Source organism: Hydra vulgaris, chromosome 12 (assembly GCF_038396675.1).
Source record: "Hydra vulgaris chromosome 12, alternate assembly HydraT2T_AEP".
In the NCBI taxonomy this organism is placed as follows: domain Eukaryota; kingdom Metazoa; phylum Cnidaria; class Hydrozoa; order Anthoathecata; family Hydridae; genus Hydra; species Hydra vulgaris.
The window spans coordinates 66,897,538-66,969,626 of NC_088931.1; the positions used below are offsets into that span (position 1 = coordinate 66,897,538).

Consider the following 72,089-nt stretch of genomic DNA (forward strand, 5'->3'; position numbering starts at 1 on the left):
TATATATATATATATATATATATATATATATATATATATATATATATATATATATATATATATATATAATAGGTGTATGCATATGAAACCGCTGTTTTTTCTTTGAATTAGAACGTTTGTTTTGGAGATGTTTTATTTATATTTCTTTGAATGTAATTTCCATTATTTTCTACTACTTTTTGCCAATTTTTTGGTAACTTATGAATTCCATCCCAATAGAATTTCTCAGGTTTAGAAGCTATCCAATCATCGAGCCATTTTTTGACCTCTTCATAATTCGAGAAGTGCTGATCTGCCAAGCCATGTGACATTGATCGGAATAAATAGTAATCTGATGGAGCAAGGTCTGGTGAATACGGCGGGTGGCATAAGACTTCCCATCCGATAGTTTTCAACGCTGTTTGAACAACTTTACAAACATGAGGACGAGCATTGTCATGTTGAAGAATTATTTTATCGTGTCTCTCAGCATATTCGGGTCGTTTTTCTTCTAATGCTTTTCTTAAACGGAATAATTGGAGTCTGTAAAGTGGCCCATCAATTGTTTCTTTAGGTTTTAGCAACTCATAGTATACCACACCAATCTGATCCCACCAAATAGACAGCAAAGCCTTATTTCCATGAATATTCCTCTTTGGTGTTGATTTTACAGGTGCGCCTGGGTCAACATAATGTGTTGTGCGGACTGGATTGTCAAAATAAATCCATTTTTCATCTCCAGTCACTATTCGATGCAAAAAAGACTTTCTTTCAAAACGATTCAATAACATTTCGCATGTCACTAAACGCCTTTCAATATCACGTTCTTTCAATTCATGTGGAACCCATTTTCCTTCCTTTCTTATTTTACCGAGAGCTTGTAAACGTCTTGAATTTGTTGCCTGATCAACATTCAACTCTTCTGCTAATTGTTCTTGGGATTGAGCATCGTCTTCGTCCAATAAACTTTGCAATTCTGAATCTTCAAATTTTTTTGGAGGTTTACCACGTTCCTTGTTGTCAAGATCGAAATCGCCACTTTTAAATCTTCTAAACCAATCTCTGCAAGTTGTTTCAGATAAAGCATGGTCAGAATAAGCTTCTACAAGCAAACGATGACTTTCTGCAGCAGTTTTCTTTAAAATAAAATAGTGAAGTAATACTTCCCGCAAATGCATATTTGAAGGCACAAAGTTGTTCATTTTGAAAGATGTATAAAATTATCTAGATATGAATAAAATCAAATTAAAAACTATGATATTTAAAGCAAATTGAACGTAGTTTCACACACATAATCATCCATACATTAATTTTGTCTTAAAAAGAAAATTAACTTGTCTTATTTTAAACAGCGGTTTCATATGCATACACCTATTATATATATATATATATATATATATATATATATATATATATATATATATATATATATATATATATATATATATATATATATATATATATATGTATATATATAGATAGATACAAAAAAAAAATTTTTTTCTGCTACGTTGGCTTATGTGTTAATTTTGTTTACATTTGAAACTAGAATAAACGAAACTCTAATAAATAAACATAAATATATATTATATTCAATCCATTTTTTGCTTTGCAATTTTCAGCCATTTCTTTTTTTTTTTTGAGCTCCCAGGCGTTTTCTATTGGATTTCTATTCAAATAATTTCCATGCTAATCCAAAACGTCAATCTTTTTCCTTTTAAATAATAAGTTACAGACTTGGCCTTATTGCACAGGGCTCCATCGTGCATAAAGATGCAAGGACGGATTCATAAAGGAGAGGAGCGATGGAGCAATCATACTTCAATGTTTTAAAGAAAGTTTTTAAAAACGATGAAGGGGGTTAAAAAGATGCAAGAGAAATCTATTAGGGGGCGGGGGGGAAGGTGATTGAGGCGATAGCTCCCCCTCATCCTTCAATGTTTTTAAAATAATTTTTAAAAAAGATCAAAGGGGGTTTTAATTGGCCACAATTGTCCTAAAAGTGAGAGCAACTAGGTTTATATTCATTAATAAATTTTAAATTTTATAAATTTAAGGCTGCCTATTACTTAGCGTTCAAAAGCTATGATTACACAGGCCTGCAATGGTTTTCCTCTTTAAAATCTGAGTAACGTTTTTTATAGTTTCTGATGTGCTGATTACGAGAAAAATAATTAAAAAAATCCATCACGTCAGGATTTTTTGATATGGAATATTTAAGATTTTGCTTTAAAATGTTTGAGCACCTACCTTTTGAAATGTCTAAAACGTTATTAATTTACTTCAGCTCAATTTTATTTCATATAATTAGTGTAAGGGAACATAGAAATTAACGCCAATTAGTAATTTGTTAATGACTACATAATAAGTATTAGTAATTCGCATTAAACATGTCAAAAACGGGTCATTTTGGCTTAATTTAGTAATGAGCTCATTATTACATAATGATTTGGTAATATTAACTAATTGTTGTAAATATTATTAGAAAAGGGTGTAATTAAGATAAACCAAAGGATTTTTGTATAAGTACCCGCACTGATTTAGAAATTTAACAGTTGAAGTGCGCACCTTGCAACATAAACTTTAAAATGGCATCGCGAAGTTGTTTAAACTCTCCTAATTGTTTCTGTTATATTTGCGGGAAATTTATGGTGATAAAACAACGAAACAGTATTACAGACTTTGTAAAAAATATTTGTAAAAGTTATTTTGGACTCGTTTTAAGTAACCAAGACAAAACTTGGGCACCTCATAAAATTTGTACGACTTGTTTATTAGAACTTCGCAAGTGGTCAAAAGGACAGAAAAATAGCTTCAAAATCGTTTCGCCTGTGCTATGGAGAGAGCCTAACGACCATGTTAAAGATTGCTACTTTTGTTGTTGTGACATAACTGGATACAATTCAAAAAATAAAAGGGACATAAACTATCCAAACGTGTCATCAGTTACGCCTGCAATGTTTGGCGATTCAAAAATGGTGCAGCCCCCGGTTCCAGCTCTACAAATTGAAAATTCTGACTGTGATATAGAGGAAGAGGATGTACACCAATCTGATCCTGAATTTCATGGAGATTCTGACGCTTGTCAGCTCTTTTCACAGTCACATTTAAACGACTTGACAAGAGATTTGAATCTTCCCAAAGATGCAGCGGAACTCCTCGGATCACGATTAAAAGAAAGAAATATGCTGGCACCTGGTACTTCATTTTCATGGTACCGTCACAGAGAAAAAGATTTTCTTCCATTCTTCGCTGAAGATGAAGATTTAGTGTTCTGTAAAGATATTCCAGGCTTGACGAAAATGTACGACATTGAATACGATCCTAACGAGTGGCGATTGTTTATTGACTCCTCAAAAAGAAGTTTGAAAGCAGTTCTTCTGCATAATGGGAATACATATGCCTCGTTACCTGTTGCACATTCTGTCCATTTAAAGGAATGTTATGAAACTTTGGAAAAGCTTTTGACTAATATAGCTTATGAGCAACACGGTTGGATGTTGTGTGGAGATTTGAAAATCATAAGCATGCTACTAGGCCAACAAGGTGGTTATACAAAATACCCGTGCTTTCTTTGCGAGTGGGATAGCTGGGATAAACAACATCATTGAACCAAAAAGCAATGGACTCCAAGAACTGAACTAACCCCAGGATTCAAAAACGTACTTAAACAGAGTTTGGTTCCCAGAGAAAAAGTTTTACTGCCACCATTGCACATCATTTTGGGTATAATGAAGCAATTTGTGAAGGCTTTAAATAAAGAGGGGGAAGGCTTCAAATATCTGCATTCAGTTTTTCCATCTTTATCAGAAGCTAAGATAAAAGAAGGAATTTTCGTCGGCCCTGATATTTGGAAATTAATGTCGGATGAAAAGTTTGATGAAAAACTTAATGATATCGAGTTGCAAGCATGGCAGTCATTTAAGGAAGTGGTGACAAAATTTTTGGGGAACAATAAAAGCTCCGACTATAAATAAATAGTGGCCAAAATGATTTCCAATTTGGGTGTAATGGGTTGTAATATGAGCATTAAACTTCATTTCTTAAATTTTCATATTGATTACTTCCCAGAAAATCTAGGAGCCGTTAGCGAAGAACAAGGCGAAAGATTTCACCAAGATTTGAAAGAGCTTGAAGTCCGGTATCAAGGAAGATGGAATACCAACATGATGGCGGACTATTGTTGGTTATTGAAGCGCGACAATCCAAACCGAAAATTTAAGCAAAAATCGCACAACCGAAGCTTCCAGGAGAAAAGGACCAGGTTCCACAAATGAAATTTAAATGTTATTTAGACTAGTGTTAAGTTGTTATTATATTTTAGTAGTTTTTTAAGTTAAAAATAATGTTCTGTTTTAAATATATATTTTTTTATGTGAAATCTTCTGTTTTTTTGCTATTTTCTATCTGTGCCTTTTTTGAAAATTTTTTTGAGGGGGTTACAAATTTCTAAAAGCCATAGTTTTTGAACGCTAAAAGTTAATTGTATGAAATTTAAAATTTACCGATGAACATAAGCTTAGTTTAGAATGATAAAAAAATACTTTATTAACCTGTTGCTCTCACGTGTGGAACATTTGTGGACAAATTTTAGGACTTTTTCATTCCCAGGCTTCAATCATCGCAATTTTTTTGCAAAATATTCTTATTTGACATAAGTACAATGACAAAATGTATATAACAAAACGGTTATTTAACTTAATGTTTTTGCGAAAATACTTTTTAATCTCAAATGACCAAAATAAAAACTTAAATATTTAATTAAAGTATAACTTTACATAATTTATTTCCTATTTATTCCTAAGAGATTATTGTTAACTTTAAAAAGTTACTTTATATATATACATATCGCTTTTTTCATAGTTTTATTCATTAAAATTTTTTCTAAGTAACACATAAACAATTTTCTTTATCAAGTTTTTTTTCCATTGGACAACATTGTAATAAACATTCGCACTGACAAATTTCTTTGTTCCAAGTTTTTCCGTTTTCGCAGATCTTAGATTGCTCGTTACAAGCGCAGTCACATTCTATATCTGACCACTAAAAAGAAAACATTTAAATTTGGTTTTAAGCTCATTGTTTAAATAGAAATACAAAAAGCCAATTATAGATGGAAACAAAATGTAAACACAAGTAATTATAAGAAGTGCAATAATATACTATATAAACTAGAAAGTCTAACTTGGGGGATTTTATTGAATGAAAAATGAAGCCACTTTTTTTGTTTTTAAATATATTCTGCCATTTATAAAAAGGGCAGAAGCTGAAGCCGATGTGTGAAACAAAAGTTAAAAATGCAAGCCAAAAGTTCCCAATAAATTAAAGATAATTCAAAAACACGTTTTATTAATTATAAAATACTTATAAAAAATTTTTTATTAGTCTATGTTTATAAAAAAAGTATTATAATTTCATAAAAATACATAATAAAGTCTGCTGTTTCACTTTTCTATTCGAAACTTCAATCCTTTCTAATCGAAAATGAATTTAGGAATCATAAATTATTATTATATTACAAGTATTCTAATTTCCTCTTAATGCTTTTACATAAATAAATATTTACTTCATTTCATAAATGAAAAGTTAAATAATATTTGTTAACAAATTTAGTCCCCCATTTGTAAAAAAGGCAAAAGCGGCTTCACTTCTCGGATTGAAGTTAGACATCTAGTTTATATAGTATATCATTGACTAAGTGTCGCTACGCAACAAAGATGTTTAAAATGATAGTTATGAGGGTTAAAAACATTTGCCATATTTAACGTATTTTAAATATTAAGAATTAATTTTTATCATCATATTTTGATGTTTCTTGCAATTTATTAAGTTATAAAATGGTTTGAAAGTTATTTACTAAACCGCAAAACAATGCCTTTCTCGTAATAATAGTTTTCAGAAATAAGGCATGAATAAGGTATATATAATTCAGAAATTGGTGTTCTTCAAACTATCATTTTAGAAAATTAGAGTAATCAGTCTTGTTAGTTTAAAAGAAATTTTAAACAGAAGTGATCGCATTTTCTTGTGATCTTCTCTGATCTAAAATCACTGGAAAACAATGAACGGATTATTTTAGAAAAATTATTGCGATTTTCAAAAATGTTGAATGATATTACAAATCTAATAAGTGAACATCAAGCACAGCACATCTTGTATATCTCCAACATTAGAAGTTATACAAACCATGCTTGTTCAAGCTGAAAAGCCTTCCTTATTTTTAGAGTTAGATAAATGGGGTTTTAGAGTTTGATGGATAGAGTTAAATAAAAAAAATCAGCAAATAAAAGATTTTAAATTGAAAAAATCAATAAGATCGTCGACATATATGACTTATATGAAGCCTTAAGATTACTGCTACTACTTCTCTTAAAAAATTTCTTAACTTTTTTCCTGCAATTAAAGACTTAAAAACATATTTAGATGAATCATTTTCATTTGCACATTAATAAACGTATTCTATTTTGCAGGTTCGTCCAAGACTTTACACTTTTAGGCGTTTTACTTTAGGATAACAAAGCATGAAAATTGCATATCCTCTAAAGTATTCAACTTTATTATATAAGCCACATTTAATCTAAATAAAAAGAGTGTGACAGTCATACTAATACTCATTAATACATGATATATATATGTATATGTATATATATATATATATATATATATATATATATATATATATATATATATATATATATATATATATATATATATATATATATGTATATATATATATATATGTATATATATATATATGTATATATATATATATATGTATATATATATATATATATATATATATGTATATATATATATATGTATATATATATATATATGTATATATATATATATATATATATATATATATATATATATATATATATATATATATATATATGTATATATATATATGTATATATATATATATATGTATATATATATATATATATATATATATATATATATATATATATATATATATATATATATATATATATTATATTGAAGTTGAAGTTTAAAAACAACAAAAACTACACACCAGTATTATAAATATTTTCTCACTCTCTCTCTTTCTTCTTTTCCCCTACCCACCTTTCCTTTTTTCCTAACATTTGAAGTTATTCCTTACTTCAAATGTATTGTTTTTTTTAATCTAAAAATACTAATTTTTTATTCTCTTTTTTGTACAACGTTATGAGTTTATTTTAAACAATGCTCACTAGGAAATTGTTGTGGAAATTATTACAGTACAAATGAACATATAAGAGTTTACAAATTTCCAAGTAATAAAGAATTATGCTTAAGATGGTTAGCAGCCTTATGAAATAAAATTTAATCGCCAAAAAACAAAATAGGCATTTGTGAAAAGAAACGGCCTTTGGGATGTATTATGCACTATTCCAAATTATCCAATCGGAAATTCAACAAAAATTCTTTTAAATTTCCAAAAATGCTGGTATGATATTATTGGATTCCTTTAAGAACATTGATAAAATAAAAAACTTTGAAATCAAACAGTTTCTTAAAGATGAAAAGCAGCGGAAAAAAAATTCTAATTGAATATAGTTTCTTCTTTTGTTAGTATTATTATTAAAATTATTTTTTAGACACTATCGTGTCTAGCAAAAGCAAATATTTTTGTTGCAACCGATATCCAACTCAACAAATTCATGTCTACATCGACATAGATAATTTTTTCCTGGGAATTGCCAGAATTTCGGAAATTCGCTTATATCTCTTTAGTTCTGTATTATTTAGGAAGAAAAAAATTTCACAAAGGTAACAAAAAAAAAAAAAACGAAATGACCCTATAACATTTTTTTTTTCAAGTTAACTATCTTCTACTAAATTCCAACTTATCCGCAGCTTTTAAATTTAGTTAAGTTAACTGTAAGTGTTCGAACTTTATGACTATTTAAAATTCACAATTCCCTTATTTTGTTGGGGGTTAAAAGTTTGCAAAACTAAAAAATAATTAAATAAAAATTTTATGAATACTAAAAGATAATTAATTAAAGTTTGGAACATGATAATTAATCTGAGTTTAGATTTAGATCGTAAATTATTTTAGTAACTCGTTGCTCCAAGGATATTTTTTGTTCCCAAGCTCATCAGATCCAATTATATGTTCATTATCTTTAAGTATAAGATCTAAAAATAAAACATATATACTTCGAAAAGAAGTTATTAACCTTTAATACTAGAAAAGGTAGACGTAAATACAAATGATGACATTGATTGAGTTTGATAAAAACTTTAATATAGATGTAGAAGTTGAAAATGTTTAGATTAAAAAAAGATAATAAAGAAAAAATTTTTATTTGAAAAATGTAAATAACTTTAAAAATATTCATTGAAAAAAAAAATTTTAGATTTTTTCTTAAAACTTTGATCTTTTAAAGAAATTTAAAAGGGTAGTGCGGGGAGGTGTTGATTGTGCAAATGGCTCCTGTTCCCTCAATAATTTTGAGGACCTGTTTATTTTACCTATGAGTATTTTTAATTTTAGGCAGGTTTTTGGAGTTGGAACCACACCCCTTTCCCCGTGGAAAAAATCCTTTAAGCGTCTATGGTACAAAGTAAGATTTTTCTAAAACTACAGAACAAAATTATGTGAAATTTTGAGCATATATACTTTACTAAATGAATTCTTAGATAATAATAATAACTTGGTGTAGGTATAGAAAATTAATTTTTGCCACGCTTTTGTGTGTAACCGTCCCAGTGTGCATTGGCATAAGTACAAATTGGCATAGGTGCAAAACAGTTGCGAAAACTATATAATAATTATAATATCACACATATTACAATTTATTTGGTCACCGCTTCGCACTTTTTGTAACCCCCTTAAATTGAGTTAACGGAAGTTCACTCAATTTAAGGGGCTACAAATTTTATATGGTTATGGTTTTTGAAAACTGAGACATTATACTATGAATTGAAATTTTTTTAATGAATATAAGTCTAGTTGAGAATAATAAAAAAAACTTTATCAACTTGTTGATCTCACGGTTAGGGCAGGGGAGTGAAAATTTTGGTGTTTTTTTGTTCCCAAGCTCTAATCATTGCAATTTTTTGCAAATCATCCTTATTTGACACAAGTATAGTTATTTTATGTTTGGAGTTTGCTTCATGTCTGACAGTTACCAATCTCAAACACCAAAAAATGCTGAATCCACCCCTGTGTATGTAAAACATACATAGGGGTGCATGTTAGTAAATAGGTACACGTTTAGTAAATAGGTTAGAGTGAAGTCTATCCTGCTGAAATTGCCAATACAATACTATGCTTTTATATTACGCCAATGTTTAACAAATCTGCTTTTGTATGTTGTATCGTGCCAATTCATAAGTTTTGAATTTTATTTGTACAAAATTTTTTTGTTGAAATCACACAGACAGTTGCTAAACTTGATAGAGAAATTTAAAACTCTTTTTCATACTTTCTTGTTTAAAATTGTATTATATAATAATACTGTGCTTTAGATGAGCCCTTGCTAGGTAATATTTTCAACCAAAATAGATAATGCTTTATGATTCAGTGCATCTGTTTAAATCAATTTAAAATAATTGGTTTACGGGAAAGACCGGAACGTCATTCTTATATCTCAATGCTCAATTATTTAATCAGAGTATTTTCAATAAGAACTGAATGAGGAAAAAATTAGTTATCTTGATGTATGTTTCTTTAATTAATGCAACTTTTGAAGGAGAAAATGCTGCCCTCTTTTTCATTTCAGGTTATTTCCAGATTGAATTTTTATATAGCCATATTTAGATATCTTTGCTACCAATGCATCTAAGTTTACTTAATTTTTTAAAATTAGTTTCTTGCGTTTAATAATGTCGCTCTTCTGAGTATCTATTTCAGTATGTCAAGTATGCGTTTTCTATTTTTATGTTAATATATCTAATGCAGAGATGCGGTTCCTCACAGTTTGAATATTCTAAAAGTAATACTAATGAAATACCCCGAAAAAAATATTTTAGGAGGTGATTCTCGACACATGTAGAGATCCATAGCAAGTGATTTTGTAATCTTTCCAAACCGTCCGTGAGACTTTTTTCACTCGTAGTTTTTCCACTTTTTTTAAATTTTCGTTTGTGGTAGGTCTTGTTTTTTCCACAAAATGAGGGTCAAAATTTTGTCCCACAAAAAAAATTATATAATAATAATATATAATATAATAATAATGGTTCCTTAGACCTTATAAAATAAAAAGTGTTTTTTATTAAAAATGAATAAAAACATACCCAAGTTAATAGATTAAAAACAGGTATACAACTCTTAAAATTTTATTTTCTAACTTTATTTTCTCTAAGTATATGACAAATATTGTTTAACATGTCATACATGACTTGCAGAAAACAACAAAAATGACTTGTAAACAAATTCTCAAACAGCTCTGGAACTATTCTTAAACTTTCTTACTGTTGTAATCAATAATACATCTCAAAAGTTGTTGTGAATATTCCGGATACTTAACATCTCTTTTGTATCTGTCCCAGTGAGTTTTGAAGTTTGAGTGTAGAGCTTCGGTTGCTTGTTCACTGAAGAGACCGAGTCCTGTCTTTTTTATTTTGATAAACTGTCACAATTGATGAAAAACAGCATGTACTTTTGGTGTGATGGAAATAGGGAGTTACATGTAGCTGTCTCTGAATTTCATGGTTTTTGACTCTAAGTCTGGATCCAGCTGGGTGCCAAAGCATACAGTAACCATATCTCCAAAATGAGACAATATTTGGATCAAGGGAATGGTCTGATTGAAATTGGCAGTACAGCAAGCTGCAGTAAGTTGCCCAAACCTCTCAAAAGCTTCATACAATCATTGCCGTTAAAATGACCACTATGGTATGGCTGAAGTGGAATATGCAATGCTGATGGCCATTCCTTTGCACCAGGACAAAGATCAATCAGATATTTCACTAAATGGTTCATAACTCCAAGCAACAAATGTAGCTTAATTGGCGGAATAGATTCTAAAATAAGCTTTTGGTCTAGAAACTCCCACAGGGGAAGATCCACGACATTCTATGAGGCTCATTTTTATCTCGAACTTAAACAATGGTAAAGCTTACTTTCAGAAAATTTCCGTTTCTATCTATGCCAAGTTTCACAACAGCAGAGTCAGACATTCGTCTCGCTGACATTTTGACATTTCAGTGAGTTTGTTGAGATCTTGACAGTGAACAACTTGACTTGCGGTATTGCTTTCGCTGAATATACTGAATATTTGTGACTGTAAAATTGTCATTGTGCTTTTGACCTGTTTGAGCAAATTTCTGTTGAAAGTTAGAATTCAAAATTCTGACTGGACTCAAAAGTTTCAAAGCAGATCCTAACTTTCTCATCCCATTGTTGGAAAGACCTGTGTTTTGCCGAATTTGTAACATGCTTTGGGTTGTCAGGGATTCCTTGAACAGTTTTTGTGGAGCTGAAGATTCTGTTTAAAACATCATATTTTAAGCAACACCATAATATTAGACAAAAACTTTTGCATACATAGTTTAAAATTTACCTCTTCTTAATAGTAAAGGTTTTCCTCTCGGCTTACTAAGTCGAATGGTACCATTTGGAGAAGAACCCTTGCCTGCCACAACTGTTGATGCCACTTGCTCTGCTCCAATAGGATCAAATTTAGCCATCATCCTCAAATTTTCATGGCGAATTCCAGGAGTGCGCTGATGCGGAAGTTCCTTACCAAGAACTGACAAGCATTTTGCACAACACTTCTCAACTGTTTCATCAGTTTTACTTGCCATTCTCTTAAGGCTGCTCAAAAGATGTTTTTCATAGGCTTTCAGTTTCCCAATTTGACAGATTAAGCAGTCCCATGTTGTAGTCAGTCTTTATCAAAATTGAAAAGCTGAGGAACAGTCTTTGTTTGTCCTCTTTCCAGTTTTCAAGTTGAATTCTACAGTTTTCACAGATTGCCAAAACTCTATCAACTTTGAAGTTGACACCCTTTTTATTTTGCTACATTAAAATTAATGACGGAAAATAAAGTATTGATTATACAAACTTTTTTTCTACTGTTTATTTGTTTTTTTAATTATTTATATTTAATAAATAATAATATTTTAAGATTATAAAATAGTAAGTCAAATAATTTAGATAATTTTAATTGTTTCAAGTAAATTTTAATTAGTAACTTTAAAATTTAAAGTTACTAAATTTTTATAAGATTTTGTTTTCCTATAAACTTTAAACTTATTAAATAATCAGATATTATTTAATGAAAAACAATTTAATGAAAAAGAATATTTTATAATGAAAAACTAAAAATAACTAAAAAAAAACCTTTAATACTAGTATCAAACACCATGTAAATATTAGTAACCATGTAAATATATAATTAAACTTCTCGTCAAATTTGCATGAAACAGTAGTTGCGCGTCCCACTATTATAGTCGTCCTTGAATTTAACCGCTTTTTTATTTGTAAATTTATTTGAATTGATTAAACTGAGTTTAAAATAATTTTAAATAAGTTTAAAATAAATTGCACGAGGTTTAAAGGCGCGGAAACAGTTTTGTTTTTTCCTCGTGTACAGAATGCAAATATATTTTATTACATCTAAAGTATAATAAAACTTACTTAATTTAAGGACTAGCCAAGATTAAACATCATTTGGGCCCATAAATATCTGAAACTTGGTTACTTTTTAGCTTAAACTATTGTTCCTACTTTATTTAAAGTACCTCGTTTTACTCTTGTAAACAAAGAAAAAGTTTTATATTAAAAAAGTTCATAAATTTAAACCTGCTTGTTTGAAGGACATATTTTTGAGTTTATAGAACATTTGCACATGCAGTTTTTGGAATCATAGGTTTGTAGAGATGAGCAATCCTCTTTTTTAATGGCGCAATCACAGTTGCAAGATTCGTGATTTATGTAATCTACTTTATAAACTTCCATTTCAGTGTCTAAGAAAACAAAAAATATAATTATAAACTATATTATAGTATAAACAGACCAATGACGCATTTCGAAATCGATTTATTTTCAAAACTTTAATGTTTACCCAAAACTTTATGTACTCTTGCAGATTTTGTAGTAAAAGATGTAGGAAGGCATTTATGAAATAACTGGCAACTACCAACGCATCTTTTGACAGGAATATAGTTAGGATGTAAATAAAAATCATTTGATTTGTTCAATGGAATTTCTTCAATAACATTTCTCAGGTCACAGCATACATCTTTATCTAAATATAAAAATACATAAAATAAAAAAGTTGTTAGTTGCTTATTTTTTTGTCATTAATATTCTAATATCTATAATAATCCAATGGCTTACTACGCATAACAAAATCGCCCAACAAATATTTTACGTTTAAAAGATGTCTTATATCTACGTCTTTTAGATGTAAATTTGTCTAATAGGTGTCGTGTAGACGTTATATGTTTGCTTGGCGCAAACGTGACATAATATGTTTGTTGCAAAACATTATATGTTTCACAAACATAATATTGCCATAATATGACAACACATTTTCAATACATTTTTGGTACTCCCATTTATAAACTGTTTTTTTCTTATAGAATGAGTTAAAGAGTACCAAAGTCTCTTAAGAATATTTTTCACTATTGACTTCGTTCACTAAAGTTTATTTATATAATATGCAAGTATCATTTAAAAACGATACAACGATACATAAACTTTCGAAACGATAAATTTTCTATACTCGTGCTTGTAAAGAATTGTTGTTTTTAACGAATAAGTCAAATAGTACAAAAAATGTGGCAAGTTTAATATTTTATTCTACCTTTGTAAACGTTGTACGTTTCTCGTACTTTTTGACCTTTGTTATAAAAAAAAAAAATTAAAGTATAAATAAATTTTTTGAAATTTATTAGTTTAAAAGAAGTAGTTTGTGTTTAAACAAAAAAAACTTAGTTCAACTTTTAACTTATAAACATTTTTTAAATATATAAAGCCATTTAAAGTTACAGAGGCTTTGCTTGTTAAATATTTATCATAATACTTTTATCATAATATATGTACAGTGCAGAACCACAAAACGTGAATGTGCCAATCCTTCTTGCCTTAACTTTAAACCTTATCCAATTCCACATTAAAAGCCATCTAATTCTAAAAGAGTCTAGCATAACAAAATAATGCATTTGATAGTTTGTATAAACAAGAGGGTTAGCAATTTTTTAAGACGGAAGACCCAAAGTTTATAATTTATAAAAACTTTTCAGTTTTTAAAGAGCTACTAACATTTTGTTTTCAATATTATAATAGTATTTGTGCATGGAGCTGAAGAGTCGCATTATAACATTGAAATTTTAGCATCAAATGTTTATACCAGGGTCGGCAACCTGCTTGCGAGCAGCAGGTTGCCGATTCTGATATAAACATTTAAATTATATAATGTAGATTATGTACTTACATAAATTTTTATGTGTTTTTACATCAGACCAACAAACACAAACTTTGAAAAAATAAAAGTGTTACGAGTAAAAATCTCGCGTGTGCTCATTTAGTTCTGTATGTGTCAGGTATTTTTGAAGCACAACATGGTTTTAAAAAATGTAGAATATAGAAAATGTCATTAAAATACTAAAGGTTGGGTGAGTATGTAACACAAGACTACAAACGCAGTCTAATTTTCTTTTTTCTTAAGTTTAGTTTAGTTAACTTTAGTGGTCAGTAATTTAAAATATTTACAATATTCCGTAATAAATTTAGACTTTTCATAATGTTCATAAAATATAATGATAAAAATCATAAATGTTCGCTATGTTTAAATTACCAACAAAGATGTACTGCATCAGGCACCTCTTTACTAAAAGTCTTAGAATACTTGTGCACATTTGCACAATTATCTTACTTTAAGAATATAATAGAGTACTGGAAACATATGTGGAGAGAGTTTATTTAAAGCCATCGTTTAAAAATTCTCTTTGAACTAATTTAAATGTTCATCTAGTCAATTTTTGAAAATGTTGACGGAAGTCGCGTCAATTACTATTTGCGGCAGGGTATTTTACTGCAACACAACACTGTTCGTGAAGAATTTCTCTCTTGGCATCCAATTGAGTACTCTTTGTTGTGCAAGTCTTTGAATATGACCAAGCATAACATACTTTGACGACGAAGGACGATTGAATAATACATGAAAACTTATTTCATCAAATCCACGCATGAACTTGAACATCAGAATTAAATCACCTCTTATTCTTCTTTCTTCAAGTGTCGTAAGACTTAACATGACTCTTCGCTGCTCGGGTGTGCGATGCTTAATCTAAGTAATGGTTTTTAACTTTTTTTAACGCTTCCATGTCTGCCCGTTGGCAAGGTGACTAAGCTTGGATAGCGTGCTCTAGGGGAGGACGAACATACGTGGTGTACACTTCTTTCCACAGTGAAAAACTACGGCTGCGAATAGTTTTTTTCAGCCTCTCTAGGAGCGGTTAGCGTTCACCGCAGCTACTAAAACTTGAGCATTACGTTTAAGATCATTTAAGATAAGAACTCCAAGATCTCTCTTTTACTAAGCAACTTCGACTGCAAGTGGCAGGCCGTCTGATCCAGGTATGTAATAGTCTCTTTTTGATACCTTTTTTATCGGCTAGTATGCATGACTAGTAACTAAGTAAGTATGCATGACTAGTAACGAAGTAACTAAATTTGTTTAAAAAAGTAATGTTGTTGACGTCAAATTTTCTAGACCCCCTCCCCCTTATCAAAAATTATCAAAAATTTTCAGACTCCCCCTCCTCCCTATTTTGTTGACGTAATTAATGGACAGCCCCTTGTTTCAAAAAAAAAAAAAAATTAAACCTTTCGAGCTTTTTTTGCAAGTAACAACAAATAGTTAGGTAATTTTTAAATAACATCTGAAATACCTAAAATAACTTAAATCATCAAATAAAGTATATATATATATATATATATATATATATATATATATATATATATATATATATATATATATATATATATATATATGTAGAGCAACTTAAATCATCAAGTAAAATAATTAAAACAAATAACAAAGTAAAATACCTGATATAAGTGGATGAATTTCATCAATCCACGCATTAAGGGAATCCTTTATTAAACGTTTTTCGTGTTTGATTCTGATAAGTTTTTCCAATATAATTTTTGATAACTAAAATAATTGTTGTTGTATAAATTGCAGCGTCTGGTTGTTAATTTTTTTTAAATCTAAATTATTAGCCATTTTTTTTATAGACACGCACGTTATGATATGAAACACTTCTAAACTACATTACACTATGAAAACCATTTTTATGAGCAAAATACTCTAAATTTAAGTTTTAATACGTAATAGTTAATGTATGTAACCAATGGGCTCTTAGCAAAACAGGTTCGTAGCAAACTTTTAGTTGGTGTGTGATATAGAAAACTTTGAAGTAAATCCAAACTTGTCTATAGGTAAATATGTAAACGTTTCTCAAATTTAAAATTGCTTCACAATACAATCGATACACCTCCATTACATCTCTACCATCAACTGACTTAAATAGGGATAAGCGCAGTAGAGTATCAATACATCAACTGAGTTTTGAGCTGGGGCAGGTAGTCTAATTAACTAAAAAATTGTGTAAAAAATAATGTGTAATAACTAAAAAGTTGTGCAAAAAATGATGTGTAAAAAATTTGGTAAAAAAAAAGTGTAATAACGGCTATTTTTTAAAACTCATAAATCTTATCCTACCCTATCTTATACTATCCTATCCTAACTTATAAATCTTATCCTATCTTATACTATCCTATTCTAATTTATAAATCTTATCCTATCTTATACTATCCTATCCTCATTTATAAACCTTATCCCACCCTACCCTATAATGTATTATTATGAGCTTAATGCTGCTTACATTATCTTTCGTACGTGTTTACTCAGAACGGCAGCTATTAAAGCCGAGTTAATGTTGGAAAAGATTTGCTACTCTTTTTGAGAAAAAAATGTGAACGAAAGTGTTTGCAAATATCTAACTTACGTAAACTTTAAATTATGTAATGTTAAAAGCTGTATGAACTTTTACTGCTTTACTTTTACTTGAAAATTGGGTTGAAGCAATATTTCCTTAATTTTGATTTATAGCATTTGCTTACTATAAAGTTATACTTTTGTTTATCAAAGTGTTAAAAATTTCTGTCTTAGTGGCAGAAGTGGTTAGCTCGCTTCGTTTTTGAAGCTCATCGTGGGGATTCAAATCCATTTGCTTGCACATTCAATTTTTTTTTTTTTTTTTTTTTTATTTCAATCTTTTCGAATTTACTAAAGTAAAAAATAAAAAATAGTTAAATTTCAAAAGATATTATATACATAACATTTATTAAGATATTATATACTATAATAAATGATAGGGAGAGATTTTTTTACAAAGTTTAAAATTTATAAAAACACCTGGAGAAATTTGTTGCGCTTATGTCATAGAGCTACTTATGTTAAACAAAGATCTTAAAGAACTTTTTTTTCTATGGTCATGGTAAATCCATTATTCCACATATTTTTAAGTCTACTTCCGCGTGTTTTTTAATTTTTTTATACTGATTGTAATTAATCACGCGGGTATTTTGAATATTATTTAGACGGGTACTAATATCCGGCGTATCAAGGCCCGTATATTACGTGTCCGGACAGCTAGTATGTTATTAATTTAAATTTTATAACGTCATGCATAAAATTTTATGATTATATATAAACTTAAAAATGTTATAGTTTTTACATGTTTATATTCACTTAATAATTTATATAACTGTTATTGCTTCAAAATGAAATAAATTATAAGTATTGATCCCGTAAAATCGTCGAAGTTCGGTCACCTTGCAACTTGCATGCGTATTTTAATTTTTATAAACTGTTTTACTATAATAATATTTGTTATCACTTCGTGCATAAAAATCATAAAAATTAAAAAATCGTCAAAAATAAAACAGAAGCTTTATATAAAATATCTTAAAACAAAATCATCTGCAAATAAAAAAATATATAAAGACTACAAATACCTATTTGAAAAACTTGAAAAAAATTACTACTCAAGACTCATAGATAAATTGAAAAATAACTCAAAACGCACATGACAAATAATGAATGAAATTAGTGTTAGACAAAAAAGATGCTCAGGTTCCCATCCCCAAACGATTATAGTTGATAACAAACATATATGCGAATCAAAAACTGTAGCTCATAAATTTAATAAATTCTTTGTTGACATTGGTCCCAAACTAGCAAACAAAATTCCTTATAACAATGCTACATTAAGAGATTTTTAGTCCAGATGGATATTTGCAATGGTTCCAACGAATTATCTTCTGAACAATCTTTTCCAAAAAAAGCTCTTAAAAAAGTAAATCAACCGGAGCAGATAACATAAACGGTAATATAGTCATAGAATATTTTGAATACTTAAAAGATATCCTATTTAAAGTCTATGGAGCACCTATACGCCAAGGAGTTTTTCCTGAACAACTGAAAATTGGTAAAAATACTCCAATTTTAAAAGAAGTCTCTTTAAAAGAACTCTCCACATTTTCAAAAATACTAGAACGTATTATGTACAATAGATTATACAATTATCTTCATTATAATAATTTTTTATACAACTATCAATTCGGCTTTAAAAGAAATAATGTTGAAATAAAAAGACATAATGTAACAAAGTTCTTAGGTGTTTTTCTTGATAAAAACATCACATGGAGAACGCAGATTGACTGTATAGGTACAAAAATTTTTGGTTGGAGTTTTATATAAAACAGAAAATATTTATGTAAAAAAAGTCTAACTCAACTTTATTACTCATTAACTCATAGTTATTTAAATTATGCTAATGTTGCATGGGAAGCATCGAAAAAAGTAAGTTGAAATGCCTTTATCGTCGTCAGAAACATGCGATCCGTTTAATAAACTTTGCGGATTGATACATTCATTCCAAACCATTTTTTATTAAAATGAAAGTTCTCAATATTTATGAGCTTAATGTTTTTAATGTTTTGTGCTTTATTTATATGTGGAAAAATGTGATATCTTTACCCGTTTTAAAAGATCTCTTTTGTTTGAAAATGAATATACACTTAGAAACAGTAATTTTATATAAGAGCTCTTTGGTCGAACCAAGTTTAATCAGTTTTGTATTGTATATCGTGTACTCTATTTTTGGAATAAAACTGTTTTGTCTAATTTGGATGGCCTATAACTCAACCTAATTTTGAAATTTCGTAAATTGTAGGTTATTAACGCTTTTGATTTTCAACCGACATTTTTTAATTTTTATATTTACACCTAATTAAACATGTATTACTGATTTGCCAACCTACTAAATCGTTGACCTACTGCATTTTTGACCTACTGAATTTTCAACCTACTGAATATTCAATCTACTGTACTTTCAATTTTATAACTACGCCCTTCCGGTATGTATTTTATATAATTTGGTGTTGATTTAAATACGAGCTCAATTTGATCAGCCTTGGCGCAGTAATTGAAACTCTGTCTTCAGAATCAGGAGGTATAAGGTTCGATGAATGCTCGGAAAACTTACTAATTGTTGATTAAAAAAAAAAAAATTCGCAGTTTTTAAAAAACAACGTTAAAAACACAGGCCAGATAATCGGTTGAAAATTAATTTATCTCAAATCAGTTTAATAGAAAATCTATAAAAAAAGGTCTAAAAATAAATCGGTCGAAAACGAAAACGTCATAAATTGGTTGAAAATAAAAAAGACTATAATTGGTTGAAAACAATTTAGGCCTCAGTAGGTTATCTAAAAATTAGTTCCACTTTTAGTAGATGTACTGTTTGTAGAACAATATAGTTGGTCGAGATTTTTGTAGGTCTAACAATCTGACACGCTAATTTCGACATGAATTTTACTTTTTCCATTTTCAAATATAAACGGAAAAATTTAATTATCTTAATGGATGGTGTAGTCAGGTTTTTTTAATTGTAATTTTTTTTTTTTTTTTAGAACTTTCATTGTTAATTACGTTTTATTTTGTTGATTATGTTTTGATGTAGTTAATATTAGTAACCAGACTAGTCTATGGATAGACTTACAACACAGACATAGACAATTCTGTATGTTGTAATGGACACAACAAATGTTTAATTTTTTGTCCTTGTTGTGTCTATCAAATTTTTGATGGTGTCCTAAGATTGCTCAGTTAAAAAATAATTTTCACTTCATAAGTCTACAAAGCATAATTTTTTGTCTATTTGGTGTCTATGATTTTGTCTAAATTTACTTGATTTCATAAAACCAGAAATCTTTCATTGCCGTTTTATTTGAAGATTGTTATGTAGTAAATTTATAATATTAAAAAAATATTGAAATGACATCAAAACTCCAAATGACGATCAATGCCCATGATTAATTATTGTTTAAAACTTGCGTACATATTCATCAATAAAATGAAAGTAAAAAACATTTTTCTTTTTCACTATTGTTTTATTCACAAACCTAAATAAATTTTAACACCTATTGGAATCTTCTACTTACTAATCCACATTTTATAAAGGACAACTCCTTGATCACATATTTTTAAAATAATTTTATTGAAGGTGATAAAGATTTTAGTGACTAAGGAAAATTTTTTAAATGATAAACTTACCTTCAACTTTTTTGAAGTAATCCCAAACTGGAGAGGGCATTTTAAAAATAAATTTTCACGCACATTCACTGAGAATTGAAAAACAACTGAACTGAGTAATTAATGAACTTCAATTGAGCACAAAATAGTCAATTTTTAAATAGACATTAACTTTTTAATCAACAGCACACGCTGGACAAAAAATTAAAAAATGAACTTCTGTTAGAAAAATTGTATTTTTAATTTTGTGCTCGTTTTCAGTTTTTGAAACGATGCTGCAGTGAAAATTTAATTACTCGTTATAAGTCCAAATTATATATTAAATAGATCTTCTATACCTCATTAAAAAATCGAGATTCATTTAGTGTCCGTTTTTAAAATGATTGTCTAGAAAGACAAACATTTTTTATAGACAATTCATTTTTGATAGTTGTAATTAAAATTGTTGCAATTAGTGCTTTGTCGAAGTCTATTTTTGTCCTTTTATAATAAGTCCATTAGAGATTTGCTAGTTAGTTTTGCTGGTTGCTAGTTAATATACACACGCTTTTTTTTTTTTTAATTTTATTTTTAGGTGCCCGAAGAAGTCCGAACGGTCTTGTCACAGGGCACCGCGGAAGTGCATTTAACCGGGAAGTTCACGCCTCCTTCTTTACCTTTCTTACCTTTCCTTACACGCTTGTAAAAGGTTCTGATGATAAGATCAGTACGATCTTCTTTCAGAAACTTAGTTTGTGTTTGTGAAAGTAATTTACTTACAACGACAACAAATAAAAACTAAAAAAAAAATTTTGATAAAATTTGAAGCCTAATTACAATTTATGATGGGATTCAAGATAATATTTTGTTTCTTTTCAAAAATTACTTGCCCTCAACCAGGAGGATGCAGGGGGCGTTTTTCAAGGGTATTTCTTTTCTTGTTTGCAAATCACGTAGTTTGTGCCTGAAATTGAATTAATTTTATCTAGAGACTAATTAAAAATGATCTAATATCAAACTAATGGCATAAACACAATAATTAGACAAATTAGTCTCAATAAATTACGTCAATTGTCTGATAATTTGTTTAAATAAATAATTTGGTTGAGTATTGATTTATAAAATTTAAAAAATCTAATACAGAAAATACTAAATAAAAACGTTTTTGTACAAAATGAGTTTGCAAAAAGTAAGATCTCATTCAGAAAATAGGAGATGGATATGTTTCTGTTGTGTCAATAAAGACAACAAATGCCTATCTTTGAAGAAGAATGATTCATTGATTCATCTAATCAAAGACTTTGTGGACCCTGGATTCAGTCTGAGCCTAAGTCCTCATTTGTCAGGAATATGCGGAAGCTGCAAGACAAACTTATATTTAAAACAGAAAGGTTAAGCTATCAGTAAAGCTGCGGAGACTTCCTGGATAAATGGTCGTGATCAAGATAAAAAGTTGGGAAGAATTAAACAAAAAGATGGCAACTGCAATTGTGCTATTTGCAGGTTAGGGCAATGTACTAAAAGTAGTAGTACACTTAATCTTTCTGAATTTACCTACGTAGAACCTGAAAACATTACATTCGAAAAAAGAAATTTATTTTGCTCAGAATGCTGTCAAATTGTTGGTCCTGGTATTCGACATCCTTGCCGCAAAAAAAAATCTGTTCAAAATCTTTACGCCTTAACTACTTCAAAGAATCAAAACATCGCTAACAGAGTTGTTTGTTGAATGCTAAAAAAAATATCTGTTGTTGGTGATTGTAAAAAATTAAAACTTGCAACAGGAGGAAAAGCTCTTCCTGTTAAAGTATACAGAGACCGATCACCTATAAGGCATATAAGAAGTGAAACAATCATGAACTTGAAGATAAACCATGATCTTCCAAATTTTGCAGTGTTATAAATAATGAAGGAGATAAGAAAAGATGTTGGACGATCTGGAATACAGGAGAACACTTATGCTGATGTTACGAACAGGTCACGCTACTTAAATAGGTTTTACAATGTGAAAAAATGTTAGCTCAAGATCGGTAAAAACATTTTTGAAAAAGATATTGTTTATTGTACTGACCTATCTATACTCGTAACTGAAGTTAGTTCCTTCAAAAAAATGGATATTTTTAATTCTGTTGTACGCGTCGGTATTGATGGAGGGCAGGGATCTCTAAAGATTGTTATGAACGTGTTTGACCCATCAGTATTAAATTTTCAATCAAGAAACCAGAAGTACACAGGAGTCAACAAAGTGATTATCTTAGGCATAGTTCGAAACGTAGAAGAGAAACATCACAATCTGAAAACACTTTTCCGACTACTTCAACTCAATCAATTGAAGTTTACCTTGACTTCTGACCTCAAATTGATCAAAATCATCATTGGATTATCAGTAAGAATAATATTTCATTTATATTTTTTATTTTGAGTAAACAATACCTATTACTTATTTTCTATAATCAGGTGAAAAATACTCGTGTTGCTACTGTGATGGGCCGATGGATGAAAAAGGAGTTCTAAGGACTTTCGGATCACTGGCAGATGAATTCAAAAAATACCAATTTGATAACAAACCTCGTATACAGATGCAATATTATAAAAATGTTACTTATCCATTTCTGTTGGATGAGAAATTGACTGAAGAAATTATCAACATAATTCCACCACCTGAATATCATATTTATGAACACCATGTTAGTAAAATTATTGATATTCTCTTCACTGATAAAAATCTGAAGGAGTTTCTTGAAAAGAAAACGGTTATCAGGCATGGATATGATGGTGGTGGTTTTGATGGACCTAACTGTGCCAAATTTTTAAGATCATTGGACGAAATTACACTTTATTCTCCAATTGAGTATCTGGAATGTATTGAAACAAAAAAGCAAAGGTACTTCATTGCTTTTTAAATTTTTTTAACACTTCTCAGATCTTTTTTAATTCAATTAGTACAGATAGGCGACTGTTGACCTACCAGTCTAAATAAAATTAGGAGACACGAATATGTTAATACTATTATTTTCAGCAAGTTAATATTTGGTTAAATTTTGTTTGATTTAGTAGCTGAATGCTGTTTTGGGATGAAACTTGATATATCCTACAAAGAAAAATTGACAAATTTGTAGAGCCCATGCTCCACTTAAAAGTATATGTCCATGATGTGTTTGCAATGAAGATTTTACATGGAAGTTTCACATAATCAGGCTCCATCTCAAGGAGTTTCACATAATCAGGCTCCATCTCGAAAGGCAGAAAATCCCGCTCGGTATTACATCAGAACAAACATCTGAAGCAGTGCATAAAAACTTAAACAAGACACTGAAAAGGTTCGTTTTATCTGAGAAAAACGTCCATCACGGTGAAAAGCTAAGAGCTATGGTTGTTGAATACAGTTCAACGAGATTGTAAGAAAATTTTTCAAGAATTTTTGTTTCATTTTTGTAACATTATAATTTTTAAACTACTATTTGTGGCATTTCATTTGTCTGATTTTGTTATCGGAGATTTATTCATGTTTTGTGTGTGTCAGTAGAGATGGGAAATTTGTTGCGTTCCTAATAGATTTTTGAAAAGAAGATAACTGCAACTATTATTTTGCTAATATTTATGAAAATGATAATTTTTTGCTAAAAATCACGGCAGTCAGATCACAGGGGCAGGAATACCCTTAAAAAATGACTCCTGCATCCCCCTGGTTGAGGGAAATTATTTTTTGAAAAAAAAAATTCTTTTTCTTGAATTCAAACATAAATTGTAATTAGGTTTCAAATTTTATCAAAATATATTTTGGCGCTCTAAAGATACAGCCACATAAAGCTTAGGCTCATTATTTGAAGGTTTTAAATATTTAGAAAAATGGTCAAAAAACAAAAAAAGATGCGGATTTTAATTCGTTTTCAACGGTTTCTATTTCATATCAACCTGCTCGAAAGAGTGGTTTAAAGAAATCTGAAGTAGAAATAACTTCAACTTAAAACCTTTAAAAATGAGCAGTGTATAGTGACGCATTTTTTCCAGCAAACATTTTTCACATTATTATAAGTAAAAAAGTAAATAAATTTGTTTGCTAAAAATAATATATATATAAAATAAAAATAAAGCTTTTTAATATATTTTTTTATCAAAGTTGTCAATTTTTTAATCAAATTAAACGATTTTGCTTCTTAATTTTATTATAAAATAACATTACGAAACTAGTTTTCATTATTCTTGATTTTAAATTTGTGCTATTAAGATACGTGTTATTTAGATGTTAAATTTGTGATACTGTGATGTGTTATTGGAAAGTTAAATTTGTAATATTGCGATGTTTTGAATGGAATATATATTGTGACCGAACTTATGAGATGGTTTTGAAAGTTCACTTTAACTAGCAGTTCTCGTTTGAAACAAATTATCGAAAGTTTTTATTAATTTAATTTTTACAATACAATTTAACAATAATTCAGAAAAAAATGATATGAATGTGACCGAACTTAGGCGATTTTACAATAAATGATTAAAATTATATTGTAAAAAAGAGCTATTAGAAAAAATTGGATCAAGTCATCATTATGTTATGATCATAAATCTTATTACCGTAATTTTATGTTAATTCTATACTTTGCTTTATAATCTACTTTAAAATCAATGTAAAATTAGATAAAGTTTGAAATATTATAGTATATAACTATAAAAAGTTGTATAAAATAGTTATCAATAGGAATGGAATCGAGTAAAACAGAGTTATAACTGAACATAGTTTTATATCATACTTAAAAAGTTAGCAAAACTCCAAATAATAAAATTTGAAAATAAAAATGTATAAATATTTTAAAGTATTTGCTGACTGCATCACAATGTTTTCAATTATTTACGAATCATTAAATCATTTTTTTGTTTTGCGGCGCTTTTTGCGAAAAAAAAACAAAACGTGTTTAGTTTTGTCTCAGTCTTATGTAAACAATACTTTTTTACTGGCTTTCCTTGTTTTTTATTGTACTGTTCTAAGACACAGGTGCTAAGGATTTCAAAATAGTTTGCTGATAAAGAAATACTTTTAAAATATTTAGTGTGAAATTAAACGATTACAATTAAATGTCTCGGATTCAAAGTTTAAATTTAAAGTTTTTAATATTAAGGTGGTTCATAGGTAAATAATACCATAAAAATCGATTTTTTAAAACTGTATTTATTTTTTTCAAACAACATCCTAGAAGAAAAACATCCTAGATCTATTCTGTAAATGCTTAAAAATTAGAATTTCATGCAAGTAGTTTATTTTAATACCATAGCAACGCCCTTTACAACAACATTTCACAAGAACTGTTTTTAAGTCACTTTTGAGCAAGTCTATAGTCAAGTCTCAAGTCACAAGGTTAAGTCTCAAGTCAAGTCTCAAGTCATTCAGAGACATGTCAAGTCAAGTCTTAAATCAAGTCATATTACGATCAAAGATTCCAGTGTGTGTGGTGGCTGCGCTGTGGCCAGGTGTTCAGAGGCCTTTTCCAAAACCTTTCATAAGGACTACGAAGTTCATAAAAATGCCTGCCATATTGGGGGGGGGGGGGGAGGAGCCAGCCATGGCTCTGGTAGCTATATTCAAACAGTTAAGTTCCAATTACAAAATACAATATGAGCATGATAATAATTAAAAGTTTATACTTTATTATAATAAAGTAATAAATCAAAACTGTAAAAGTAAAATAAACTTTCTGTAATGTAGTAGGTAAGGAATATTATGCAACATTTCACATTATTATGCAACATGTAAAACACAGTTTTACTTTATTTTTAAATAGTGTTTACCAACCATTAATGACCGTTTTCCTTAAATTGCCTGTAATTAAATCTTCGCGGTCTCTCTTACCGTGTCCAAAATGAGTTAGCAATGAGCTAATGACTAGCTAGTCTTCTAGCAACAACTAGTAACTTTTTTTCATTTTAATAATATTTGAATTTAGTCTTTTCTTTTGAAAAACATTTTATTACCAAAAATACTAAAATATTTGTTCTTTATCATCAGTTCAATAATTATATTGCCTTTGTTTGCACGCACTTGATCACTTAGGCGTCTGTGTGACCAGCAGCACGGTCATCCTGGTATAAATAACCTACCTAGGTGACCGAATGAAGTGCCTACGTGACCAGCATCGCGTTCATTATGCTATAAAAGCCTATTGCTTTAACGCTGATTTTTCATTTGAGGTCTTTACACACACCGGTCCATGCCAAAGAACACGGATAGTTCAGTCAAAACTAGAAGCAATACTATAACTTGCGAAATCGCGGGGTAGTGTACCAAGAAGAACCGACGTTCATCGATAAATCCAAGTTCTAAAGTTTTCTCATATAATGACGCAAGCGAAATAGTGGTGCTGGAACTATCCGATGATAGTGGCAACAAGGTGTTCAATATCAAGGTGGACCACATTAAATTAGTGGTCCAGGGAGCGGAGAACATTGACACCAAGTCACACTAGTTACTCTATATCGTTATATACATAATACAAAGGCTGGATGAATCTTCAAAATATTGAGTATTGCGGATTCAGAGGATTTGTTCCTAATTGCTTAGAGCGTATTGTTGAAATAGTGAAAGAGTTCGTAACCAGGAGACAATCAATCCAAGACTTTTTTAAAGGATTGTGGACAAAAACTAGAACAAATTTGTACTAGCTGCATCAGAACGTATATAAAAGTATGCTTCAAGCTGGAGCGGTGTGCGTGCATCACAACTGAAAGAATCTAGAAGCAATGCTGACAAACTGTGGCAGAGGAAAGCTTCTTGCTGCTATCTTAACTGAAATTATAGATACATTGATTCGACAGTTAAAAGGCTTTTCAGTTATTAATCCAGACTCTAATGACGTACGTAAGACTCGATCTTGAAAGTGAGTGAACAGACGATGAAATTAAGCACGCACCACTGAAAAATCTAGAATGTGAGTCGGAGTTTGCAAAGACGGAAAATTGCATAAAAACATGCGGTGGAACTTTTTCAGAATTACCTTGAGGGGAGAAGAAGAAACGTTGGAAATGAGCAAGGACTCCCCTTCCTGCAAGGTAGGACAAGTCAGAAAACTACAGAAAACTTGCTCAACGAGAAACTGCTGATCAATGAAATTTCGTATCTAAGTTTGACAAAAACGCTCGAAATCAAACAGCAACAACGAATAAAACTTGATTTTGAAAAAATCAAAATGGTAAGTTTTACAATTGACGAATTAAGATGTTTTATTCCAAATTTCCAGATTATTACAACATAAGGGTTTGTGATACTTTGTATGCATATAACGATTGCAGAATTGAATTCAGCAACCTAAAAATCCTATAAAAAGAGATATTGGAGGCCTTGGTTGTGGATTGGGTGCTTTAATTTTAAGGCATTGACTATTTTTGGCCGTCATCTTGAAAAAAATGCTCTTTTCTAACCTAAATTGTCATGCTAGCTGCAATTCTGCGTCAAGTTTTGCCTCAGAAAGCACTCGTTAAGTTAAACTTTTTAAAAAAAAACTTTATTATCTTAATATAATGATATTAATATGCCATACCCTAATATTATAATATAAATACAACGTTACTTCGAAACTTTCTTTTGTTTTTTAAACACTTTTTTTTAAATCTTATTTATTATTAATCGCTTTTTGTTTAAACTTTATTTTTAAACATTTTTTTGATTTTTTTTTTGTTTGTTTTAAAATACTTAGAAAATTAAATTCCTTTTATCTCGGTGGGAAACGGTCCCATAATATATTTTGCATTAAAATATTCTCAAAGAATAAATGTATAACAAAATTTAATATAAGTTATAAATGCAAAACTAAACTGAAATATGGAGACCAAGATTGGACTGTAAAAAACCAGTTCCAATATAATTTGCAAAAAGTAATTTGCGTTTCCATCATAAATTTAGATTGAAATCACCAAAGTTTTTGTTAGCACCATACACGGACAATGTGTGGTGCTAACAAAAACACTTTGTGGAGTTGCATAAAAATCAACAAAAAACAATGAAGGTCGCGAAGCAAAAATCTTTTAAGGCTTATTAAACTTTTGATTACCTATATTTATTGCATATTTAATTGTTTAAGTTTATGCATATGAGTTTAAAATCTCAAACATGATTCAAACATAAAAGAACAAAATTAAAGACAATTTTTTTAAAAAGAACTTTTTTTGAAGAAGAATTTTTTGAAGAAGGTTTGATTTGTTTTTATTAATTACCATATTTATTTACCATTATTTAAAAAGTAATCGTTAAAATCAAATAATGCTCTCTAAAAATATTTTTGTTTTAGCTGTTAGGTAAATGTATGGATTTCAAAAAAGATTTTAATACTATATGACGTCATAGAAAGTTGTAGCTAGGGGTGAGCAAAACCGGATATTCGGTCCGGTTTGTTAAAATCGGATCCAAATTTTAACAAACTGAACCAGACAACCGGTTTTGCTCATCCCTAATAAAAATTTTCAACCATGGGTGAGCAAAACCGGATATTCTGCCCGGTTTATTTAAATTCGAATCCAATTTTATTTTATTTTTTTTTATTTTTTATTTTATTTTATATATATTCGTCATCATTAATACAAGTTTGTACAACATTTTACCGTGAAATATATGACTGGAGCAGTTAAAGACAATAATCTTATCATCTTGCCCCATTTTTGTCGTTGACAAAATATAACATAATATAAACCAAATACAAATATTATAAAATATTTATAATACATATATATTTTTTTTTTTTTACTTCTTTTACAATGAATATCATTAAATAACCAAGCAAGTAATATAATAGAATTTCAAGAAAAAAAGAAGATTTAAATTGAAAAAGGAAAAATTTTAAAAATAAGAAAAAATTTTAAAAATAAGAGATTGTTTCATTAATGTTGAGGTCTAGTAGCTGTTGTTTTACAACGCATTTAAAATGTTGGAATGAGTTTATCGTTTTTATTTTGTTTGTTAGAAATGAGTTCCACAATTGGGGTCCTCTGCTAGATATTGAGAATTTAGATTGTCTTAAAGAAGTTTTCGGAATATAGTAGTTCTTGATAGAGTATTTTGTTTGATATTTGTGATTAATAAGGCGAAAAAAGTTATGGAAGGCTTCAGGGACCAGATCATTTCTGAGTTTAAACATGAACTAAAGAATGCAATAGATGTTTTGTTCGTAGATATTGAGAACTCTCAGTTCCTTCATTAAATGTTTAGAATTGGCATTTCTATTTGCGTTTGTTAATATACGGCATGCTTGTTTCTGTTTTTTATATACTAAATCTAGTTTTGATTGGTAGGTACTAGCCCAGGCAATATTGCAGTAGTTAATATAGCTATGTATAAATGCAAAATAAAAACTTTTAAGGCATGCATTATTTAAAATATATCTGGTTTTATGCATTATTCCAATGTTTTTAGATATTTTGTTTTTTAATATATTAATGTGGTCTTTCCAGATAATATGTTCATCTAAGAATACCCCGAGAAATTTAACTGAGAACGCTCGATTTAGTCTAACTTTGTCTAATAGAATATCTGGAAGTTTTAATGGTAGTTGTCTGAATTGTATGGTTTTGTGAAAAAGATATAATTACTTTTCTCAATGTTGACAGAAAGTTTGTTTGCTTTAAACCAATCGATCAACTCGTCAAGTTCCTGATTTACTGTATTAAAAAGTGTAGTAATGTTAGAGTGGGTATAGAAAGCTTGAGTGTCATCTGCGAAAAGAATGAAGTTCAATATACTGGAAGATAAAAATATGTCATTTATATAGATTAGGAAAAGCAGAGGTCCTAGAATAGACCCCTGGGGAATAACACATGTGACGGTTTCAAGGGGAGTGTATGTTTTATTGTAAAATAAGGCTTGTTTACGGTTTTTTAGATAGCAACTGAACCATTTTGAATTTTTATTTTATATACCATAACTATAAAGTTTGTATAGAAGAATCTCGTGGTCCACTGTATTGAAAGCCTTTGAAAGGTCAATAAATACTCCAAGGGTGTGTTTGTTTTTGTCGAAGCCACTTAAAATTTCGTTAACTAATTTTATTACAGCATGTTCAGTTGAGTGGCCTTTTTTAAATCCGTATTGGTTATTGTAGAGGATGTTATGATTTTGAAGGTATGTAAAGAGTCTATTATACATTATGCGCTCCAATATTTTTGCGAAGCATGGGAGTATGGAGATGGGTCTGTAGTTAGATAAAGTCGAGTCATCTCCGCTTTTAAATACTGGAACTACGCGTGCTAATTTTAGGCGGTCAGGAAAACTCCATTTTTTAATGAGAGATTAAAGATATACATTAGAGGATACTCAATAACGTCATAAACGTTTTTAACAACTTTAGAGTCTATGTCATCAAGACCAGAACTTTTTCTGGACTGTATGGTTTCAAAAGCATTTCAAAGCTCATCAGGAGATAAGTCATACTCATTCATTGTAAAGTCTACTTTTTTTAAGTGTGATTTAAATAGTTTTTTATTTTGAGTTATTTTATTTGCTAACGTCTTTCCAATGTTTATAAAATAATTGTTAAAGCTTTCAGCAATTTCTTTTTATCACATTCCTGTTGCAGCTATTATGGATATAAAACCACTTCTTTTGTTGTTGTTGTTGCATAGTACCATAACGAAGGAGTTTTTAACACGTATTATATTTAGGTGATTTTAACAAACCGGACCGGATATCCTGGTTTTGCTCACCCCTAGTTGTTGCTATTTTAGAATTTTAAAAAATGTCTTTAAAAAAAATGTTTTTTGCAACTATATTTTTACAAAAATATTCTATATTATTACATACTTGAAAAATTTTGGCTAAAAATGGCTTTCAAATAATCAAATAATATTTAATAAAAGTAAGTATTTTTAATTTAAGCAAGATTTGGTTCTCGCTTCTTGATACTTGGTCACTTCTATAATGAGAAAAAATAATCTAGCAGTCAGAAGTTTCCACACTTATTTGACCTAGAGATTACTATAATAAGCAGTGATCTTCACTATCGCATGTAGGGGAGAGTCGTGTATTAGCGAACAGCTAAGCGGAAATGCGAATTAAAGACACCAGTTATAAGAAATTGATCATACTTATTGCGTATTATTTACTGTAACTATTTAGTCACAAACACTCAAAAGCAATTTTCATAAATCTTATTATAAAATAAAAAATTTGGATAAAAGTAAAATCATTGGCATTTGGAATTGCTCTACTTACAATGGGTAATTGCGAACACACCTAAATATAATACGTGTTAAAAACTCCTTCGTTATGGTACTATGCAACAACAACAACAAAAGAAGTGGTTTTATATCCATAACAGCTACAACAGGAATGTTTGTCAAATAAAAAGTTGCATGATATTGTCAGAAAAAGTTAGAATCATTTTACCGTGAACAATTGCAGCTTCGTTACACTACTGCACATCTGGAACTGAACATGGGACCCCTTTTTAGCTGGTAAAAGGAAATCACTATTATTACTATTATTGTGTATTTCACCATGAAGAAAAATTTACAAAATTATTTAATGAAATTGTCATGTATTATTTTTTATTATGCTGTTTTGACCATGTTTGGAGTAACCCCGCGTTCGCCATTACCCTACTCTCCTCTACTCGGAAATTTAAAATACGTTACTTTGCATAATAATGTAAGAATAGAATTCCATACGTATATTTTGAGTTAATTTTAAATTTATGTTACAATTATATTGTTTTGTTAAATATGCTCTAAAATATATTTCCAATTTCAAACACCTTTACTGTGTTTGTAATTTAAAAAATTTTTTAAAAAACTTTTTTTGCTCCTAGGCTCAACTAGAGCGGTTCAAGCTGAGCATAGGGGCAAGTTGGGCGATTAAAGTCTCGAAAACTACGCATCGCATGACAACACATCTAATGGATAAAAGTTGACGAATTAGAATGGTAACACAATACGCAACAAAAGGTTGTTGGACGGCAGTCGAATAAGATGTACGGGAACTTGTTTTATTTTGGACCAAAAAAAGTAAAAAAAAAAATAATGCTATTTTTCACTTTGATACTTATAAAATATTTTAGCTGACACTTAAGTGTTGATATTTTACAAATTTATCTGACCTTTGACTATAATTAGCCGTTATTCCTAATTCTTAAAAGACAGGGAAAAATGGCTAATTGGTTGATAATAAAATCATTTGTCGTTGAGTTTTAAGTTATTCGATCACGTAACCGATGACTTATCTTATGTAAAAACATAACCTTAAATTAATGTAGTTTTTCTTAGTGCATTTGTGAAGTTAATTATTTGATGTTAGTTAACAGTAATGTTACCTTTATTAAGTTGTTTACTTTATCTTTTAAAAAATGCATTTTATTAATTTAACGGCCTTTAAGTTATGACTATGCAGTACCCTAATGTGAAATGCCATAAAGGGAACTAATGTGGAATTTTTCTTATTGACGAATTATGGTCAGTATTATTCTTCTTTGACTTCCATTATCAGATTTTTACTCCCATAAAACATTTTGCGACTTTGTTGTAATGTGAAATATTTTTTTTAACATTTAAAAGTTGTTTTTTTTAAGCATATAAAGGAGCAATTCCGTTTAATATGAACATTATTTTAAAATTTTGTAGTGTTTAAATCAATTGAAAAAATGCTAGGAATTATTAGTAAACAAAATATCTCCACACACAATCTGCAACCTCTGGATAAATCTGTATGGCTGTATAATGGCCGTAAATGACCGTATAAAAGCATTTCTATAATGAAGAACTTGTCTTTTTGAGAAATTATCAGAGGTCTGCTAAAGAAATTAAACATAGAAGTAGATAAATAAAGAACGCATATAACTCATGTATTTTTATTTTTTATAGAAAAAACATAAATCATACAGAAATTTTAAATTCAAACTCATAAACTAACTGTTAAAAGTTTAGGACTTATGTCCTTTTCAAAGTGACGGGTTTAATTCAAGTATTTCTCATTAGCAGACCAAAAAATTAATTGCAGCAACTTTTTTGCGGACGAATTGCCTTGAAAAAGAAGTTATTATATAAAGGATATCCTTTATTATCAACACATAATACTTTAAAAAAACGTAAAGCATTATCAATACGTAATACTTTAAATATATATTTAAATATATATTTAACGTATTAGGTGTTGATAATATTATGCTTTATTGCTTTTATCTTACATAATATTTTTTATAAAATAAAATTGGTCGGCTTCTTAACTCTATATATTTTTAAAAATATTAATTTTTAAAGCGGGTTGCAAAGTTCAACATTATTGTATAAAATAATATTTTTATATTTTATGACACCTTCTTACTGTTAAATTTTTTCTTTTCCCTTACGTCATTAAAGCATTTAAAATACAAAATTTATAAGTTAGAGACACACTTATTGTTAACGAGAGTTTTATTGATGATTTATCCAAGTTCTATATCATGCATATTCATTTAGTCATTGTTTGCTCTATTTGCCCCACACAGTTGCTCAACTTACCCCGTTTAAGTTTTTTTTTATTGCCATATAAATTTATTAAAGTCGTAAACTATAATATGAATACAAATAGCAGGGGCAAGAAGAAGACATAATTGGTCTTATCACCGACCCCCTAACGTTTACCGAGCTGCTCATCCTGGTGTAGAGGCAGGATGAGCAGCTCGGTAAACGTTAGGCAATGTCTTCTCAAATAAATCAAAATATTTTTAAACTTCTTTTTCTAATATGAATATCAAATGCTTACATAGGCGAAAATTCAGAAACACATATTGATAAATAAATAAATGAACATAATTCTTTTTTAGTTATAAAGTTATAATTTAAAACTAACTAAAAATAAACTAAGTCTGTTTAAAGTAAAAAAAAAAATGGTTTTGCATGAAATATAGCGCTACAGCTATATGGTTAGGCGTCAAACCTGCCCATACAACAAAGTTGAAAAAATTTAATTTATATTAAAAAATGATTTATATAGTGTTTCTTTGCAAACACGAATATTCTATAATGAATAGCAATTACTTTTAATTTTTTTGGTTTAGTGGCTTCTGTTAAAAACTTTAAAACTTTGCGTCTAATTATCTTATTTCAAAATATTCGTTGTATAGGCTGGTTTGGCGCTGAGTCATCCATATTACAACTTACATTATCTGGAAAGAAAAAAACTTTATTGTCTTAGCAATTTGGTTCCTTTATAAGTGAAAACAAAGTGAACAATTTCTAGGTCTTTTAGAGTTTTGTTTTAAACTATAAAATTATACAAATGTCTATAAACATTTGGTTTTTTTAGTATTTGTAAATTAGTCTGGTCTGGATTATTATTGAAAAATTTAACCACTTTTATGAGTTTTTAATATTGTAAAAAATGTGTTGTAAATATAGCAGCAGAGCGTTCTAATTTTTAAACAAATATTTAGGAAATATTAAAATGGCTGTAACTTTCTTGGATGTCGTAAAAAAAAAATTTATATATATGTTACCATATTTACTTCAAAATTACCAGAACAAAAACCTTTTGAAAATATTTTTTTAGCCTTTATGTTAACTTCATGCCGATGAGCTTTGAAAATTCAAATCGCGGAAATACAACATGAAAAACATTTTAAAATGTTTAAATTACATTTAATTTAAATTACATCTAATTCTGTTAACATCTAATTCTGTTAACAGACTTAACGGAATCATGAATAGATAACATGTGTATCTACAATTTAAAAGGCAGTTTTAAAGTTCTAAAAAAACATCATTATGAAACCACGCATTAACCAATGCGTTGTTTCATAATGCTTTTTTAGAGCTTATCGTTGCTAAAAAAGCAATGTTATGCTCTGCAATAAACATATTGAGTTCTGCGTAAAAAGTTTAATAATATTCAATTAAAATGCTCACAAATAAAATGAAATAAATATAAAATGCTAATAAAAATTTTTAGCAAAACTATCAACAAAAATAACAGCCAAGCCTTCTATAATTATTTTTGTATAAAAAAAAAAATTTTTTTCTCATTATTTATGTTTTTTCATTTTAATAATAAGAAAAATTTTTTCTCGTTATTAAAAGTTTTCATCATAAAAAACCAGTGACCTTAACCGAAATATATATGATTTATGGTTTAATAAACTAGTTAACCTACTTTATTTTTATAAAGTATAAAATAATTTAAACAGAAATCTATTTTTATCTCAATAAAGCAAAATTAAAAATATTAATTTTTTTAATTAAAAAGTAATTTAAATAGTACGATCTTAAACATAAAAACTTTTTTGTATGTGCTTAAAAGGATGCTTATGGTTAAAAATATATTTTTTTGAAGCATGGTTATTATGGCACACTGTATTTATTAAGAAAAATGAGTCATATTTAAATACCGTTACCCTGAACAACGTCTGCTCTAAACGATTGATATTGGATTTATGTTTTTAAAACTAAAACTTTATTCGCAATATATATTTTTTTATTTTTGTAATAAAATGGGTGATTAAGGTAAATGAAGTAAATTAAAAACTTACTGTATCCGTTGCATCAGCATTTGTACTTACAAAAGTACAAAGAGATAGTACCATTAACCTGATCATTGATATCTCTGATTTCATTATTGTCAAAGTTATTTAGTTTGTAAGCATATTGAATTAACTGAAGTTTTAAAACTCTTAAAACAAAAAACGCGTTACAATTTTCTTTATATATTTATATGCCCAAGTTAAATTAAAAAACACAAGTTTATTAAGCTGTATTAAGACTGCCGTTTAAGAAAAATTCTAGACTGTTAATTATAGAACTAAAAATAAAATGAATTATATTAACTCCCACAATTGTTAGATAATTAAAATCTTTTAACGAGTTTATTCTTTTATTAAATCGGGGGGTTTTAGCTTTAACAAGATTTTTCTATACACAGGAGGTTACTCAATAATTAATCAAAACTTTATGATTGCAGAGGTCGGGAACCTTTTCGAATTTAAAAGCAATAATTTAAATATAATAATAACAATACAAAGAATATTTTCGGAGACACTCTAAAAAAATGTTTACTCATGTTAATTATTTGAAACTAATAAATTAATGAAAAGTATAGTTCAGTAAAGCTCGTTTCTAAAATCTAAAGACTTGGTAAATAATATATGACAGAAAAAAAAGCGACTAACAGAAAAAAAGAAAAATGTACCTAAATTAATAGAACGAATTGTCTATAAAAACTTAAATATATAAAAACTGTACGACTTATAAGAAAACGACAATTAGTAAAAGAAAAATAATTAATTATAAAGTCTGACAAATATTTCGAAAGGAAAAAATTATTTTATTACGCGGTATTTTGGGATAACAACTCAAATAAAATCATTATTGACTACCAAAGTTGAACTTAGAATTTTATACTATAAAATCTCAACTAAAACTTTTTAAGTCAAAAATAACGAGTTTCAATCCCAAAATATTTCTTTAAGGAAATAATTTGAGATGACAAGCAAAAAAATAATAGAATATGATATATGATTGGGGTAAACAATAAAAAAAAAAGGTATGGCATTGTTTAACACCGTCCCACAGTGGGCTGGATATTAGATATATGGTAGACAAAATTATTTGGGTCTTTTTTTTTACTAAAACCCTTTAAATGACGAACAATCACTTTATAAATATAAAGTCATTTCTATTTATAATATAAATTACTATATATTTATAAAACCATTTATAATTAAAATGACTTTATATTTATAAAGCCTTATAAATGACATATTTACAATATGTCATTTAAAGGGTTTTAATATTAAAAAAAAGATCGAAATAGTTTTGTTTAATATCCGGCCCACTGTGGGACGGTGTTAAATAATGGCATACATTACATTTATGATAGTAGATATATTTTACTATCATGAATGTAAATATATTTTAATAATAAAATATATTTACTTTTATCATAATTTCAAGTTAAGTAATTGTTAATATTGAAAATTACTTAATAAAACTTTAAAAACGCGGATTTATAATTATTAAATTTCATATTGGAATTGAATAACAAACTCTTCTGTGCTTTTCCCAGCCGGGTAAAAAAGTTTCGCTTGTTCTGTTGCGTGTTTAAAACCTTCTAATACAAAAAGAATAATACGTGCCAAAAATCGTATATGGTATAATGGATACTGGCATCATAAATTTCAGGGTGAACGAAAGAAATAGAGCAATTTAGCGTCATAAACCCTCATCTAATGAAATAATATTTTTTTATATATATGGTTGAACAAACTTTTTATAACATTACGAAAGAAAAAATAAAAAAAATTATTAAACAAACAATGCAATATGTGTTGAATTAAATTGGGAACAAAATAACAATTATTTTTGTTTGGGTGAAAAAAAAGGCGATTTCAAGCAAATAACATAAGTTGAAACTCATTATTTTAAAATGTTTAAGAAACATATAGGAAAATATGGGGCAATGTATATAACTCAAATAGGTTATAAACCATTCCATTTATTCCATTTACTAGTTCAAGCATTTATAATAGGTTTTGGTAGGTTTCATAAAATATGTGACACTTTTTGTACAAAATAAAAGTATTAAATGTTAAAAATTTAACTAGTGTTTTAAAGCCAGTTTATAAATGCTTTTCTTTTCTTTTTTTTTTCTTTTCGTAAAGTCATAAAATTAAGTAGATCAAATAAACAAATATTTATAGACTTAAACACATAGTATTTAAAATTTAATTTTATTATAGCTTTGCACGAAGATTAAAAAATTTCTCCATATACGATAAATAAAAAAAAAGAAAAGTTTATTATACAAAGAAACCGCAACTTTTGCAGTTTTAGAGGATAGCATTATACGCAGAACAATTTTAAAAATAATTCAATAGAGTATCACGAATATGTTTTATTAAATGGTCTTGAATATAATAAAAGTGTTTTTTAGAGGTTTTATCCAACCTCGTCCCCTCAAGATTACATACGTGAATGTCGAGTAACCCGAACAAAATCGTAGTTTAAATTTTCTAAAAAAGTTTCGTTAATGAAGAAATAAACTGCATGTTAACAAATGACAAAAATTATGGAAATATACTTGCAAAATTATGGAAATATACTTGCACAAAAATTATGGAAATATACTTGCTCTAATATGTTATCATCTTATATGCAACAATGAAGATGATAATATAATGTGATGTCATTATATTAAGGGGCTGTCCATTAATTACGTCAATAATTTTTCGGCCATTTTTACCTCCCCCTGCCCCTTGTCAACAAATAGTCAAACTTTCAGAGACTCCCTATAAAATTACGTCAAAAATTAACATACTCCCTACCTTCCCTTTCTTATGTAAAATTAAAAAAATATGAACAAAAATTAAACATTTTTAAATAGTTTACAATTTATAAAAAAAAAGTGTTTAAAAGTAAAATGTTTAGAAAAAAAAACTGAGTTCAACTTTTAACATATAAACATTTTTTAAATATATATAGTCATTTAAAATTACAAAGACTTGCTCTGAACAAAAAGTAAATAGGAGTAAAAGTGATTATTACACTATTGGTTGAAACTTCTTTCAGTGCATGATAGAAGGTAAAAAAACTAAATTCAACTTATCGAAGAACTGCAAGTCCATTTTATGTTAATAATAAAAAAATCGTTCCAGCTATGGAATTTAAAAAAACAAACGGAAAAATTAAAACTTTGATGGAGGAGAGTATTCGTCGATGTTTTTCGAAATTCTTACTATGATAAAGAAATCTAACTACAAGATCTTCTTTTACAAAACAAGTTTATACTTTTAAGTTATTATATTTATTTAATAATTGCAAACTTAAAATATATATAAATATATAATCAATCTGAAAATTATAAAATTCATATTATAAATATATATATATATATATATATATATATATATATATATATATATATATATATATATATATATATATATATATATATATATTAATTTTGCATAGATAACGTTAGCTTTTAGGTAATTTGAGATAACGGTAATAACCGACGTGCCCGTCAACAGACCTTCTCCTAGAGTTAAATATTTATCATAATTCTTTTATCATAGTTTATGTACAGTGCAGAGTCACAAAACGTGAATGTGCCAATCCTCCTTGCTTTAACTTTAAACCTAATCCAATTCCACATTAAAAGCCATCTAATTCTAAAAGAGTCTAGCATTACAAAACAATGCGTTTGATAATTTGTATAAACAAGAGGGTTAGCAATTTTTTCAGACGGAAGAACCAAAGTTTATAATTTATAAAAACTTTTCAGTTTTTAAAGAGCTACTAACATTTTGTTTTCAATATCATAATAGTATTTGTGCATGGAGCTGAAGAGTCGCATTATAACATTGAAACTTTAGCATCAAATGTTTATACCAGGGTCGGCAACCTGCTTGCGAGCAGCAGGTTGCCGATTCTGGTATAAACATTTAAATTATATAATGTAGATTATGTACTTACATAAATTTTTATGTGTTTTTACATCAGACCAACAAACACAAACTTTGAAAAAATAAAAGTGTTACGAGTAAAAATCTCGCGTGTGTTCATTTAGTTTTGTATGTGTCAGGTATTTTTGAAGCACAACACGGTTTAAAAAAATGTAGAATATAGAAAATGTCATTAAAATATTAAAGGTTGGGTGAGTATGTAACACAAGACTACAAACGCAGTCTAATTTTCTTTTTTCTTAAGTTTAGTCTAGTTAACTTTAGTGGTCAGTAAATTAAAATATTTACAATAATCCGTAATAAATTTATAGACTTTTGAAAAATCATAAATGTTCGCTATGTTTAAATTACCAACAAAGATGTTCTGCATCAGGCACCTCTTTACTAAAAGTCTTAGAATACTTGTGCACATTTGCACAATTATCTTACTTTAAGAATATAATAGAGTACTGGAAACATATGTGGAGAGAGTTTATTTAAAGCCATCGTTTAAAAATTCTCTTTGAACTAATTTAAATGTCTAGTCAATTTTTGAAAATCAAGTCAATTTTTGAAAATGTTGACGGAAGTCGCGTCAATTACTATTTGCGGCAGGGTATTTTACTGCAACACAACACTGTTCGTGAAGAATTTCTCTCTTGGCATCCAATTGAGTACTCTTTGCTGTGCAAGTCTTTAAATATGACCAAGCATAATATACTTTGACGACGAAGGACGATTGAATAATACATGAAAACTTATTTCATCAAATTCATGCATGAACTTGAACATCAGAATTAAATCACCTCTTATTCTTCTTTCTTCAAGTGTCTTAAGACCTAACATGACTCTTCGCTGCTCGGGTGCGCGATGCTTAATCTCAGGAATGATTTTTGTAGAACAATTTTTAAATTTTTTTAACGCTTCTATGTCTGCCCGTTGGCAAGGTGACTACGCTTGGATAGCGTGCTCTAGGGAAGGACGAACATACGTGGTGTACACTTCTTTCCACAGTGAAAAACTACGGCTGCGAATAGTTTTTTTCAGCCTCTCTAGGAGCGGTTAGCGTTCACCGCAGCTGCTAAAACTTGAGCATTACGTTTAAGATCATTTGAGATAAGAACTCCAAGATCTCTCTTTTACTAAGCAACTTCGATTGCAAGTGGCAGGCCGTCTGATCCAGGTATGTAACAGTCTCGTTTTGATACCTTTTTCATCGGTCATTATGCATGACTAGTAACTAAGTAAGTATGCATGACTTGTAACGAAGTAACTAAATTTGTTTAAAAAAGTAACGTTGTTGACGTCAAATTTTCTAGACCCCCTCCCCCTCATCAAAAACTATCAAAATTTCCAGTTTTCCCCCCTCCCTCTATTTTGTTGACGCAATTAATAGACAGCCCCTTATATTATCCTCTTCTTTGTTGCGCCACAATACTATAGATGACGGGGTATTTGGAATTTTGTGTATATAGCATAGTATAAATAGTTCTAAACTAAAGAATTTAAAAATCAACATTTGTTTGTATTTAATAAAATGAAATACTTTAAGGTTTTGTTTATAGGTGGAACGTTATGTAGAGTCATCAAGCTTTAAAAAACTTTTGAAATCTCAAAAATTCATATAAATAAGAAATCAGTTTAAAGATCTAAAGAATGGCTGGTTTTATTTTCAAACGCTTAGTCCTTAAATGAAATAAAAGTAACAGACCTTGAAGCTCCAAATTTAAAAACAATACTTTCAAAGAGATTTTTGGTTTGTTTCAAATAAGAAATTTAAAGAGGCTTCAGGAAGGTTTAAAACGGGTTTTTTAAATAATTTTAGTTGTTTTTAAACATTATTGGATTCCCAAGATTGCTATGGTTAACGAATAAACCCCCTGGTATCCGTTCTAGGATTTTGTTACTACGATTTAAAGATTCAAATTAAAAAATTAAAATGTTAAAAAGTTAAGTTCTTCCTTTCTAGGGCTGCTAGTTCGAGCATCTTCAAGTTCGAACGTTCGAACTTTACGCAAAAATCTCAAAACGCTCGGATTTTTTCCTCCTAATAGTTTGAACTTTGACATTTTAAAAAAAGATACGCTTTTTTATTTTTTAAAAACATTTCATGTATTTTTATAAATTTTATTAAAAACAGCTGAAATATAAGCAAAAATTATAAATTTGGACCTTTTTGCTTCTTTGTTTTGTTTTGTGTTTGTCTGGCAACTCTAAAAATATAATCAAAATTACACCACCTGTAGCGCCATTGCATTTAAGGTAGGATCGGTTTTTTCCTATTAAAAAAAAGTTAATCAGTGACTGCTGCTTTTTCGCCATTTGTGGATTCTTAGTTAAATTACAATAATCATATTTCAAATATCGTCCGTGCATCAAATATTCGACGATATTTAATCATTCAGTATTTTAAAAGTCGCGTTTATCCACGCGTTATCTTAAAAGCCTACACTTTCTACATAAGACCGATCTTAGATTATTGCTCTCCGGTTTGGTCTCTAAATCGCACTGAAATAAACAAAGCAGTGGAAAGAGTGCAAAGACGTTTTACCAAGATAATTGCTAACCTAAATAGATTTTCATATTTTAATAGACTTAGAATTCTTGGTTTGGAACTACTATAAATTCGTCGCCTTAAGCAAGACATGATTAGATATTACAAAGTTCTGAACAATTTTGTTTGCCAAATAAACAACTATATTTACACTCGAGGTCACAAAATTCAAATTACGCATACTAAAGTGTAAACTCGATGTCCGTAAACACTCTTTCTCGCTCAGGGTTGTTAATATCGTTGCTGCAAAACCAGATCTTAAGTCTATTTTTGCTGTTCTGAGAAAAAGGCATTTAAAGTTTTTAGTTCATCACTGCGTTTGATCTTCTTAATTAAACCAAATTGTTTTTAAAATACTCATAGAATATGTTAATTAGTTTTCATAATCAAACTGACAAAAAAATAAAAAATTTAAGTTTATGAGAAGCAACAATGCAAATGGACTAAATATAATCTTAAAACTATATAAAATATGACAAAATTCTACAAATTAAATTGTCGCTGCAAAACAAGACCATAAGTCCGTTTTGGCTGTTCTGAGAAAAAGACATTTTAAGTTTTAAATTTAATCACGACTTTTGATTTTTTTGAATAAATCTACTTGTTTTCAGTTATTTATTACATGTATTAAGTATTTGAAACCAAAAAATTTTTTTTTGCCAAAAAATGGACTTAGTATAGTTTTGCAGCAACAAGATCTCTTCATTATTTTTTTAGGACATAAGATATTTGAATTTTACTCATAGTTGCAAAAGTTGAATCAACCTTGGTTCCATACTTTGTGAGATGACTTTTGTGTACCTAAGGAGTATTTTAAACCAAAAAAGTCAATTTTGCTAAAAATGGACTTAAGATAGTTTTGCTTTGCAGCGACGATATTTGGAATAACTTGCCGTCTGACGTTGTTAAAGCCGAAAATATCAGCTTCGAAATTAAAATTAACTCTATCAACTTTGAAAAATACTGTTCCGGCTAACTAGTTTTTGTTTTATAACTGTGTAAATGTGTAATATATATATATATATATATATATTACATATATATATATATATATACATATATATATATACATATATATATATATATATATATATATATATATATATATATATATATATATATATATATATATTACATATATATATATATATATATATATATATATATATATATAAAAGTAATATATATATATATATATATATATATATATATATATATATATATATATATATATATATATATATATATAATTGTAAATTATCTAGCATATGTGTTATATATTATGCTCAAAAAAGAAGAAGAAACTCTATAATAAATTTTTAAAAATTAAAAACACTGATAATGAAAAACATTACAAAAGATATAAATATTTTTACCAAAATCTAATAAATCTAATAAGGCTTTATAAAAATTACTACTGTAATCAAATCATTAAATGCAAATTTGGTATTAAGAAAACGTGGTTCATCATTAATGGCATAATGGGAAGAAAAATTTAAATTCAACTTTTTTACCAAAAAGAAATAATATCAATAACACTAACATATTCTGTAAAAAAACAAATCTCGGAAGAATTTAAAAAATATTTTATAAATATAGGGCCGAACTTTCCCAATAAAATAATTTCAAAATATGATTCTTTTAAAAGCTAATCTAAAACCTGCGAATAACATGTACGGTGATGAATTTAACTATAAAGAATTTAAAGAAGGATTTTCTTCCTATAAAAAAAATAAACCACCAGGATTTGATGAAATATCCAGTGATATAGTTATCTTCAACAAAATCAGAAGAAGCAGACTTCTGATCCATATACCAAAGCTCTCTATAACTTCTGGTATTTTCCCTGATGGACTTAAATTAGCAAAGGTAATTCCTTTATTTGAATGTTATAAACATTCGGGCATAACCAACTATAGACCTATACCAATACTTTCTGTACTTTCAAACTTTTCGAACGTGTAATTTATAATAGAATCTATATTCACTTCACTAAAAACATATTATTTTACCCAAACCAGTTTGGATTTAAAAAAAAAAACTGAGCATGCAGTTATTAAATTAGTTGATCAAATAACTAATGGTTTTAAACAAAACAAGTTTACTTTAATTTTCATTGACTTATCAAAAGCATTTTAGACAGCTGATCACTGCATCCTATTAGATAAACTAAAACACTATAGTATAATTAATAAAACTTACAATATTTATGTAATATACAGTTTGGAGTATTGAATGTTTTATGTGGAGTTCCCCAAGTATTTATCTTTGGTCCACTCCTATTTTTAATTTATATAAATGATTTTTGCAATGCGTCTTTATAACTGAGTTCTGTCATGTTTGCTGATCATACAAATTAATTTCTTACTAACATTAATATTAGGAAACTATATGTTGACATGAATACTAACCTAAATAAAGTAAATAATTGGTTTAGAGCTAAAAAAACTCTCCCTGAACTCAGAGAAAACAAACTTATTCCATAAAAAAGCACAAGAAGAAAACCTTCCTCTTAAGTTGCCTGACTTTATCTTATATGATAATTTAATTAAAAAAAGAGCTATAAAAGATTCTTAGGAATTTTTGTTGATGAGAATTTATCCTGGCTTCCTCAAATTAGATATATTTAATCTAAGATCACCAATATAATTGGTATGATGTATCGAGTTCGTTCGTATATCAATAGCTTCATCAGCTATGCTAATATATCATGCGCAAGTACGCAACCATTAAAACTTAAAAAAATTTATAAACATACAAAAACATGCGTGCAGAATCATTTATTCTAAAAATAAGCGTTAACACGCTAAGCCTTTAATGAATGATATGAAAATGATGGATACTTTTGAAATAAAAACTATCAGCATTTAATTTTTATGTATCGATTCAACAATAACCTCCTCTTTCCTGAAAACCTTAATAACAAGTTTGAAATAAATAGAAATGAGCAATTACAAGTAACACATATAAACTGCGCAAAACTTTAATAAATATACTGAATATATATATATATATATATATATATATATATATATATATATATATATATATATATATATATATATATATATATATACATATATATATATATATATATATATATACATATATATATATATATATATATATATATATATATATATATATATATATAAATATATATATATATATATATATATATATATATATATATATATATATATATATATATATAACATATATAGATGTATAGCATATAATGAATATAAATATATTACATTGCATATCGAGGTCTAAATATATGGAGTATTTATCAAAAATGATATAAATGTATGGCAAAGTTATTAAGCTCATTTAAGTTTCGAATCAAAAAATAAATTTTTAAAATATGAGATTCATTTATGCTTGAGTAACTCTGAAGTTATTTGATTCTATTTTTTCAGTTGTTTTTTTTTTCTTTATTTAATTTACTGATCACCGCGGCAGTTTCATGCCCATTAGGATTATTAATATAATACCTATATTCTATTGAAAGTATATATAGGGGCTCTATGAAAAAAAGATTTCGACGACTTATTTTAAACTTATTTTATGGAAAGAAGTTTTTTGAAATGAAAGAAATCAATTTAAAAGGTTTTACTTGAACGAAATAAAGTAACTAAACAATATTCTGAGTTGTGCTTTATTGTAAATGAACACAAAATTTTTAAATTCGTAAATTCAAAAATTTATAGCTTCAAAGCATTTCAAAATATTGTACAAATTTAATACAAATAACTTTCTTTTATTGCAGGTGGTTGTGGTAATAGATCGAGAAGAACAATTAAACATTATTAAAGAAGTCCATGAAGGTCCTTAAACTTCTGAAAGAGATGTTGCATTAGTCAGCCACTTAGACATTAATGCTGTGAGAAAGCAAATTTTTTCAAGATTTTTTTGGCATTTAGTCGTGGAAGATATTACCAAACATGTAGCTTCATGTGAACTATGCCAAAAAATCTCTAACAGAAACCTAAGTGTCTCCTGCTTTAAAACCTAGTAAAGTGGAACAAAAAGTTATGAAACAAGTTGGTATAAATTTAATTAAATTACCTGAATTAAATGGATTTAATTATGTAATTGTTCTTATTGATTATGTTTCTAAATCAAATGAAGCTGAAGCCTTTATCGACAAAACAGCAGTATCAGTAGCAGGCCTTCTCTATAGAGTTATTTGCAAGCATGGTTGTTTTCAAATACAAATTAATGACCAAGGTTGTAAATTTGTAAATTCAGTGTCCATTGCACTACATGATATGACAGGCGTTCAGCAACGTGTAACCTCTGCTCACCATCCATAAGTCTATGGCATTGTGAAGAGACAGAATTAGACAATTAAGAAAGCAATTATCAAGATATTAAATGAAAATGTTTAAGGCTGGTCTTCAATTTTAGGTGGAATCCTTTTTGCTTTACGAGTTAAAGGGCACAATTCAATGGGGTGTTAAATATTTTATCTTATGTATAACCAACTACCCTGTCAGAAAGCATGCAACATTATCAAAACATTTTGTTGGTCAAAAAAAACTATTGAAAATTCTTAAAAGAGAAAATAGATAAGGTGGGAAAATTACTTGCTCATGGCTTGGTCTATATGAAATTCTTGATATTTTGTCTAACTCAATATGCTTATAAAGAAACAGTAAAGGGAACAACACATTAAAAAAGAAACACTCTCTACATTATATTAAACAATTTGTCGGAGAGAAAATTAAATCAAAATTATGATAATTTTCTTCCGAGTGCGGTAACCATGATAAATGTTTAACGTAATCCTAAATTAATGAAACATCCCTCCAAAGAAATTCACCAAAAAATAGCTGAAGAACAAGGACTCATAATATTTATAATACCAGATCTTATTGATAGAGTAGAAAATGATGTACCTTCAAAAAAACATGCTTGCAAAGGTGATGGCAATTGTTTTTTTATGAGCAATTTTGTTTTTGCTGACAGGTTCTGAGTATACATATACGTGACTGCAATGTTGTTGTTAAGCACATGGTATCAAAACCTTGTTCCAGTCTCTTATCAGGATATTTAGGTGATGATGTGGAAAACTATATTACCAAAAGTGGTATGGCCACAGATTGTTTGTGGGCTACAGATGTTGAGATTCCTGGTACTGCAAACCTTATTGGAATTGACATCGCTGTGTGGTCCTTCACTGGACAAAATTAGCATGACTTTATATCCAGCATCCATTAAACTTGACCAACAGACAACTCATAAAATTCTTTTAGAAAATAAAAACAATCATTATAATGTTGTTCGTCGCTAAAAACTTTGTAAATCAAATGTTTATACTGAGCTAAAATGATGTTCGTATATCAGTTGTTTTACGTGTTGTTATAAAAAAATAATTAGCTCAAGGTTTCATATTCTTCATAACTTAATAGAACGTCAATAAACTAGTGTGTAATAAAACTAGGTTATTGACGTTCAGAAGAAACAGAAGCAATTTCATGGATCACTTAGGCTATTTAATTTATTCTAAAATTAGATTTCGTCGCACAATAAAGAAAAATTGCTTTACTCGATGACAGAAAAATAATAGCGAGCGCAGTAAAATTATAACATTAAAATATAACTCAGCAATATTTTAACTTTATATTTTACCGCAAAGGAAGTTAGAACGGTTGAAAATTTCTGCGCAGTAATTTAAAAACGCTACAGGTCAACGTTTTTAGCAAAATAAATCTTCTCACATTTGATTTTTAACTTCTCTAAATCATAACTAATGGACATGATAAATCTGTAAGCAATACTTTAAATGTCTTTGCCTCGGCTTGTACCGCATAGACTCGGATTTACAGGCTATAAATTGGGTATTGACACGTAGCCTTCTGTAGAGCGCATTTACTATAAAAAACATGTTTGTTTGCGATGACTTTTTACCTGAAAACTAAAGCTATTGTTTTGATTTCCCAAAGAAATGCTTAGGATGTTTTGAACTTGTTGGTCAAATTCTTTGAACCTACGTTTTGAGATTTTCAAAACAAAACTGCTAAAAAGAAAGAATAGGGAATATAATTTTTTTTATACAAAGCTGACGCGGCCAATTTCACAATGCAATTGAAACCAACGTTTTTTTTAGTTACTTTCAAACCAAATTTACCAATTTTTTATACAGGAAATTGAGGACAAAAAATTAAAGCCTAAGGGCAGAACTCAAAAACTGTAATAGTAGTCATTCAGCCTATCGTATTGCGATAGAAAATTAGAAAAACACGTAATTAACGATCAATTTTATTATAATTATAAGTTATAATAAAATTGATCGTAACTTATCACACTTATAATAAGATTAAATTAAAGTTTAATATTATTATAAGTGTGAATTAAGTTGTCCTTAAAGTTTAGATATAACCTACTATTCTGTTAACAACTTTTTTTTTAATTATTATTCATAACTTAAGATTATGCGATCTAAATAAAAAAATAATTATTTTCACAGAAAAACGCAAAACAAGGGGGCACCCGTAAGTTTTTTAGTTAATTCGAGATTTCGCTGTTTCATAACGTAATATTGATTTCTTAGGCTCGTGAAATTCAATGCTTTTGTTGGAAAAAAGAAATCAAGTTTTAGGAGTGACAGAGAACGAGAAATAGTCAAACCGCGTCCAGGTTATTAGACAGTGCATCTTTCATACCCTTTCCCCTTCGCATTCATACATGCATTCATGCGTTTTTGGGTAATTCCCTCTACTCCATACCTGCGTAGGTACTTTATGGAAGACCCACAACTTAAAAATCACGTGCCAATTGCTTTTTTAACCAACTTAAAATAACTTGCATAGTTATTTTTAAAAAAAAATTATTAAAAAAAAATTTCAACAAATTTTTTAAACTAAAGCCAAAACAAGGATTTTTATTAGAAATATTCCCTTGTTTTTGTTTTTATTTCATTTGTTCAATTAATTATTTAAGAATCTTTCATTATAATACACATATACACAATAAATAATTTTTATTCGAATAAAAACTATTTATCGCTAATACTGAAACGGATTTTGACTGTTTAAAATATTCACACATTTCTTATTTCTTATATTTATTCAGTTGTTTCACGCACACTACCATATGCGTTTCTTCTCCTTAACGTTAGATAAGTAATCGTCAAGCTAGAAAAAAAAATTAAATCTTCTATTTTATTGACGTACTCTACACAAAGAAAAAAAAAAATCATAGGACAATATGTCATAAACTAACCATGAGCGAGACTAGGTTTTTTCAAACCGAGACGAGACCGAGACGAGAAGTTAGTACTTCTTGTGAGACCGAGAACGAGACGAGAAATTTAACAACTTTTGAAAACAAATTTATTAAAATCTAAGTAAAAAAAAAAATGTAAATATGGTTTTGACAAATAGACACAAATGACATTTGTCAAATGTAAAATGACATTTGTCAAATGTAAACAACTTTTTCAAATATTAATTCAGAATTTTTTTCCCAAACTTTTCCATAAAGACAATGTTTTCTCTGATTAAGATGATTTGTTCTACTTTTTCTGGGTGAAAGTTGTGTCCGGATGATCGGACGACATTTCCACCTGAGCTAAAAACTCTCTCTAATTTAGTTGAACTTGCTGGAATAGCTAAAGTTTGTCTAGCTAATAAAGAGAGTTCTGGCAATGTATTTGAATGCAATTTCCTTGGTGGAAATTGCAAGAATCGGAAAGTCTTTTTTGGCATCAGGGAGATATTCATACTGGCACATTTCGCTCAAAATAGGATTCAGTTCAGATGTTGGCTCTTGTGTTTCAAGTCTGACGTTTAACTTGCGCTTCAGTTTTGAATTAGGGGACAAATCTGTTGAAAGGAATCTGGCAACAGGTTGGCACTCAACATTATCCTTAACCTGTGAGGCTAACCATTCTTTTGTTGTTTGAAATTTTTTGAAGAGCTTCAAGTGAAGTCCCTTTAAAGCAGGATTGAAGTAGTTTGCTGCAGCACTCAATAAGTTTCCAGTGTGACAAAGAGGAAATCTTTTCTCAATGCAGCTTTTCAAGTTTTTTGCATACAAGACACCGTAGCCATTTTTTCCATCCGTCTCAATAAATTGATCAATTTTGTCATGGATTAAATAAAGAGAATCGGCGACAGTGTTAATTGTTGGAATAGACTCAGCCAACCACGTTTCTGTAGCTTCTTTAAGTGGTGCCAAAATTTCTACTGCTCCCTCGATTGATTTCCACTGTGATGCGTTGATGGTCTTTGAAGAAAAAATATCTTCATTTGCACATAAGCTGATAATTGCACTCTTTAGATTTAGGACAGAAGCCATGCAATCCAGTTCACTATTCCATCTTGTGTCAACAGATTGGCGTAACTGTCTAAAATTGATTCCTTCAGCGTCTGATTCTGATTCAAGCAACTCAGCTGCAACTGTTGACTGGTAAGTTAAAGAAGCCAAATCTTTGTATGTTTGCAACGCATCATCCATTCCAGCAATCATTCCAAATGAGTCTCGAACTTCACATTGCAAAATATGATTGTTGCACAAGTATTGGTCAAGGCGCTTTGACAATTTGACTGCAAGTTTCATGTTTCTTGCCTGGTCGTTCACGCAGTACATTGGCAAATCAGCAGGCAAATTTAGTTCTTCTAAGAAAGAATCCAGCTTTCCTTCAATTAAGATACCTGTGTGTCTGCCTGGGAACTGTTGGACATGGGGTGTCCAGTGATGTAGTCTCCAATTTTCGTCAATAGCATGAAAAGTCCAAAAGATGTAGCTGTCCTGAGCTCTAGAAGTCCGAAGGTCAGAAGTAAATGCAGGACTTTTTAGATTTAGCGTAATCTCCGTTATCACGCTCTTCATTCCAGCTTGAACTTCTCTTGACCGAATTTAAAGCTTTCTTGAATATGTTGTTCTGTGATGAAGGCTCAGTTTAGGGTTTGCAATATCAAACAATTTCTTGAAACCTCTTCCCTCGACTGCTGAAAAGGATGCCAGATCAGTGCAAAAGTAATCCAGCATTGCAGAGTCAAACTGTTTTTAAATGGAATTGTCTTTGTCATATTTGGACTTTGTTTCAAGCATTTCGACCATGGTTCGTTGTTTCTTCTTAGGAGGAGGAAGAAGAGAGTCGTCAGTTTTTTCGGAATACTCAACGTAATCTTGGCTGTGTTTTTTTTCGAGGTGACAATGAAGTCCGCTTGTGTTTCCATCTTTTGTTTTTAAAGACTTTTTGCACGCCTTGCATTCAGCACCGTCACTTGTTTTTTGAAAATATCTCCAGATTTTGTTTTTTCTTGGTGATATTTTTGATTGTTGAAATGAGGCAAGAATATTTCTTTTCAATATGAACAATATGTGTCAAGTTGAACTCCACTGGTAAACTAATGAAATTCAGTCGAAAGTGCACCATTTTATACAAAAAGTTTTTGTATTTAATATCTAATTAAAAATATTTAAAACCTAATTAAAATTTTTTAATTAGATTTTTAAAAAAAATCTAATTAAAAACCTAATTAAAAATTTAATTTATTTTTGTCACTGTTTCATAACGTAATATTGATTTCTTAGGCTCGTGAAATTCAATGCTTTTGTAACTTATAATAATTTTTAATTTGGAAAATAATATAATATTTAAGTCTCGGTCTACTTCTCGCGAGAATTTTCTATTTCTCGTTTCTCACGAGAAGTCCCATTTCTCACGAGAAACGAGAACGAGACGAGATCTCGCTCATGGTTATCATAAATTACTTTTAATGATTCTTTTATTAATATTAAAACTACTCTTCCTAAACTAACCTTATCCATCATTTCATCTTCAAGATGAACTCCTTCACGTTCTGCAAGTTCTAGCAGCTGCTCTACACCTCTCCTACGTTCAAAAAAAGAGTTAAATTCAAAGTAAAGCAAACGAATTATTGAGATTGCGTTATATTTTGTGCGTGAGTTGTTAAATAATCATAAAGTATTGAGAGACATTAAAATAGTAAGTCTGAAGGGGTCTTAGATTTAGAACTTGATGATAAAAGACTAGACTCATTTAAGAAATTGAAAGTCAGTTAAAAAAAAATATTTATTAATTTTTATTTGTTACATAAAACTAAAAAAGAAATACAAAAAAACATCATAATGGGGGAATTAGGATCGAAAAAAAGAAATATAAATGTTAGAAAAAAAAACAAACTATTTAAAAAAAAACTCCAACATAAAAATAGATAACGTTAACAACAGCACTTATAAATATCAATAGCAGTACATCAACATGTATACCTTTTATGATCAATAGTTGTATTTACATACAATAATAATCAATCTACATATATGTTTGCATACATATACGTAGATACATACATACAGGTACATTTAGACATGAACCAAATCATGAGGTTTAAGAGGTAAGATCTAGATGCTCTTATTTTTTAAACTTCATTCATGTTAGTTTAAATTTTGCCCAAATACTTTCTCCACATTGTTTAGCAATGTTTCCTAATCTTTGGTTATGGTGTTCCACGTATGGTTGTATGGCTGTAGAAACACAGTAGAATGTGAACTTTCCACATGTTATTACATAAATCTAGTGCAAACTCTTGTGCTGAAAGAAATGAACTTTTCAGATTTGTTATTGCTCCTTTTAAGCCATTTTGTAATTTTCAAAAGAATCCAATTTCTCTAATTACTTGTTTGAATTGTTTTTGTTGTTTTTATCCAGCCTCTATTATGGTAGACTCGTTAAATAACATTTTTCAACTTAAGCTAAACATATTTAAAAAAAATTCCAAGCAGAAAACAAGCCTAATTCAATATACAAAAACTTTCATGGATTATTTCTCTTATTTATTAAATTTTACTGAAGTTACAATCAATACTGCCAAGAGTTTGTTTTGTCCCTGAACCAGACATTCACTCACACTGTCCAAAAAAGTTCATTTCAAGCCAAATGCAACAACAAAAAAAACTAAAGTCTTGTAAACGTCACTTTTTTATAGTTTGCCTTATACTATAATTAGATTCAGGAATACCTTCAACAATGGCTAGACATTATGGACTGTCGTTCGCCGCTAATCAAAAACTTTTTTCAATCATTCTTCTATTGACAATCAAAGACATTGGTGTGCCATTTGTGACTTTTTTCTGTAGATAAATAAAAAGTACAAGCAAATTTGCTGGAGCCATTTTTTTTGTTCATAATTCCAGAAGCAACCTATAAATAATATGTAGTTAAACGTCAACTTTTTCACTTGCTAAACTTGAAGAGAACCTAATACAAATGCAATGTATTGATGTCACTATACTGGTGGGTTAACAGTCATAAGGAAGCGATATGTATAGAATTAGCATAAACTTGATTTGGATTGAGAGATATTAGTTGTCTTGAAGAGAAAGATATTAGTTGTCTTGCTGTTACTTCTTAAAAGAGTTTTCCGCCTAACCTAGTTAAATGTACATTCAACAAATGTATATTTTGAATGATTCATAAATAAACAAAAGAAAGTATAATAAAATTTTGAACTTAAAAAGCATTAAATTTACCGTTGCTACCTTAAACTTACCGTAGCTACCTTAAATTTACCTTAGCTACCTTAAATTTACCTTAGCTACCTTAAATTTACCTTAGCTCCTCAATAAACATGAAGTGAGTATCTCTTTTTGAGTCTGTAAAGATTATTTTTGCATCCAGGACAAACAATTGATTGATAGCATGTGTTGTTTAACAAATATACTGGAAAGATAAACTAACATGTGTTGTTCATCAAATATTTTTATGTTCATTAAACTATTTCTTTATGCTGAATTTGTTCTTCTAAGCTTATATATTTATATTTTTAAATGACTTTGATCTTTTCGCCACTTTCCCAGCAACAAGTAGAACTCATAGTCACATAAAAGAAATACTCAACTTGATGCAATTTGAAAATTATTAAACTACCTATTTCAAACTATTTTTTTTTATGTTGGTTATATTAGTTTAGCTTAAACAGAGGGTAATTTATAATAATAGCTTTACCACAACTAATAACTATGACTTTTAATTTAAATTGTTTTATTTAAAAATTATATTTATATAAACAGCTACTACATATACATAATTTATACATAAATATTATCAAAAAAATTATTCGACCTCTTAAAAGAAATTAACTGATAGTTTTAAGTGAAAAAAATTTAATTATACTTGTATGAAACTTGACAAAAAAACTAAAACATTTTTATATTAATTTTATAATATTGTTATATATAATTTTATAATATTGTTATGTGTATTATAGGAACACATTTTGATTTCAAATAGAATTATAAAACAAGAAAAGTATTTTTATATAAAAAATATTTGGTTGATTCTTTGCTCTCTAGCGACATTTGATGCACATTGTATCATAAAGCAGAAATAGGATTTTACTTACATTTCAGTATGTAAAATTTTTTTCAGTATGTAAAATTTCAGTATGTAATATGTTTTGTTAGTAATAATGTTCTGCACAGAATTATCTCTTTTAATATTTTTAAATCTTGATAACATTTATGTAATAATAAAAATTAATTTGAATTTTTATTTTAAATTCTTCAAAACAAGCATTAATAAGAGGGGATCTTCAAGGAAATATTTTCAAAAAATTTTGATAATTTTGATAAATTGATAATAATCATGGTTTCTGTATCATTTTTGTATTCTTGAGTCCTTAATACAAGGAAGGGGTGTGATTAAATGGAAGGGTGGGAATTTTAGCCCAGATCTAATAAACGGGGTGAGGGTGGTGGTGATTTTGCATGTGTGTGTGCGCGTGTGTGTGTGTGTGTGTGTGTGGGGGGGGGGTTGGAGGTTGATTAATAAAAGGAAGAGGGTGTGGGAAATTTTTTATGTTACAATAAGTGTTTTTTATAAAAAAACTTTTTACAAAACATGCATAAAACTATTTAATTTAAGTGTGGTTTGCGATCAAATATGCATTTTCTAACAGCTAAACAGTTGTTAGAAAATGCTAATTTATCATAATTTCTATCATAATTTCAATAGGATTTAATATGCTGGATTAAATTTTATAATTTGGCGAGAAGCTCATTTTTGACAAGTCAATATTTACAATATTTAAAGCCTGTTTACACTGAAAAGTTTTGTTTTTATCAGTGACTGAAATAATTATTTTCTAATTTTTAAGGCGTATATTTACTGAATTTTTTCTTAGTTCTGAGATAAAGTTTTTGTTGATAACAAATATAAATTAATCAACAATAGGTTGGAGGAGGGGGGGGGGGGGGGGGAGAGAGTCTTGATAAGTTTAGGGTGGGTAAGAAAATTTTCCAAAAATTAATAAACGTTCTCCCTTACTTTTATAAAGAACTCAAGAGTATAATATCAAACAATATATCTAATTAACCAAAAACCAAAAAAAAAAATAAACCAGAACTCAATTACTACTTCATTGATAAATTAACAGAAAACTGTCTCTCTCAGGCTGATTTGCGCCTCGTTGCGATAGATGATGTTAACACTGATAAGAACTCGGGATGGTGAGATGATTTTAAGTTCTTATAATGAACTATGCCAGGCATACTATCATTATAAAACAACTTCACATTGGCCTCAAATCAGCTGAAAGTAACTTCCAAACTTACATAAGCAAGATAAAACTCACGTGCAATATGAGCTGTTATAGCTTTCTTTCCGATACCAGAAAGGTGCAGTATCCTTGCAAGTTGCAGTATCCTTGCAAGTTGTAGCATGCGACTTCAATTGCTACAAATGGGCAAACGTTTGGTTCCATTTGCAATATTACAATGAAAACTCCTTTAATGAACTCCTTTCCTTACTCATCAAGATAAAATGCAAGAAGATAATTAAGTGTTTAAAGATGCATTAGAGGAGTCAATAATTGACATTCCCAGATCTAACCAAACTGCTGAACATGCTGTAAAATCGAAATGGGAACTTCATGCAAAATCGAAAAAACTTGAACTTATGAATTCAAAGTTCATAGGAAAAAATATTTTTTAAACATTTTTTGTACAGATTACTGTTCTGTGTCTTATTTGTTAATAAAAGTTGTTTAGCTGTTTGGTAATTTAATAAAGCTAAAATAAAAATGTCTTTTTTTTTTGAAAAAAGTCACAAACACACACACATATAAATACATGTGTATGTGTGTGACTTATATATATATATATATATATATATATATATATATATATATATATATATATATATATATATATATATATAAAATCACACACATACACATGTATTTATATGTAGATGTGTGTGTGTGTGTGTGTGTGACTTTAGCGTATATAGATCAACAATTGCTTAATTCTTAAGATTCTTGTCCACTCCAGGAAACTTGCGAACACTAGGCTCAATCAAATCCAATCTCAAGTCTTTTCAGAAATTTGCTTGAACGGTTGCTAATGCAAAGTTGTTTGGCAATATCATTCAAAAGCTAATCATGAGCAGGCCTGACAATGCTCTGATTCTGGAAATCTCTGCAATGAAATTGCATCTTATAGAGTTATCAGTCATCTCTTCAAGATCCTTAATATGGCTTGGATAGAAGCAGATAAATGGCCTGTAGCCCTCCACATTCAACTGAGTTCCTTTCAGGGGGGCCAGTTTTAGGGAAATGAATGCTTATAAACAATAAATCCAGCAACTGGTAAAGACAAACTTGATTTCATCTTTTTTATCATTGAAAAAGCTTTTTTATCATTGAAACATCTTTTGCATTATTAAAACATCTTTTGCATCATTAAAACATTCAAAAGTTTCAATCTAAATATTAGGACTTGCTTAGGATTCACTCTTCAGCTGAAGATTGAATCCAATCCATTGAAGCTTTTAAAAGGTGGTGTTTAATGTTAACTGGTGCAAGTGCAGCACTTAAAACTCACACTGGCTTCTACTACATCAAAGATTTTATCAATCGCGGAGAATTCTCTGTGGGACCTTACAGTAAACAATCTGTCAAAACTGCAACATGGTCAAGATACAAGCGAAAAGGTACAAAAGAAGATTGTTTAGCAGCATAACCGATTTGAATCGTAACCAACTTTAAATGTTGGTAGATATTGAGTTATTAGTATAAGATTTATGAAATATTTTGTTTAAAAAAATTTAAACAAAAAATTTCATAAATCCTGAACTAGTGAACTGAAAATTTATCTATCTGAAATTTTTTTTTTCACAGTTTGGTGTGGCCAAATTTAATGCATGATTCTGATTCTGCAGCTGTTTTATTGGCACCTGAAGTCAAAATTTTACTCCATTTAAACATTGAAACTCTTTTTTTTTTTCACTCTTAAGTCATCTAGGTTAGAAATATCAGAATCTGTGATAAGCAAGTGGTTCATATACAGCATAAAGATACCGATAATTAAGTATAAACATTGTTTTTTTCTGAAGAAAAAAGAGGTAGATGTAAGAAAATATGAAAAGAGTGAATGCTTGACAATATGAGGGAGTAGGTTAATAAGGTATTTTCTAACAACTGTTATTTTAACATTTAATGTCCACAAAATGTTTTTTTCTAATTTTTGCCTGTAATTGTAATAAATTAATTGAATTCTTAGGTTATTCAATAAGGTATGAATTAAACCTTAATTCATACCTTATTGAATAACCTTAATTTATTTAACCAAATCTTATTGAATAACTTCAATTCATTTTTTCCTATCTACAAATATTTAGAGAATTTTGATAATTCCTTGGTAACTGCAATCAAAAACAACTTTCTTTTTGAAAGCAATTAAAACTTCAAAATGCAGTATTTAAATTATTAAAAAATCTCTTTTTGAGAGTTGTTATGAATAATGTAAGTTTGAATCATGTAAACAATAAAACCTTTTAAAGAAGAAACTGTAGATAAATTTCAGTCACACACATCTTCAATACTCAAAACAAGAATTTATTTGTCTTTCCCTTAATAATTCAAAATACTAGTTATAAACCTAGCTTTGGCTTTATTTTATCAAAATCATAGCTGTTACTAATTACGGTGCAGTTACTTCAAACAACCAAAAAAAAGTATGCTTATTAAACAAGCGTAAATGCACTGCAGCTGAGATATTATAAGTATCTTACTAAACAAGCATAAATGCACTGCAACTGAGATATTATAAGTATCTTACAAAACAAGCATAAATGCACTACAACTGAAATATTATAAGTATCTTACAAAACAAGCATAAATGCACTACAACTGAAATATTATAAGTATCTTACTAAACAAGCATAAATGCACAGCAACTGAGATATTATTAGTATTAGCAGATAGAATTGAGTAAAAATTTTAACAATGAACTACAATTTTAATAATTAAAAACAATTTTAAAATATTTCATTTTGAAAAGTTAATTTCTGCAACTAAATAACATAAACTTCTTAAAAAATCTTTATTTTATCTTAAAAAAATTGAAAATAAAAAAATAAGATTATTACCAATCATTGTACTTCATAAGCATCTCAAAGGTTTCATTATATAACTTAATTCCAGGAACTTCAGGTGGCTTTTTATAATAACATGCTTGAATCTAGATAAAAATTTTATTATGTTATGTTGGTAGAAAACAAAGGTTAATTATGGGTGAAAATATATCTAATTAGGGTGAAGTATTTAGTGGAGTGCGACAAGGCTGAGTCCACTTCTTTTAATTATACACATAAACGATTTACCTAACCTGTTAACTTCTGAATGCAAATTATTTGCTGATGACAGCAAATTAATTTCAATTGATAATGATGAAATCGTTTTAAAAGCAACAAATCAACTTCAAACTGACATTAATAAAGTAAAAACTGGGGTAATATCTGAGGAATGAAACTCAATCAAGAAAAATGTAAAATCATGCACATTGGTACTAAAAATATATCATACAAGTATACTATTTACAACAGATGGAAATTACAAAATTAAAGAAACAAAATTAGAAAGAGCCTTAGGTATAATAATATCAGCTGATCTAGTGGCATGATAAAATAAAATTAACAGTCGCTAAAGCGCAAAGGGCACTAGGTTCAATAAAAAGAACTTTTACTTATTTAAATTCAAATAAAGTTAAGTCATTATATTTTACACTAGTGAGACCTCAACTTGTATTCAGTAACAGTTTAGAACCCAACTCTAATCAATGATATAGTAGAACTTGAAAAGCTTCAAAGAACAGCCACAAAACTCATTCCAGATCCAAAAAACCTTCCTTATGAAGATAGACTACAAAAACTAAATTTAACAACTTTAGAAAATCACAGAACTAGGGAGGACTTGATATACCAATACAAAATATTATATGGGTTACAAATTGTGAATTGGTTCAAAAATCCCAAAATGGTTTTTTCACTAACAAAGCGACGATCCTTCATCAAAAATATATGTGGATACGTAAAAGAATTACACATGAAAAATTTGAGTGTTCCTCAAGAAATAACTTTTTTAACAATAGAATAATTAAAAACTGGAATTCTTTGCCGAACAATGTTATTTCTTCAAGGTTCGTAAATTGTTTTAAAATTAATTTTGACAATTTATAACATTAACAGCTGTTATAGCATCACAGTATATCTAGCCAATGATTTGTGTGGCTGTTTGTAAACAAATATAACTAACATTGATTATTTGATATTGATATTTTTCCTTGTTTTTTTTTTTTTTTTTTTTTTAAACATCACCTATTAAAGAGGAAGAAGTTTTTTAAATTTTTTTAATTGAAAAATATCTAGCCAAGGATTTGTGAGGCTGTCTGTAAACAAATATAACATTGATTATTTAAAAAATTAATATTTTATACTAAATATAAAACTTAGGAAGATATTTTTGACACTTAAAAATAACTTTCCACTTTATTTCTCTCAGAACAATTGAAGAAGTATATTGCATATCATGTATATGAATATATGAATATTTATATATTCATATGATCCTTTTTGTGTTCTTCAACTTACAAAAAAAGATCATTATTTAAACAAAAATTTGATAAAAATATCTGTTAATATTTAAACATTCAAAATACATTGTTTTATTTTTATATTATGTTTACAAAAATATAATATGCAATAAAAACTTTCTTGAAATAAAGATTTTAGTTGATTGTGAGCCAGGATTCACTTTTTGAACAAAAAATTCCAGTATTCCAGATATTTCCTAAAAAAGATAATCACTGCATAATATGATTAAAATATCTTATACTTCTGATTTAGGTGAGCAGTGTGACATCATACTGAAATAGCCTGCTGCCAGGATCTTCAGTACATACATCAACTGACAATATCCTGATTCGCAGCAGAGTGTTACTACATCACTGAGGGTTCGCACGGTGCATCAATCTTTTTGTTCATTATTCTTTGTTTTTTTCTTCTTTTTCGAAAAAAAGCCGTATCGATTTAGATAAGCAAAAATAGTGAGCAAATGCTCACATAAATATACTATAGTAGATATATATACAGGGTGGCCAGCCAAAAGCTAATTTAAATTTCCAGGACTTTTCAAGGATAATTTGGGGTTTTTCAAGGATATATTGATCTTTTCTCGACCAAAAAAAAAAAAATATATTGTCTTCAAAATATGTTTTATATATAAAAATAAATATATGTTGTAATATAGTCTGGTGTAGTATGGTATAAGTTAAAAAATATTTTATATGGTGTGTGTTATTGTGTATATATATATATATATATATATATATATATATATATATATATATATATATATATATATATATATATATATATATATATATATATATATATATATATATATATATATATATATATATATACACACACACTAGGTTATTATACACTTCTATTTAATCTCTTTCTTAGATTGCTCAAATTTTTTAGTGAAATATCAAGCTCTTTAATTGCCAGTTATTTTTCTAAAATTGTGTTTCTAAAGGAATTTGCTTTTCATAAGGATAGTGAAGTTTCCTCTTTCTGCTTAACTTGTCTGCATCAGTTTTAAGAACTTTGCATTTTGCAAAATATTTTTCTGTTTCTTTATAGTTACAAATTCTTCATCAATCAATTCAAGTTTCTTGCTTACTTCGTCAATCTTTACCTGATCCTTATTTTCTTTCAACATTGAATTGCACCTACTTTTTAAAAGATCACTGGGAAGCTCATGCTGGTGACTAACAATGTCATGGGGATTGATGTGGTTATTAACTATTCTTTGGGAAACAAGAGATCTTACTTGTAGATTTTCTTCTAACAACTGCTTGTTAAAGCTAAATTCTCGTTCTATTGCCTATTGGCCATGAGATAAAACAAAAATAATAGCACAGACCTCCACAATGCTGAACACTTTTGAGTTTTGTGCAAATAGACACCAAGAAAGATATCAACAGAACCAGTTAATTCATTATAGGACTTAAATTTATTAATTATCATTTCAAAGACTCTAAATTGAACACATTCTGCACCAAAAAATTCATCAAATTGTTGGTTTGCATTATCAGCATAGTTAGTTGAATGCTTTTATAATGCACTTAATCTCTCAGCAAGACCCTTGAATTTCAGAGCAGATACTTCCTTGTTTTAAACCATTGCATTTAGAGGCAAAGATGAAGCATTCCTCCCTAAAGAATACTACAATGGGCATCTTTCTTGAATTCTAATTTCTCTTTTAGTTAACAATGAAGAGAACTTAGCATTTCACCGCTGTTCCTATGTCAATTTGGTCAACTTCTAGTTGGTTATTAGATTTCTCTACTTTAATCTTTGGTAAACTAAACGCTGCTGTAGGTTCTTTTAAAATGTTTGGTTTGAGAATCATTTTCATCAAATTTTGCAACATATTTTCTAAACTGCTCAATAGAAATGCCACCATAGGTCTGTCTGTTTGAAATGGAACTAGGAATCTTTTCAATTTTTTAGCAAGATCTTACAAAAACTGCATTCGCAAAAGTACAAACTTGTCAAGATAATGATCTAAAAGAGCTTCATAGCTCTTGTTTTTGGGACACTGCTTTTGCACACTTTTTGCACTGACTCGTGAAAATTTTATAATTTTAATCATGTTCGGCCATACAACAAATGGGGCAGCAATCTTTTCTTTCATTAATTTTTGTTTTTCTTCTTCTTTAATACACAAAGCACTGATTTCTTCAATGCTGTGCATGTTAACATGTTAATCTAAGTAATTAGTAGTATACAGTCCCGATCAAAAGTTTTGAATATTGAATAAAAAACACAATTTTCATTAAATTATTCATTTATTTTATCAAAATTTATTTGCAACCATTACAATTGACAAAAACAATAACTTTAAAACATTGGTAAATATTTTATGAATTGAATACTTGAAATTAATACTTGGTATGTCCATTAGCATTCAAACAATTAGCTAAGTGGGTAGGCATAGAGTGAATGAGCTTTCTCAAATATTCAGGAGTCATACGCTGAGTCCATAACCGTCTAATTTTTTTCTTGTAGATCTTCCAAAGATGAGGGTCTTTGTTTCTGGTCTTCCTTTTAAAGATGATTCCAGCAGTTTTCAATGGGATTGAGGTCGGGTGAGTTACCATGCCAGGGGCCAATGACCTCAACCCCATTCCCAAAGTCTAACACTCGTAGAATAACAATCAAATTGTTGGAAATAAGAAGCAAAAATACAGTAAATCCCAGTAAGTGGTGGAATTAGTATTATTTCGCTTTCAAAAAATTTCAGCGCTTATTTTCAAAACAGATCAGTATTGTGTCTTAACCTAATTAACTGATTTACCAATATTTTCCTTAGATACAGCTTTTTCGATTAGTTTTTTTTTCGATTAGTATGGCAGTATATGTTATTAATATAGGTTACTTTTTCCAAGTTTTGTTTTTCATTCCATAAAATTTATTTACTTTTTTTCAGTTTATGATTATCTGCACTAGAGAGTTTTGAGTATATAATTAATGATTATATTAGGTTTATAAGACATAGTTGAATAAAATTTAAGATATAAAAGTAGTTGCAATTTCTTAATTTTTTAAATATTTGATCAACACCAAATATCTTGATTCTGTTGTGATATGAGATTTATTTTTATTATTGCATTGTTTAGTTTATTTTTCTAGTTTTATCGGATGATTATTTAAATAATAACAAAACTAATAAAGTTTAAATTTTCAATAATAATAATAACAATAAAATTTATAATAATAACAATATAAATAATAATATCACCTCATAATATGACCACGCAAATACTATTTGATTTTACTTAACTTGACCATGGCTATTAATATGAAATATGGTTAATATGAATATAGTTAAATTTTCATATTAACATGGCTGTTAATATGAAAATTTGTATACGTTTTAAAAACGCGCTAAAAAAATCTTAACTTAACTATAACGAAACTTAAAAGAAGCAAATAAATCTTTGTAAAAAAAATTACGAAAAACAAAATAAAGATAACTTGACTAAAACTAAAATAGCAAAAAATAAAATTAAAACTTAACTAAAATAAATAATAAAATATAACAATAAGATTATCTAAATTATGTTTGGAATAAATAACTTTGAATCGTTTATCTTTATTAAGTTTTTATAATATAATATTATGCGAAACGCTTTTTAAATAAAGTAACTTACAACTGACGATTGTTTAATAAATACGCACATTTGAAAAAAGTTAAAAAAAAGATTCTTAACAATTCTTTGCACAAAAGAAAAATAATTAAATCGTTTATTTAAAAAATTGGTAAAATAATTTTGTTCAGAAAAAAAACTTGACAAGAGCAAAAAAATTAACATGCGCATCTTTTCTGCATACGTAGAGCTTATAAGAGACTTATAATTAGGTTTGCTTTTCTGCTAAATGCATTTCATTGATAGCACAGTCGTTAAGTGCGTTGTCGTTAATGTTGTTTTGGGGGGTTCAAGACCTCCTTTTAGAGTAATAAATTTTGAAATTTTTTCAATCTTGCTTATATATTTATAGCAAAAAAATAATAATATAGCAAAAAAGATTTCTAAAATTTAAAATAAAATTTAAAAATTTTCTCATTTTATAGATATATTATAAGTGATTATTCCATATAATGCCTGCAAACTCAACATATGCTAAAGACGTTTACACTTACAGACGTTTGTACATAATGCTCTACTTATAAATGGAACTAAGAAGATCTTAGACCACTAAAACATAGTCATAAAAAAAGTTCATCTCTATACATTATAGCCGAATTTAATAGTGTTACTAGAAGTAGTAGTAGTAGTAGTAGTAGTAGTAGTAGTAGTAGTAGTAGTAGTAGTAGTAGTAGTATTAGTAGTAGTAGTAGTGTTAGTGCTCATTCAAGAGTGTTTGACATGGAACTCTTGCCAGTCATTGCAAAAATAATAAGAGGTAGTGGCAAGAAAGAGTCACAGCACTTTGTTTTATAAGAAAACGTGAACGAATGTGTATGCAAATATCTAATGTATGTAAACTTCAAATTTAGTAACATTAAAACATGCTGAAACATTTATCAAGTTTTACAGTTTGACTTTCACTTGAAAACTGCATTGCGTCAAGCTCTCCTTGATTTTGATCTATAGCATTTATTTTTGTTAAAAAAATCATTATATAGTTTTAAATATTTTAAGTGTGTATAGCCTGCCAAGCTTCAGAACAAGTAAGCTGTGGTTTGAGTCCTACCACTGGTGACTTTTTTTTTTAAATTTTTTTCAATTATTTTAAAATATAAAATACTTTTGAAGTTTTATAGAGATTATATACAAACATATGTAACAGTATTATACACATTAACAAACAAAAATATTTTTAAAAAAGCTAAAATTTCTAAAAACATCAAAACATCGGGTGAAAAAACTTGTTCTTATGGTTATGATTAAAAATTAAAGAATAATATTAAATGTTAATCTAAAAGTCAAGCCAAAAAAATTTTGCGCATTGATGTTGGTTTGTGACAAAATAAACCTTTATGCATCGAGTTTCTTTTTGCATTTATCTTACATTTTTTAGTTAATTTTAATTATGTTGCATACAAATGCATAAACTATGTAAAACTGGTACAGATATATTATTTCTCAGATAAGAGATTGTATTTAGTACAATAGTAATAAATAGTTTTTGTCTTTATTAGAGTATATCCGATAAAAATATATTCCATATATATTTAATAGGAGTTCTTTTGAAAAATTTAAATAAAATCTTCTTTCTAGTTTCTTTTTCTAGTTTTTTGCCACAAAGTGACGTCACATACACACAAAAAATTGTGGTTTCAACGATTTACGAAAAAGCCTCGTCTATCATTTTTAAAGGACTAAGAAGCAGATGACGTAATTTTAGCAATCAGAAATTATCAAAAAATCAAAACAAAACAGCTTGAGCAAGAAGACTTGCAATTATTAGCAAAATTTACTTATGTTACATACGATCCTGAATAAAATATTATATAAGTGGATTTTTTTACATTTTATAAACAGTATATATAAACAAATAACATATTTGTTTATATATTTTGTTTATATAGGGATGGTTAAGCGCAACAAAGTTAAAAAAAAAATTATTTTATATTAAAAAATGATTTATATAATGTTTCTTTGCAAACACCAATATACTATACTTAAATATTTCAAGTGCACTGAACTGCAATTACTTTTAATTTTTTTGGTTTAGTGGCTTTTGTTAAGAGCTTTTAAAATTTTGCCTCTAATTATCTCATTTCAATATATTTATTGTATCATTCATATTGCAGCCGTTTTTCAAAACGCAAGGTGAAAAAAAAAAATTTTGACTTTTTTACAAAATAAGCTAGTTTAGTATGTCTACAAATGTTATTGAATATATATTTTCAAAGAGGTCTGAAAAAATTCATAAAAATTATTTATTTCAAAAAACGTTTTACAAAGAGTTTTCCCAAATAATTTTTTTTTAATTGTGTTTTTCTCAAAATACATAATAAGCATATTAAGGTGTTTTGAAAAAATGCTGCAGCATATATTTATAGTAAAAAAATAAATGTAGCAAAAAAAACTTTTAATTGTCAAAAAAAAGCTTTTTCTCCAGGTGATTTGATGTTTTTAGAAATTTTAGCTTTTTTAAAAAACATTTCGTTTGTTAAACAGGGTTCATAGCCAAATTTTTATATAAAATTTGCTGACTTTTTTGAAAAATCAGATAAATTTCCATGACCATTTTCAACAATAGTTTTTATAAAATGTTTAAAATTACTATCTACTGTAATGGAAATGCTAAAATTGTACATGCTTTGAATGACAAAACTTTCAAAGCTTAGCTATTAGTTAAGTTAGATATTAGCATGGATCTTATTATACATGTTAGTATGGATCTTATTATTAAGGATGACTAAGAATGAACATAAGTTTCAGAAAAAATAAACAGGTAGAACCAACAAAAACATAATAGCTTAATTGTAAAACCAGAACATTTTTCATCAGAATTCCCTGACTTTTTTCATGACTATCTAAAGAAAAAAAAAATTCCCTGACTTTTCTATGTTTTCCATGACTTTAGCCAAAATTAAAAAATTTTCCAGGTTTTCCAGGTACAGTACGAACCCTATTAAAGTGTATAACATCATTACATATGTTCAAATATAATCTCTATAAAACTTCAAAAGTATTTTGTATTTTAAAACAATCGAAAAAAATTAAAAAAAAAATCGCCAGGACTCCAACCACGGCTTACTTGTTCAGAAGCTCGGCCCACTATCCACTCAGCCACGCTGGCATGTTGTAAGCGAAATTTATAATTTATAAACTATATAATGATTTTTTTAACAAAAATAAATGCTATAGATCAAAATCAAGGAGAGCTCGATGCAATGCAATTTTCAAGTGAAAGTCAAACTGTAAAACTTGATAAATGTTTCAGTATGTTTTAACATTACTTAATTTGAAGTTTACATACGTAAGGTATTTGCATACAAATTTGTTTACGTTTTCTTATAAAACAAAGTGCTATGACTCTTTCTCTCCACTACTTCGGTTGCAATGACAGCCAAGAGTTCCATGTCAAACACACTCACTACACACTCACTACTAACACTCTTAAGTTCAGCAATAATATATAGAGATAAAGAATTATACAACTTTCAATGATACTTTAATTAAAATAATTAGTTACTTTATTTAAAAGCGTTTTGCTAATATAAAAAGGTTAGTAAAGATAAACGTGTCGAAGTTATTTATTTTCAACGAAATTAGAAACCAATTTTTTCAGCGCATTTGTGAAAAACTGTGAAATCATCAGAACAAAATATTATTTGCGTGGTCATATAAAGACTTGAAATCGCACGCCTTCCTGCACAACCCTGTATGTGTGTGTGTGTGTGTGTGTGTGTGTGTGTGTGTGTGTGTGTGTGTGTGTGTACACCAATGATAACTTATTAAATAAGAGGAATAAATTATACGGGTGATTAGGCAGCTGTTTTTAGATTTTTTTTTTTTTTCTTTTTGCTGTTATGACAATGGAGCATACTCAACTGTAACTTTATATTTTAACGGGTTTTTTTGTTAATTGTATTGTATTACATGGCTGATGATCTGATGATTGCCTTTGGGCATGAAACTATTAGTACCATAAAAAAATGTATTTTTTTGTTTATGTGTGTGTGTGTGTACACACACACACACACACATAAACAAAATTTTTATTTTGTTTATGTGTGTGAGCAAAATTTTTATTTTGTTCAATTTTTATTTCTTCAAATCAATTTTTTTAAGTGCACCCAAATTAATGATAATATGCAATGACCTAATGATTGTAAATTGTAATCCATTGATGCTAAACAATGAATTTTTCTCAATTTTGTTCGCTAAATTTGTTTACAAATAAAAAAATGTAAAAAAACTTGAAGAAATCAAAATAAAAGGAGCTAAAAATGATATCATATTCAGTATTTAATAACAAGTTAATAAAAATACCATATTATTGTCATTGTTAAACGCACAATAAAAAAGAAAAACTGTAATAAACATATCAATTCTATATATTCTATTAGATTATATATATATTTCAGCAAAACTTAAAAATTATTTTCAAACATTTTAAAAGTGTTTTGAAAGTGAAAGCATTTTGCTTATGAAAGTAAACACTACATCACTTTAAGAAAAATTAGAAAATTTAAAAAAAGAAGCACACTATAGAAAAAAGCAATTGCAATGTTTAAGCATGGTTTCTTTTAAAATAATTGCAAATGCATTCAATTTAAGTAAAATTTTAGATACTTTTGTTAACACGTGCAAAAACCATGCTAAATCATAATTACTTTTTTTATAGCGTACTTAGGTATTTTACTTAATAGTAACGCTAATGAAAGAAGTAATCATGTTTAGCATGGTTTCTTTTAAAGTCATTAAAATATGTTTTAAATTTAAGTAACTAATTGTTTTTTATAATATATATGCATTTTTTATAATAAATAAAAAACTATCAATTGCACAATTAATTGGAAAAAAAATTGCTAAAGTAATTGCATGTGCAAAAATATAGAAATGTGATGTTAGTTTTTCTGACTTTTTTTAACAAAAATTTGCCTGTTCATATTGTCAGATTTGTCGCGCCATGTCAAGCATATGTTTGTTATGTTAATATTACAAGAATATATACATAACAAATGTCATTTATTGCAGCATGAAATTATTCTTTAGACAAGCGTTATTTTTACTGCTTATAAAAAAAGTTTTATATTTTCTTGTTGCAATAGAATGCAGGCACATTTTAAAATATTAAAAATAATTATTAAAATAACTGCGTTTTTTATTTTAGTTACAATGATAATTATACTTTTAAGAGGAAAATTAGACTTTTGCGTGAGCCATAAATTGCTACCGCAAACCTCTTTAGGGGAGTGTGGGCAAGAGTATAAATATATATATATATATATATATATATATATATATATATATATATATATATATATATATATATAAAATATAAAAATTAAAATAATAAAATGATTCAACAAATTTAAGTTATTTTACCTTCTCAAGAAGTTCTTTTCTGACTTTCATTTCTTCTTCAGAAACAATCTGAAAAATTAAACATTTCTATTTACTATATTTTTATAATATACATTTATGGAGAACATAGCAGACTTAGCAGACATCAGGATGACAAAATTTTGTTTTTGTTTTTTTGCGTCCCAAGCCTTCCTGGGAAGTGCATGCAGTTGCACCCCTCATTTGTTGGCGCCTAAAGCAATTTTTTCAGGCAACATGACTACCTTTTTATGTAGTAAGCATTTTAAGAATTTGAAGCAAAATAAAGCTATAAGAAACTAGAGAAAAGAAAACAGCAATACTTATTTTTAGGGCGCTTGTTTTTCACTACCAAAACTGATACAAGTCAAGGAAAAAAGCAGATAAGAATATAACAAAAATAAAAACATTTTTCATATACAAATTTTTTGCGACTTTTTTCAGTCAGTATATTAAGGAAATACTTAATTATTCGAGTTAAAAACATCTACAATTTTTAAATTTGTTTTTCAAATGTTTTTGATAAATTTTTCTGTTTTTATCAATGCACAGGAAAAGCGAGAATATTAATCGCTATTTAATTGTATAAAAACACTTTTTTTTAAAACAAGGTTTTTATGTAAAAAAGAAAAGCCATTAATGCTTATATTTAAATATAGAATATTTGGTTGTTTTCACAACCAAATATTTTATATTTAAATATAAGCATTAATGACTTTATTTTAATTTCCTGATGAACTAATGTTATTGACAATAGCTTGTGGGCTAGTAATTTACTAAACTTTTTTACCAAATTTTTTATGAGGCTATTTAAAACTTTGTTTTAAGTTTTTAAATACATTTTTTTAAACAGAGCAACCATTATGTTCATTATCTCTGATAATTCTTATTAACGCTGGAAATTAGACAACATAAAAGAAACAATTTCAGGCACACATCAAATGCAGTAAATACATTTATAAAAGAAACCATGTTATTATTTTATTCAATTTATTCATTAAAAAATTTATTAACAAATTATATATTTTACAAATAAACAGCAATTTATTTTCTTATTTTCCTATTATATAAGTATCGAGAAAAAACATCAAATATAGCAAAAAAATTTTTAAAAGCAAAAAGACATCAAAACGAATAAAGGTAAGAAAATAAATTAACAAAAGTTCTCATAGTTCTAGCGTACATATCAAATTAGTCTGCAAACTGATAAAAATTGTGAATAAATTGAATATCATATCAATTGCAGTTAATTTTTTATAAATAATGTTTTTTTTTCATCAACTAGATCAAATTCAGTAGCTAAAAACAACAGCCACTCTAAAAAAAGAATACAAATTTGTATAACAATTTTACAAAATAAAAAAAATTTTAATTTTCTTTTTTTAATGACTAAATTTGATAGTTTATTTAAGTAAAATTTGATATTTCATTACAATTTTGTTTCCTTTTTTTAGGATTGTTTTTTTTTGTCCTTTTTTTTTTGTCAGTAGATAAGTTTAGCATTTTGCTTCGAATAAGTTATTCTAACCTCCACTGAAAATAAGAATTTACTTTGTATAAACAAAGTAGGAATCATCAGCACTTTTTTTGTTGGAATTAATAGTATCAGTTTTTTAGTAGCTTCAATCAATTTTAAGATTCCACATATATATGAGAACGTAAAATATGGTGTGTAAAGTTATTCTTTCTTATGGTTGATATAACCGCATATAACCATTGTATGATATAATATGATATAAACTTATAACATTATATGATTATATATTTATTTAGATATAACATTATTTTTTAAATTAAAATTAAATTTTAGATTTAGAATAAATTTTAGATTTAGATTAAATTTTTAAATTAGATATAACATTATTTAGATATAACATTAAATTATATATAACCATTTTTAGCCTTAATTTTATATATAAAAATTGGTGAATACTTTCTGCAAGCTTTAAGTTAAAGAAACTTTTTTTAAATCATTTGTTTGAAAGCCACAGGATTTAATCCCCATTTTTCAATAACTTTTCTCTTCAGAAAATAAAAACTTGTTTAGAATTTCCTTTGTAAAGAAAATTCTAAACAAGTTTGACTTTTGCATCAACATTGCCAAATGCCTACCTGGATTTCATGGCTATACATAGCTGTATTTTTTTTTATTACAAATGATATTTGGAAGTAAGGTTTTAAAACATTGTTTAACAGTAACAGTAAAACAGCTGTTTTTTGAGAAAAATAAAAAACAGCAAATAACTGTTTTTACTGTTTTATTTATTTATTTTTTTAATTAAAATTGAAGCGACAAAAAATTAAAAACTTGAACTTTTTTCATGTGTTTGTGTAACAAATAAATTCTATTTCAATATTATAATGAGTTTTAACTGCATATAGTTTCATTCCAACTTGAAAATGTTTGAATTTTTTGATTCATAGATTTTCAGAAAAACGTTTCAAATAAAAGCTTCTTTAACAATATATGTTTATTAAAGCAATTTAAATGGTAATTTGATTTTATATTTTTTGTAATAACTAATAATTTAATAAATAGATTTAAAAATAATAATATAAGTACCTTTAATAAATAACTTTAGTTTAGTAGTTAGCATTTTTTTACAAAAAAAAATTATATAAATTTAAAAAATAATTTTTTTATAAAAACAACACACAGGCTAGTACAAGGCAGGGCCGTCCCAAAAAGATTTTAAAGGGAGGGGTGGGGGTGAAGTATCTGTTTTG

General features: G+C 28.1%; 2 protein-coding genes across 2 annotated transcripts in view; both read right to left on the bottom strand.

The window, feature by feature from the left end:
* Positions 1–4,654: 4,654 nt before the first annotated feature.
* On the bottom strand, positions 4,655–36,267 carry LOC105844658 (balbiani ring protein 3). The gene is made up of 5 exons (XM_065814199.1): positions 36,005–36,267; positions 16,001–16,106; positions 13,008–13,190; positions 12,746–12,909; positions 4,655–5,022 (listed from the first exon to the last, which is right to left on the bottom strand). The coding sequence occupies exons 1-5, from the start codon at positions 36,086–36,088 to the stop codon at positions 4,864–4,866; spliced, it is 696 nt and encodes a 231-aa protein (XP_065670271.1). The 5' UTR covers positions 36,089–36,267; the 3' UTR covers positions 4,655–4,863.
* A 13,086-nt stretch (positions 36,268–49,353) lies between these two features.
* Positions 49,354–72,089, bottom strand: part of LOC101239600 (uncharacterized) — a 44,118-nt gene continuing 21,382 nt past the window's right edge. Inside the window, exons 3-6 of the mRNA XM_065814200.1 lie at positions 69,366–69,413; positions 58,873–58,964; positions 52,245–52,317; positions 49,354–49,609 (exon numbers count right to left, since the gene is read on the bottom strand). Of these exons, the coding sequence (XP_065670272.1) occupies positions 49,562–49,609; positions 52,245–52,317; positions 58,873–58,964; positions 69,366–69,413 (261 nt within the window). The 3' untranslated portion in view covers positions 49,354–49,561. The remainder of the gene's footprint in view (positions 49,610–52,244; positions 52,318–58,872; positions 58,965–69,365; positions 69,414–72,089) is intronic.

What these genes read in the sequence shown, in the direction of transcription:
- LOC105844658 (XM_065814199.1), bottom strand. Translation starts at nt 36,088, where the DNA reads ATGAAATCAGAGATATCAATGATCAGGTTAATGGTACTATCTCTTTGT. An exon ending in AATTCATCCACTTATATCAG is followed by an intron (nt 13,191 to 16,000) that starts GTATTTTACTTT and finishes TTTTATATTTAG; the next exon opens with ATAAAGATGTATGCTGTGAC. An exon ending in TATGTCCTTCAAACAAGCAG is followed by an intron (nt 5,023 to 12,745) that starts GTTTAAATTTAT and finishes TTTTCTTTTTAG; the next exon opens with TGGTCAGATATAGAATGTGA.